At 56.0% G+C, this 69,168-nt stretch overlaps 2 protein-coding genes and 1 long non-coding RNA gene across 7 annotated transcripts; 2 read left to right on the top strand and 1 right to left on the bottom strand.

The window, feature by feature from the left end:
- Positions 1 to 13,361: 13,361 nt before the first annotated feature.
- Positions 13,362 to 15,456, top strand: FAM181A (family with sequence similarity 181 member A). Its single transcript, XM_024567355.3, has 2 exons — positions 13,362 to 13,472; positions 14,206 to 15,456. The coding sequence occupies exon 2, from the start codon at positions 14,291 to 14,293 to the stop codon at positions 15,167 to 15,169; it is 879 nt and encodes a 292-aa protein (XP_024423123.2). The 5' UTR covers positions 13,362 to 13,472; positions 14,206 to 14,290; the 3' UTR covers positions 15,170 to 15,456.
- Positions 15,457 to 18,796: 3,340 nt separating this feature from the next.
- ASB2 (ankyrin repeat and SOCS box containing 2) lies at positions 18,797 to 57,232 on the bottom strand. 5 transcript variants are annotated; one of them, XM_045202033.3, is made up of 10 exons: positions 56,932 to 57,232; positions 47,480 to 47,761; positions 40,030 to 40,128; positions 36,777 to 36,943; positions 35,808 to 35,963; positions 33,557 to 33,802; positions 30,441 to 30,612; positions 23,241 to 23,805; positions 22,041 to 22,190; positions 18,797 to 19,415 (listed from the first exon to the last, which is right to left on the bottom strand). In XM_045202033.3, exons 2-10 carry the CDS (start codon positions 47,683 to 47,685, stop codon positions 19,347 to 19,349), a joined length of 1,830 nt encoding a protein of 609 aa, XP_045057968.1. In that variant the 5' UTR covers positions 47,686 to 47,761; positions 56,932 to 57,232; the 3' UTR covers positions 18,797 to 19,346. The 5 variants fall into 5 exon arrangements, with proteins under 5 accessions (XP_045057968.1, XP_045057967.1, XP_024423991.1 ...); XM_045202032.2 differs by having other exon boundaries at positions 22,037 to 22,190; positions 47,480 to 47,710; positions 56,932 to 57,231; XM_024568223.4 differs by having other exon boundaries at positions 22,037 to 22,190; positions 56,932 to 57,230.
- LOC123480549 (uncharacterized) lies at positions 44,567 to 56,754 on the top strand. The gene is made up of 3 exons (XR_006656603.2): positions 44,567 to 44,821; positions 45,656 to 45,731; positions 56,705 to 56,754. It is a non-coding gene; the product is annotated as an uncharacterized lncRNA (long non-coding RNA).
- Positions 57,233 to 69,168: the final 11,936 nt, after the last annotated feature.

Genomic DNA, 69,168 nt, shown 5'->3' on the forward strand with positions numbered 1-69,168 from the left:
TGCTACTTTGGCATATTCACTCCCGGCCGTTTTGTTCTGTGTGCATTAAAGAACCAGAACAAATAGTGTAGAAGTATTCTCTCCTTCAAAAATAGGAACACGACGGATACAGTTAGATCCCCCCTTGTCTACCCCCCTCTATTCCAGTGACTCCCCCACCCCCCGATGAAACCACTGTCGTCAGTGTGTGGCGGCCCTTTGTGTCCAGGTAAGATGTATTTACGCACAATTATGAACACATAGAAGACACACAGCATCATTTTGTGCTTTGTTTATGACACGTTGTACTTGCTTTGATCTCCCAGTCTGCCCTGGACCCTATTCTTGTGGAACTGTCTTTAGATAATTCTCTCCCTTCCCTCTTCTCCTTCTTGTCTCTTTCCCTCCCTCCCCCCTCTCCTTTCCCTCCCCTGCCATCCTGTCCTCCCTCTCCCTCCCTCCCTCATGGCCCAGCCTTTCCCTGGGCTTTTGTTTCTGACCCTGGGGGGTAACTGTGTCCATTGGTGTGGGCTGCTGCCAGCCCCACCTCTGTGCCCTTGGCCTTGTGTGTTCACTCTACCCACCCAAAAAGCCTCCCCAGCCACCTCCTGTCCTCCGGCTTTCTGTTAGCCTCTCGTGCTTATCCGCTCCTACTGTTGCTCCTATCATATTATGAGGCAATTACCTTTGTTCATCTCCCCTCAGGGCGTGATCACCTCTCTGTTCTTGGCATTTGGCCCAGTAGTACTTCGAAAATGTTTGTTAATAAGTATGAATTAAGCTCCTTCAGTGAACTGAGCCACTTCCCAACCCAGTTTGGCTTGCACACCTCCAGGGACAGGGTGCTCACTCCCTAGAATCGGGTTCAAGCAGTGGACTCCTGCACTGCTCCTGCGACCCACACTGGCTCCTGCGGCAGTCAGGGCTCTCCAGCAAGGGTGTGCTGCCAGCCTAGCACACGTAGTATGGGACGGCGGGAAGGGTGGGCGTTCTGGGGAAGACTGAGTGGCTGTGTGATGGGTTTAATTGTCTCTCAAAAGGAGACGCTGAAGCTCTAACCTCCATACCTATGAACGTGACTTTATTTGGGGATCGGGTCTTTGAAGATGTAATCAAACAAAGATGAGCTCATAGTGGTTAGGGTGGCCCTAAATCCAGTGACTAGTGTCCTTATAAGAGAAAGGAGAGGGAGAGTGGGAGACAGAGACACGGAGGAGGCACACAGCGAGAAGGCCATGTGACAGCAGAGGCAGAAACTGGAGGGATGTAGCCACGAACCAAGGAACACCAAGGATCACAAAAACCAGTGGAGGCCAGGAGAAGGTAAGGAAGGACTCTCGCCCTCGAACTTCCAGAGGGTGCAGGGCCCTGCTGACACCTTTATTGCAGACATCTGGTCTCCAGAACAGTGAAGGCATAAAGTTCTGTTGTTTTAAGCCACCCAGTTAGTGGTACTTTGTTTTGGTGGCCCTAGGAAACTAAGACAGCTTGTTATGCAGCAAACACTAACCACGACACTGGTAGATTCATTAAATGATAATCATGTGACCTATAAGAGCCAATGAGATTGTTCAGAGATTGCTGTTGCTCAGCAGAAATCCATTTCCTCCTCTTCTTGGCAGACAGCTACCCTCGGAATGCTCATGTTGTTACCAAACCCAACCAGTAAGCGGGGTGGGGGGTTCCTACTGCTCGCCACCTACCAGGCAAAGCTCCCAGGATGGAGTTCGATGGAACAGAAAGGAATCTTTTATTTAATGGCAGGTTTCTGCCTGACATATCTGGGTAACAAAAGTAAGGGGAAAGAAAAAGTCAGAGTATGACATCGAAAATAGTCTCATTACAACTACTGCAGAGGCTCAGGAACTGAAAGTAACGCAAGAGCAAAAACCTGTTCACAGTGCTGACAATCGTCACCAAGGTCTTTGGAAATAACAGCAAGTTTCTGCCTCAAAGCCCATTCCCTATAGCCCCGCAGCCTCTTGGCAGGATGGGGCTGCTGCCCTCTCTCACCGCTGCTCTCCACACCGTGTCTTGTCATCTCACCCATGATGGAGTCTCGCTCACACCCCCATGACGCGAGTCCTCCCAGCACCGGGCCCTGAGAGCCCAGTTTGCCCCACCCCAGGTCGCAGAAAGCTTTTTGACCAACTCTTCCAGCAGCTCCATTCTGCAGTTCCAAGAGGTTCAAGCGCCCTCTGCTGGCAGTTGGCTGATACCTGGTTGCCTGAGCAACAACTAGGAGTGGAGAGGTGAGCCACAGGTCCCTCCTGCCCCTTCCCAAGTCCCATCTCCCATCACTTCCCACTGTGATCCCTCAGGTGCACTAGACGTCCACATCTGCCCCCCTGGAACGCTTCTCCTCCCACTGGTCCATGTGATAGATACACCTGCAATGATCTCTGAGAGTACTAAGCACCGCTTCCTCCAGGAAGCCTCCCTTTATTTCACCCAGGAAAACTGTCTTTGTGAAGACCCCACCACTCTCTTGTCATGCTGTAAGGTCCTTACCTGTTCACACACCTTTCTCTGTCTCTCCTGTCCCCAGCACCCAGCGCAGGGGCTCTGGTGGGAAATGTTTGTTAAATAAATGATTTTTGCCTCAACCTGTTTTCAAAGGTTCTGAGCAGGAATCCTTTGAAATTGGGGTGCCCTGGAGCAAAATGGTATATATATGTTTTACTTGGGACAAAAAACATTATATATGCATATGTGGTCCCTGAGAAAAGATTCAAACAACACACATAAAAGTTTATAAACTGAATAATAACCTCCCTGCAATCCTCCCTCCTCCCACTTCCTTTCACAAACCACCAGTTACCACTCTGGGGTGCATTCCCCCCAGAATTTTTCCAAGCATTCCCTTTTACTTCATTTTACCTTTCTTTCTTTCTTTCTTTCTTTCTTTCTTTCTTTCTTTCTTTCTTTCTTTCTTTCTTTCTTTCTTTGACACGAATGGGGTCCTACTATACACATAATTCTGTACTTTATTTTTTCCATGAGACGATCCATCTTAAGTCGCGTCTCAGTCAGCACCTGTAGGTTTACGTCTTTCTTTCCCATGGCTGTGGAACAGCACGCTCCTGCACTACGGCCATGTGTAAACCCCAAGTCTGGTTTTTTTGTCTTTGCTTTTGCTTGTTTGCTTGCTTTTTTGCAGTTGCAAACGGCGTTTCTGTGAACATCCTCATGCCTGAATCCCTGTGCTCTGAGTCTGGGGGCAGACTTGCTTCATATTGTAACAGAAACTGACAAAACACCCGCCAGAGCATCCACTTACACTCACACGAGCAAGGCTTCAGTGCGTCTCCTTCTCCACATCCTTGGTGCCACTGGGCCTTGCTAGACTTCTAAAACATTCTGGCATACCCAACCATCTCAGCCTTCATATCCGGTGAAATCTGGTTCAAATGGGCATGTAGGAGAGCCACCAGGGAGAGTGGTCTGGGGAGGGGGCACTGTAGGTACAGTGCATGCGCCTCCAGCCTCTCATTGCCGCCACTGGCAGCCCCACTCCTCCTTGGCCAGGGGGGAAAGTCCTTCTCCAACCCCTGCTGAGCAATCGATCCTGGACCCAGAGCCCAGGCCCCTCAGCAGGTGCCCACCCCCCAAGGAGGGGAGGGGAGGGGATCCTTCGCAGGGCTGACCAGAATCCCCAGAGAGACGGACTGCCTCCTGGCAGCATTCCCCATTTGCCTGGCTGAGATCCCAGTCAGTAAAAAGGAAGCAGCTCCAGCCTGGAGAATGCCGGGGGGACCAGTGAACTACACCCTTGGCTATGCGCGGCCAGGAGAGGATGTTTACAGTGGCCCACTGGGCCTGCGGAGGGCAGGCTGGAGCGACCAGGGGGCTCACCTCCTCTTAGTCCTCCCTGCCCCAGACCAGGAGGACTCTGTGTGGAGATGAAATTTGGAAACAGCCTGTCATTTGTGTTATCTGAAAAGATGGGAAGAGAGGAAGCCGGCCTTGGCGGTCCACATCGCGGCCCCACGTGGACTCTCATTAGCGCCCCGGGAGCCCTAGCGGTCTGAACAGGCAAGTGCAAGCAGGTCAGGTGGGAAAGCACGTGGGCTGGAGAACTCTGCTGGGAGCTCACGGGGTAGAGCCCAAGACCGATGGACAACCGACCGATGCCCTCGGCCTCGGGAAAGACGAGGGTACAGAGCTCCCGACCCCATGTTGGTGCAGTGTTTCAGAGTTCCCACCCTGTCCCCACGTGTATTCGCCGTATGCTCTTTTGTTCTTCGGGGAAGGCGCAGTAAGTATTATTCCCATTTTCAGACCCTGTCCAGAGAGCGAGGTCCTCGCCCACAGCCGTGGGTCTCCCCTCATGGCTGCTTTGGAACATCAGGCCTTCTGTGCTTGGTCAACTCCTTTGCTTCCTTTAGGGCTCAGGTCGGGGCTCCTACCCTCTGCCCTGCTGCTGCTTTTCAGCAAACACACTGAAGCGTGCCCTGTCATTGAGTGTGATAACCAAGTCCGTCCCCACTGGACGGCGCCCTCCATGAGGCAGGGGCCCTGGGCATGGATCGCCTCCCCTCTGTCCTCCTCCGTCTCCCCCGCCCGGCCCTCCCCCACCCGCCGGAGCTGAGCAGGTGTTGTGAATAGGTGGATGGGACTGTGGGTGGTGCTAAGCGTTAACCAAACAAACTACCTGTAATCCTGAAGCCAGCAGTGAAATCCCTGCTTGGCAAAACCAACATGGGGCCTCAGGGGATCCCAGGTCTACGCAGGAAAAGGAGACTAAATGGTCCTCGGGTGGGGGGTAGAGGGTGGTGGCAGGGGAGGGGACAGCACAGGGGTTTTGGAATACCTTCAAGGAGCTGGGCGTGGGGCTGGTGGGTCATCGGAACTCAGAAAGGACAGGAGCGTGGGCTGCTGGCAGTGTGCTGGAGCCACAAGACTGAAAGGCTAAACGGTCCAGAATCTCTGGGAACCTGGAGCAATTCCAAGGGCGCCCTCTTGTGGCCATTGGAGGCCAAGGCTGAGGGCTCAGAGGAAAATCCTGCGTTTCCTCTTGGCGGAGGGTGCAAAACATGGGCTCCAAAGAGGGGGGAGGAGTGCTGATTGCTAGTGTTGACCATGCTGCTAATTCACCAGGTTGCTTTGGGTGAGTCGTTCACCTACTGGCCTCAGTTTCCCCATCTGATTGATAAGGGGGTTAGATGACATGAACAGCTCTCACTGGTGGAAACGGAGACCACAGGCCAGCCCTGGGCTAAGCACTGGCGGGTGTTACCTTGACCCCCTCTGAGGACATGCAGGTAGGTGCTGCCTGCGAGGAGGGAACTGAGGCTTGGAGAGGTTAGGCGACCTACCATTGGTCACCTAGCTGGTAAGTGACAGAAACGGGTCTTGAAGCCAGGTCTGTGACTCGGAAGCGCCCCCTCTCCTGGGGTTTCTCATGGTCTCCAGGGTCCCCGCTGTCTTTATCTGATGCTCCAGGTGTCCTCTGGAGAGAAGGAATTCACAGGAGCCATTAGGGTCCTGGCAGGCAGCTGAGACAGGAAGTAAGACTCTGATGGAACGTTCAGGCCCAGAGCAGCCTCGTGCACAGGCTTTGCAGGGGACGAATCATGGCCACCGCCCTACCAGCCATCAGAGCAATGCTGTCTGGGCCAGGCGCTTACCCTGGGCCAGGTCTGGTCGACTCCAGAACTCAGCTCTAACCCGCTGCCCCATGCTGCCTCAGTTTACCTGGCACACCTACATTTCCGATGGGCTGGCTGAAGTGATGGGGATGCCTAGGAGGTTTATAAAAGACACTCCCACTTGTTCCATGGCCTGGTGCCTCTCCCCAGGGCTGGTCCTTCAGAAGATATGAATGAGAAGAGGGGAGGAGCCTCTGAGCTCAGGTGCACCTGGGTTCAGATCTCTGGTCCGCCGGTTCCTTGTGGCATGAACTTGGGTAAAATCATCTGTGCCTCAGTTTCCCCTCTGTAAGAGGGGGTTACTCAGAGGATCTCTGTAGTGCAGGTAGAGGGTTTGGTGAGTGAGCCTGAGCCCCTGCATGTTGCCATGCAGTGAGTGGAAAGCTTGACTAGTGCTTGCTGGTCTCGAAGAGCCTCACTCCTGACGGGCCCGGGGAGGGGGCTGGGAGGGAGTGGGGGTGAAGCAGGTGCCAGGGCAGACGCTCGCCAGCACTGCCTGAGGGTGTGCAGCAGGAGTTAGAAGCCCCCCCCCAGTGCTGAGGTTTTAGACTCCCTGTTTTTGGTGGGGCGGTCAGGTTCTGGATGTGTTTGCAAGGAGAGCCAAGAGGGTGTGCGTGGGCGAGCATGAGCCGGGCCGGGGATAGCGTCCAGGTCTGGGCCGGAGTACCTGCAAGGGCAGGACTGCTGTCTTCGAGATGAGCACACTGCGGGAGGAGCAAGGCTGGGTGGGGAGGGAGCCAGGAGCTCAGGTGTGGACGCGCGGAGCTGGGGAATTGTGGGCCTCCTGGGGACGGGGTGGGGAGCTGCTGGGTGTGACTCTGGGGTTCACGGGAGAGGGTCAGGCTGGAGACTGGAACAGGGAGTCATCGCCCACAGGTGGTCCTTCAGGCCGGAGAGACACAAGGGGTCTGAATGTAGCGGAGGCGGGAAGAGGCCCGGGGCTCATCCCAGCCTCATTGGACACAAGCCGAGCTCCCTCTGCTGCCCTGGCCTGGGAGTGGACTGTAGCACCCGGCCCACAGCTGGTGTCTCCCCACCTCCCTCCTTTTCCTGCATTCTCTTCTCCCTAGGACTTCCTCCACTCCTTCCCAATGGAGCTGAAGCCACCTTGACTCATCCTTTAGCCTGAGGGAAGGGGTCTGCGGCAGCTGGGGGACTGTCGCCACCACTCCTGTCATCCAGAATTCTTGGTCCTCATCAGGCTCGGATGGGAACTATCACTGTGAGCCCCTCATGGATGTCTTTGAACTTGGGGCTGGTTGTGTTCTAGCCCTTGGCAATACCTGGTCAGCCCCATGTCGTCCTTGGAGCCTATCTTTCTCTATGGTCCTGGCAAGCCAGAAGGGTGACTAGAATTACCCCATTTTACAGATGAGAAAAGTGAGGCCCAGGGAGGTGAAATTACCTGCCCAGATTAGCAGAGGCAGGACTGCAATGTAGTTGTCTGACTTTGAAGGTACTTTATGTCTGTTTCCAAGTGGCAAACCTTGCTCCCAGGAGTGCCTGCCACGTGCCAAGCCCTGGAATGCCACCCAAGGGAGCAAGGCTGGCAGGAGAGCTCAGTCTTGGTGCAGGGGTGGAGGTGAGGGGCTACTGACTTCACCATAGTAACAACTCTCCTTACTCCCCAGCTACCCGATCGGGACCCCGGGAACAGAATGCACAGGCAGGCCTGAATGGCTGTTGGCTGATGATGCAAATATCCCTCTCTTACAGCAAAATATTACTCAGAGAATTTTCTAAAAACGTGTTTGCTGCTGAGTTTGGGCTACAGAGTTGTGATCAGAGGTCAGGAAGTGAAAGTTGTCAAAACAAAGGATTCCCTTGTATATTACCAAAGTGGGACAGGCGCTCCAGGCGGAAGAGGCTGGACGGGGAATCCATGAGGCAAGAGACAGGCAGGAGGGGACAATGGCCTGTCCCCCCTTCTCTGAAGGGTGCTGTGGGATAGACACAGATGGAGTGTGAACCCCAGGCCCTCTGCCACCCAGTTCAGCAACTAGGAACCTATTCTTCTACCTCCCCAGTCTCGATTTCCTAACCTGCCAGACAGGAAGGGCACAGCCCACCGCAGAAAGGTTTTGTTCGTTCATTCATGCATTCATTCATTCATTCATTCATTCAGGGTTAAATGAAAGGGCAGATGTAAAACTCTCGGCACACGGTGGTGTTCGAGGGGAGCTAGGCCCCCGTCACATGTCCTTTAGGAAGTCCATTCCTGGAGGAAGGGCTCCTCTCTGATGGTCAGAGGGCACTGTCTGTGCAAAGCAGTGGAGGGAGAGCTGTGGCCAGGAGCCCGAGCACAGAGGTGGCACCTGCCGTTTGCAGTTGTCCTGACACTGGCTATTGGAGTCCCCAAGGTGGCTCAGAAGCCGGCCGGTCATTTCACTTTATGTTTCATTCATTCGTTCACTCAGTGGGCCTTTATTGTGTGCCTCCTACGTGCAAGTGCACGTGGAAGAGAGCCCTCCTCCCTCACTTTACCTCCCCCACTCCCTGCAGCGACTTCCCGTCTCCAACACAGCACTCTGCTCACAGTCTCCGCTCTCCAAAGTGCCTGGCACCCCTGGTCTCCATTGGTTGAATTGAACCGATGAACTCTGGCCAGGGAAGTGGGGGCACTTGCATCCTTGGGCGAGTCACTGCCCTTCCCTGGGACACTGTTTCCTTGATTAAAACCTCAGAGTGGGTTACCAGAATGCCATGCTTCACACCCCCAGCTTTGCATCCCCTGCTTTTGACCTGGTCTCAGGGACACCTGGCATATATAGCCAGCCTGTCTCCTTCCACTCCCACAGAAGACAGCACTAGCTGATCAGGGCCTTCTAACTGCTGAGCCCTGCAGGGCCCTCGGAATCTTTCCATGGGGCACCCGCCAGCCATCACTAATCAAATCCGAGTTGGCAGTTGAGATTAAACGGACGTTTCATTCCTGGCCAGCGCCCTGGGTCAGGTAGAGAGACACGTCTGAGAGACGCCGGAGGATACAGTCAAGGTGATGAACACGTGGTGAGGGGCAGGGACCAGCACAGGGCAGGGGTGAGAATGGGGGGCAGTGGTCCACTGTGGACACCCATCAGGGACACAGGGACATTATTCCTGTCCCATGAGCCCCTTTTTACAGGTGAGATGTGCCCAAGACGGGCTTCACCTGGGCAGCTTTTGGAGCCAGAGGGGAAGAGAAGGGGGACATCAACTATGGCATCTCTGTGACTGCAGCTGGGCTGCAGCAGGGGCACAGGGACCAGCTGGGCTGGGCTGCGATGCCTCTGTGTCGTCACCTGGGCTTGCTCTGAGGGCACAGTCACAATGGTGTTAAGCCTCAGTTCTGAGGCAAGGTCACCAGGGCAGGAAACCCTCGGCCGGACAGCGGGTGGGGTTTATTTCAACCCTGGGCCTCCCATCCCAAGGAAGCCTGTCTGCTCTGATTACAGCTGACAGCATGCCTCGGGCTGGTCTGGGACCGAAATACTCCTGTTATGTAAGGGGGTCAGTTACATAAATCATCTTGTGACATCCGTGTCACACGTCCACGGAGGCTCTGGTCAGGTTGCTGTGTTCCCCGGGCATGTCTTCTGAGTCTGGTGGTTGGACCGCACTCTGCAGGGCCAGGAGGGCCGGGCACGTCCGCATCCCAGGGCTGACAAAGCCCCAGCGAGGGAGTCAGGGCCTGAGTGCTGGGGACAGGTGTCAGCAGGGGGCAGCACCATGCAGTGGTCATGACCCAGGGTCTGCAGCCCTGTCACTTACTGCCCAGGGGACCTCAGGCGGGTTCTCTAGCTTTGTGCCTCAGTTTCCTCATCCACCAAAGACAGTGGTCACGTGACTGGGAAGGACATGTGACTTCACAGGCCTTACCGAGTTCTGGGAGTTATCCGATGGCCATCCCGAGATTGCAAGATAGGCTTTAGAAGATGACCATTTCATTGTCCCTCAGTCAAGATTTCCTAAACACCCTGCAACCAAAACAGAGGAGGGCTGTCACCAGACCACAGGAATCCATAGCCCCTGGTTCCAAAGGTCTCTGTCATCGAAACAGCGTCCTCGTTTTAATCCGTTGTTTGCGAAGTGCCTGGAAAGTGTGCCTTGGCTCGTGTTGAGTGACTCGGTACACGGGGCCCGGAGCTGTGGCAGGTTTTCACGCTGCGCCGCCAAACCGGCACCGCATTTTCAAGGGGCTTCTCTGCGTGAAAGGAGCTTGCAGTCCTGCCACCCAGATGCCGCCCCAGCCCCTCCGGCTGGACCAGGGTGCGTCATTTGTCCACTGCCCCCTCTCGCCTTCAGTTTCCGTCTGCATCTGTGCCGGCTAAACCCTAGAAGTGGAGTATGTCAGGTGCCACCCAGAGATGCTGGACGGGTGGCTCCTCGAAGTTTGTTTGGGAAGCCAAGGACAGCCAGGGCCTGTCTCCCTGTCTCACTGGTGGGTGGGCAGAAGGTGGCTCTTGAGTCACCCAGACAAAGTCAATCTCCCCTCCAACACACAAACTGCCCCGGGGACAGAGGGGCAAGCCAAGCAAGCCCACCATGCACCCCCGGTCCCTGGCATGAAGAAGGAGTTGAATGGAGTTGACTGGGAGCTGGGAGTCCCTGGCGCTGAGTAGTGTGAATACCTCTGAGGCGGGGCCAATGCAGCTGCAAAGTCAGAGATCCACGGGGTGACACCTGACGGTCGGGAAGGGAGTCTCAGGTTCAAGTCAGCACCACTTCCTTGCCATTAATGGAGCTTTCTAGAACTCCTGCTGTGGCGCAGGGGATGCAGTTGTGAAACAGCGTTTCCTGCTTTCAAAGCCTCCACAGTCCCAAAGAAACACAGGCAATTCGCCATCAAGTGCAACCGTAGCAACCGCAGGGGTCGGTGAAGGCCTGCTCTGTGCCGAGGCCGTTCCAGTCGCTAGAGATAGAGGGATGAACCAGCAGGCGCACTCCCTGCTCTTACTCTCCCAGGGCAGGGTTGGCTGGGTGGGACAAACAGTAAGTGAGAAGGAAGTCAGGGAACAGCTGTTTCCAGTCCACAAGAAAAAAACTCAACTCAGCGGAGCGGGCGGAGTACTTAACTCATGAAGCGTTTAGTGGCAAGCTGCTCTGTGCAAGACCCCAGTAGGGGTCAGATTACAAAGGGCCATCTGTGTTAAACCAAGGAGGTTAGACTTTTTCTTTGCATCTATAAACACAGGGCTGGGAGAGGTAGTCATGGGTAATGCTGGAGCTGGGAGCCTCCCAAGCTGGCAGCATATCCTCATGCCTGGTGCTCAGGAGGAGCTCAGGGAAGCAGTGTGGCATTGGTGGGGCTTCCCACGGGCTTTGCATGCAGACAGGCCTGCTTCAAGTTCAAGTTCTGCCAGTTTTAGCTGTAATCCTTGGGAAAGTGACTTCCACCTGCTGTTCCTCACTATAAAAGGCCACGAGAGCACCCTCGTGGGGTCAGGTGAGGTCTTCCACGTACCATTATAGGTTATGGGTTTGGTGCATGTTAGATGTCCAGAAAGTGTCAGTTAATTCGTCCCATTTTCTCTGCCCTTTCATCCTCTTTCTTTCTCGTCTTCCTTTCTTTCCCTCTTTCCTCAAGAAGTGGGAAGAACACGAGGGAAGAACAGCGCATGTTAAGAGATAGGGGAAGGTTTTTTAAGATGCAGACTTGACTCCCACAGAGCTCACCAATGTCACCTGTTGCGGGTGTCACTATGGGCTGAGAAGCAGGGGGACAATGTCACCGGTGGGCAATGTCTGGAAGGATGGGCGGAAGTGACTGCAGGTGCCATAGAATCTCAGGAAAGCTGAGACCACACAGAGCGGCACAAGGGGATCTCAATGCCCTAGGAGAGGGACCAGACACGGAGCAGACACAGGACGTGAAGGAGGCCAGTGTGGGAATGGGGTTGGGATGGTTTGCAGCTGGTCTCCCAGCAGAGGATGGAGAAGGAGGCTGAGCAGCCTGGCGCCGGGTTATGGGGGAATTGGCATCTATGCCAGCTGGTGCGCCCTGGCCCCCACTCAGGAGGCAGCAGGAGCTGGGATGGGAGCCTAACCCGGTGACCTTGGGCGTTTTCTCCAGCTGGGTGTGCTACGCAGTTTGGAGCAGAAAGAATGTTTCCTGCCTGTCCCAGTCAGGGTGGGCTGAGTTATGCCACAGAAACAAGTAACCCCCCAAATTCAGGGGCTGATTTCATCCATGCAAAGGCTGCTGCCAGTCTCTAGGCCATATGATGGCCAGTGACCCAGAATGCTCCAGTCCAAGGTCACCCCCATCTCAGTCCACACTTCCCCAATCCCCACAGCAGGAGAAGGGGGTGTGGAGAATACCACCCCCACCCCACCACCCACTATGAGCTATCTCTGCCAAACCCTTCATTTTGCCTGTGAGGACCCTCAGGCCAGAGGGGGAGGGGCCTTGGAGCAGCTGTCTATTGGCCAGCGGGAGGGGGTGGGGCCAGAACTCCTGGGTAAAGTTTGGCCCCATCCTGTCAGTGCTCTGAGTCTGGGAGGGAGGACTTCAGAGAGGAGTACCTGGCATTTTAAGTGGTGGTGCAAAGGTGTGGGGTGATGTGTAGACCACTAGCCATTCATCCAACCAGGGGACAGGAGGAGGATGTAGCAGAGGAAAGAGAAGACAAGGAAGAGAAAGGAGAGAAACAGGGGACAGTCAGGGGCCGCAGGGGACCCACCAGGCTGGCTGGCATGGAGGCCTCGACCATCCGCATTCTCCCTGCAGCCTCCCTCCGCCCGCCTCACCTTCCCTCTGGCCAGCTGGTGGGCAGGGCCCGCGGCCCGCTCTGGGCTCCCTTGCTTGCTCAGAGCGGCCCTGCTTGCGGCCCCGCCGGCGTTGGCACGGTGACAGTAGCCAAGTGTGCAAACTTGTGCCATTGTCCCCAGGCCAGGGGGAGCCATGGAGACTGGCTAATATGACACAGGAAAATGTTTGCTGATGGCAATTCTATGGGCTTTGTCCACCTCTTTCTCCATCATGACGACTCGATTTAAGTCCCTAACTGTTTGACTACAAATGCAAGGGGACCGTGCAACGCCAACCTTTTGTCCGGCCGCGCTGAATGGGCAATTCAGGCTTTGTGCAGCTCAATTGAGGAAGCAAACATAAAGACAAGATTCCTGAGAGCTCCGGCCGCCTTCCCATGGATATCCCAGCCCCTCGTTAGCGGGTCCTTCCCGGCTACCTTTGCCCATGTCAGTGTGCTGCTGGCCCTCGCAGGCCTGCCACGGCCCATGCCTCAGGGAGCGGGGTGGGGAGAAGAGAGAGGGGAGAGGAGAGAGCCACTCAACACTCAAGGACAACGGCTTACCGTCCGATTGTCTGTCTGCACTGGAGCATGGCAGCTGCAGGCCCGGGGCCCTGGGGGAGGATGGCAAGCCCATCTCTTCTGGGCCCAGCCCCTCCTCCATCCTGGACTTTTTAAACACACACATGCACACACACTCACACACGCGCACACACGCTGCCCCCTCGAGAAACCAGGGAACTGAGGTCAAGGGGAGGAGGGCATGGAGGCCGAGGGGGAGAGTGGAGCTGAAGGGTAGAAATTTACCGGGAAATGATTGCATTTGGGAGCTGTCTTTTTTGTGATGGTCCCCATGGTGACAATTTGTGATGGCAAAGAATGTGGGAACGGGGCGCTGCCGCCTGATTGGGATGCTTTGTATCTGGAGAGGCGCTCCTGATTGGCCTGAGGGGCCCCCCAGCTCTGGGGACTTGTCCTCCATTCAGCCCACTCGAGGGCGGCACAACTGCTTCCAGCCTGACACTTGGAGCTTGCAGCCGCACGGGCCTGGCCCAGGTCTGCGGCGGGAACCAGTGGGGCCACGTTGGCGGGGCCCAGGCCCGCACCCTCGGTCAGTGTGGAGGCCGGAAGGCTGGGCTCTGTCGGGGCTGGGGGAATGGGGCAGGCAGAGGCCAGGGGGAGGGGCGAGGGGCTGTGGGAGGTGGCCCAGGAGGCATGAAATTGCGGCAGATGCTTCTGCGGGGGAGTTCCCGCTGCCACAGCCTGAGCTCAGCCCGCCAGGCAGGCCTGGGCTTGAGTGCCAGACAGGGGTCCTGCCTGTCCTGCGTGAGAGCTGGGGGTGGAGCGTGGCGACCGAGGAGGGGGGCTGATGCTAGCGGGGCTGGGGGCGGGGGTGGGAGGAGGAGGGCACCACCAGGGAGAGATGGGGCTTGGCTTTGCTTGAAAGTGAAGCAGTCACCTCTGCTCAGAAAAGAAAAACTCTGCTGGCAGGTTGAACACATTGGCAGCGCACTGTGTGGGAGACACAGTGGGCTGGGAGCAAGGGGACTTGTGCTCCAGCCCCAGCAATGCCACTTGTAGCTGGGTCACCTTGGGCAAGTCACCTGACCTCTCTGAGCCTCAGCTGCAAGTGGAGGGCAACAGACTCCAGAAGACTGTGTTCGAGCCTGTTCCGTCGCAGCTGCTCAGGAAGTGCTTCGCAGCTTACATGGGTGTCCCTCTGCCCAGGACTCTGTCCACAGCTGAGGGGTGCTGGGACTGGGGCTACTGTTGCAGCCTTGTGGCCTTTGGGGAGGGCTGACTTGGCTGCTCAAAGAGACTCCAATGGCCTCTGTGTCCCCCAGGTCAGCTCTGTGCCCTTCCCCGGAGCTGCCACCTGCTAGCAGAACACTCTCTTCATGGAAAGCCCCGTGAAGTGGCCCCCTGGTGATGGCATCCGACAGTGACGTGAAGATGCTGCTGAACTTCGTGAACCTGGCGTCCAGCGACATCAAGGCGGCCCTGGACAAGTCCGCACCCTGCCGCCGCTCAGTGGACCACCGCAAGTACCTGCAGAAGCAGCTCAAACACTTCTCCCAGAAGTATTCCCGGCTTCCGCGGGGCCTCCCCGGCCGCGGGCCCGAGCCTCACCTGAAAAGGGGGCCTGAGGACCGGCCTGGGAGGCTGCCCCTCAATTCTGGCCCTGACGCCAGTCCTGCCGGTGGTGGGGACTGCAAGGAGAAGGCTCTGGGGAACCCTTATGGGGTAGAGTGTCTCTCTAAGGAGCAGACCCTACAGGGGCAGAATACAGAAGCCACCAGGCCTGGCCAGGTGCCCATGAGGAAAAGACAGCTGCCCGCTTCCTTCTGGGAAGAGCCGCGGCCCACCCACAGCTACCCCATGGGGCTGGAGGGGGTCCTGGGCCCCAGAGAGGGACTTCCCTATGAGGGTAAGAAACATTGCAAGGGTTTGGAGCTCTTAGGGCCTGAGATGGCCCTGGTGCCCATGTCCCCAAGGCCACCGGGTGAAAAAGAGCCACCCAAGATGCCTGGAGTCTCCCTGGTAGGCCGTGTCAATGCCTGGAGCTGCTGCCCCTTCCAGTACCATGGACAGCCCGTCTACCCTGGCCCTCCAGGGGCCTTGCCGCAGGGCCCCATCCCCAGCCTAGGCCTGTGGAGGAAAAGCCCAACTTCCCCCGGGGAGCTGGCCCATTTCTGCAAAGATGTGGATGGCCCGGGGCAGAAGGTATACAGACCCGTGGTTCTGAAGCCGATCCCCACCAAGCCGGCCATGCCCCCACCCATCTTCAACGTTTTTGGCTACCTCTAGCTGGGCCGGGAGGCCCTTGGCCCCCCCTCTGGCCTTGCAGGAGCGCTGGGGGCCCCGGGAGCTCTGCTTGAGAGGAGTGGGCTGGGCAGTGGCGTGGCCTCTTGAGAACCTTCCCTTTATGTGTGTGCGAGCCGGGGAAGGCAGGCCTGGGGCGCCGGCCTCTCAGGCAGCCTCCTTGGGAGCGGTGGGGCTGGGCTTGCTGGCCGCTCTCCAACCAGGCCAGGGCCCGGCAGATCACTGCGCCGGCACTGCGCAGACCTCTGGTGGGTGGTGGGCTTTGCGGGGGTCTGCCGGCCACAGCAGAAGCCCAGGTTACTCATCTGTTCATCTGCCACCCCCCGTGTAAGCCAGTCTCAGTTCTGTTCTTGTTGTTCTTTGTACATATTAAGGTTAAAAGAATAAAGACGTTCCTTTTGCAGTTTCCACATCTTGGGTGTCATGACGCCGAAGGGCCCGCAGACCCAGGAAGTGCTGCCCACACCTGGAGGGAGGACCGCTCGTGGAAGTGATTAGTGGTGGTGGGGGAGGGCGCGGGGAGTGGCCCGAGGGCCTGTGCGAACTCTGGGAAAGGGTGCTGGTCTGGCCACTAGGGAAGGGCGCTCTGGTTCTCCGTGGCAGGGGACAGAGGCTAGGGGGGGCTGGGATCCTCAGAGGGTCGGACTGCTCTGGAGAACGGGGAGGCTGGCACCAGGGGAGGAGGAGCAGTGGTCCTGGCTCTGCTGTGGGATGCAGGGCTGGACCTTTCCTTTAGGGGCCTACTTGGGCCACCTGCCACATGAGGGGGGGTGACACTGGTCCCCTGTGTGGTGCCCGCCCTTGATTAGGCCTCAGAATCCTTCCCAACATAAGGCTCTGGGGTTAGTGAGTGCTGCGGGACGTTCCCACCCTGCCTGCTTCTACTCCAGCTTCCCCCGGGGGCCCCAGCCACAAGGATGGGCGGTGTGCCCACTGGGAAGTGGCTCCTGTCGGACATTCTGGGACTTCAGAGCCACAGAGGCTGTGTGGCAAGGGCAGAGGTGATCTGAGTGATTATCTGGCATACGGGATAGGGGGTCCTTGGCCAGGACCCCGCCTCAGGCCGCTCCAGTCCTAGAGAGCAGGGAAGGACGAGGGACAGGTGTGTGCACATGCCCTCTCCCGCTGCACACCATCACAAAGGCCCCCCCCCCCCCAGACCCACACAGCATAGCAGTGTTAAAAACGCTAGTCCAGGCTCTGCCACCTACTAGGCTGTGTGACCTCGGACAAGTTACTCGACCTCTCTGTGCTGAAATGTCCCCATGGGGAAAATGCGATTAAACATAAGCCTGCTTCATGGGTTGCTGTGGGATGATGTGAGTGCCTGGCTCTCTGAGGACTGCTGCCCGGGTGATGAGGACCTGTGCCTACCAAGGTCCCCTCTCCTGAAGGGGTGTGATTTCTCGGGTGGGTGATTTCTCGGGTGATTTCTCGGGACCCACTGCGCCTGGGTCCCCACAGTCCGGCTCTCCTCAGCCTTTCCCAGGGGGAAGCTGTGGGTGTGTTAATTCAGACGCCGGGGGCCTTTGTCTGCAAGCAGAAACCTTTACTACGACGTGGCACCTGCCACCACAAGTCTCCATGAGGGAGCAACCTGGGGAAAACGCTCATCTAGGAAGGCTTTGGTGCCGATGCTCCCCTGAGCAAAAAGGGCATCGAGCTGGTTCAGGGTGAAGTCCGGAACTCACCTCCTATGCACAGCCTAGAGTCCTGGCACCAGGCCCGATGAGCTCCTGCTCACGGGGTGGAACCACGATCGGGATTTGAAGCGTTTGGTGATGCCACAGTGACATCTCTGGGCTGAAATCCCCCCTGGGGCTAGGAGAGTCTGGGGGTGGTGTGGGGGCCTCCGCAGAGGGTGATGGGTGTAGAATCTACAAGTGGTGGTCAAAAGATGTGCCAACTGCACAGCCTGGACACCAACCAATCAGAAGGACCCTTGGGAGCAGGCCCGAGGCCAGGCATTCACCCTTTAGCTGCTGGGTTGTGGGAGGTGGGGGCGGGGACCTGAGAAGGTCACAGCTGGGGAAAGCACTTTGGGGGAAAGGCCTGACCAGTGGCTGTGACCAACTGACATGGGCACACATGAATAGTCCAAGAACCCAAATGCAGCTTCCGCGCCTCCCAGGCCCAGGGGTCCCACCTCCTGTAAGTGCATGGCGTCCATGGGCAGTGGCTGAGCCCTCCTTCCCCACCTCTCCCACCGCCTCCTCAACCCCACCGCCTCCAGGGGGCATCTCACTCAGGCCGCCCTGGGGTGCCTGGGGCCTCAGCCCGTAGGACCCTCCAGGCCCTACGGTGGCCTGAAACATCCCATGGATTAAGTGTTTACCTGACACCCAGCCACACCCAGTGCACCTGAACACCTTGCTGCTCTGTCTGGTCACTGACTGCCCTGGCCCGGCCCCTTCGGGTTGAACATCCTCAGTCTGGGAGGACGCAGGTTTCCATCAGGATTTCTTCAGGGCCACCAACGCAAGGCCATGTGGGACCGTGACCACCACAGGCTGGAACCCCAGGGACTGCTGTGTGTGCCTGGGCAAGTGCCCTCCCTCTCTGGGCCTGTTTTCCCATCTGTACCACGAGTGAGTGGGCAAGGCTCTGCTGATTCTGCTCTGGCCTGTGGCTTTGGAGTGTTGCTTGGAAGGCTCTTCCTCTTCAGACAGACACTGGGACCTCCCGGCTCTATGGAAAGCCAGAGCAGGAGCCAACAAGGCCGTCAGGGGCCACAGACGACCAGCCCAAGGCCCCACAGGAAACAGCCAAAGGCGGAGCTGAGCCCAGACCCAGAGCTCCCACCCCTGCCCAGCCGCTCACTTCCCAAGGGCCAGAAACGCCGTTTGACCTGGCTTAAGACTCTTCCAGATCCTGGGGCCGCCCGCACAGGCTCTCATTGGGGTGGCCTGCTGCGGTGTCCCCTCCCACGGCTTCAATCACACTTGGTGAGTCACTGCAACTTCCATGGAAACTGGCGTGTTGGCCTCAGCACAGGGGACTCTGACAAGGAGGTGCTTTCTCACCTGCTCCATCGAAGGGGGGCCGGCAGCTCCAGCCTGGCTCACCCCACAGAGCCACGAGGGGCCTGAAGGAGACAATGAAGGCAACAGGGCTTCATGCCTCTCAAGTTGGCGACTTTGAAAGGGCTGATGATGACCATCGCTCCAGCACCTGGGCTCATAGCGGCCGGCACATGAACGGCGTTTACTCCTTAGTATCTCAACTTTCGTCCCAGAACGGGATTGAGCGGGATGCAGAGTGCCAGGGAACATGTTCGCTGGGGACAGCCGTCGGGAGGCCTGTGGGCAGAGACCCTGCTTGTGATGAAGCTCCTGCTTCCCTGGTGATTGATCAAGGACAGAAAACCACCCTCGATGGCTCTGGCCGCAGCGCAAGAAGCTGTCCCTCTCCTTGGGCTGTGGGTCTCTTCTGGTAGATGAAGTACACACTCTCTGGGGTCTTTCAGAAGCCCAAACCAAGGTGACGCATTCAGGGGTCTGTGTGCCCTGTCCCCAGCCCCTGCCCCACCCCCACTCCTTCCTCCTTCCATGAGCAGCGCTGAGGACCCAGGCCCTGGAGGGCCTGATGGGAGGGACTGAACTGGGCAAGGAGGCACCTGTGCAACGTTTATTGTACTCAAAGAAGCCCTCTGGGACCGAGGGTCTCCCCACCCCCCATCAGAAGTCAAGTGGAGAGTTTCACAGAGCAGGGGGCAGGGCCAGCTCTACAGTGAGGCTGTCCAGGAAAGGCAGGCTCACCCCTGTGAATGCCCCCACTGCAGCCAGCCCCGTGTTCTGCCCTGCCAGCCTCTCCCACCCCAGGAATGAAGGTCCCTGCCGTTCCTGATGGCACAGCAGGTCTGGGATCTACTCATCCATTGGAATTTATACATGGTTTTCTTCCCACTTGACACAGTCCGTTCCCTGCTTTGGGCACAGCTCTGGCCCCGAGACCTGGTGAGGTCGTGGTCACAGCCCCAGCTCAGTGGGAGCAACCCACAGCCTCATCCGTCACCAGGTCCCCTTGGATTTGGGGACACCCCCATCCTGAGACTCAGTGAAACAGTCTGAGGAACACTCCTCCATGTGCCAGGGTTACTGGGTGTTCTCGTACTTCAGGTATCTGATCAGCCTGCCTGGGAGGGGCAACATGTCCAGGAGTTTTATACGGTATTTCCCAATGGCCTTTCGAACTTGCAGTCGGCAAAGGTGAGCCAGAGGTCTCGGGGGCTCTGAATAAAGGAAAGAGAGAGATGCTGGTTTGTCATTCACAATCTGCGAAGGGTTTGCTCCTTCCTCTACCTACACAGGCTGACCTCAATGCAGCCCTCAGTGACAGGCAGGCAGTCAGGTCTGGGTTGTGGGTGGGGCAGAGAGGCCAGGGCGGGGCTCGGGGACGGGGCAGCTCCCAGCAGGTCCCAGAATCCCAACGGGGATGCCGCCTCTACATTAGAGTTGCCTCAGCTGGTGGGGGGTGGGAGGGGTGAGGTAAGGACAGGGACTGCTGCAACTAATAATGAGGTCATTGATTTCAGACCTGGGCACAGGGTCTGGCACAGGGAAGGTGTTTGCTGAATCAGAGAATGTCATTCATTTCTTCATTCAACAAACACGGGTCAACCCCTTCACTGTGCCTGGCTCTGTGTTCAGGTCTAAGACCCAGAGGTGCCAGCCCAGGGCCTTTTCCGAAGGTTCCACACCAGACACTGCAATCTGAGTGGGGTCCTGACAGGTGGGCAGGAAGTTGCCAGGAGAAGGGAGACAGGGGCACTACAGGCAGGGGAAATGGCAGGGCTGGGCCAAGGAGGCCAGGGCCGCCCAGGGAAGGCTGGGATCCAGAGAGAGTGCGGGGGGAGGCCAGGCAGCTGTGGTGCTGCCACCCTCACTAGGCGATGATGTGCCATCCCTGCATTTCTGACACTTGCGCTGCCTGTCTGCCTCACGTGGGACAGAGCCTGCCCCCTGGGAAGTGCGGCCCCTTCCTCAGCTGAGCAGAGACAGAACTTGAGGGGAAGAAGGCAAAGGGCCACTGGGGCCGAGCTGGTGGCCCGGATACCTTAGAAGACTCTGAGCTCATCATGCTACCTCTCAGAGCCTCTGTCTGCCCTTCCTCCACGAATAATGATGCCAACATCACAAAACTGGATGACAAAGCACGTGGAGTGTTTTGCAGATGGAAGGTGGGCTTCCAGGTAACCAAAATAGGTGCTGGTTAAGAACAATTTGTTCTACTTGTTACTAAATGTTTAGTTCTGCTCATTTTTTCCTGGGACCTGGCCTAGTTGTAAGGGATTAGCCTTCTCTAGGGAGGACAGGAGGAGGGGACAGTGATGGGCAAGGCTGACATCCAAGCGTGGGCTGCTCCGCCCTCTAGTGGCTGTGGAGGATCATGGTGCCCATAACCGATTATTCATGAGCTCCAGGTTTACTGAGCACCCAGAGCTGAGTTCAAGTCAACGCCTCCCTCCCCTGTCGCCGGCCCAGGAACTTCACCTAGGGTCTCAGATCAATTGATTCCCAGGCGTTTGTATGAATGCAAACTCCTGCAGTAGGTTTAGTTCAAAGGGGTGTGGGGACCAAGGAGGAACGTGGCAGATCATAGTCAGGGCACTGGAACGCGCGGGGTAGCTGGACAGGCACTGAGTGACAGACCACAGTAGTGGCAGGGTAACGGCTCGCTGTGGGTCAGTCTCTGCCCCTCTGAGCCAGAGACAGCCCAGGGCGGCTAGAACACCTCTGGGCAGATGCTTGATTCCAGGTCAGTGGCAGCACCCAGTTCCACTGTTTCTGATGCTTCACCTGCCCAGGTGAGCTCTAGGATGCTTCAGAGGGATTCTCAAACTGGCTTAGCCAGGCTGCCCCATCGACACCACACACAGCAGCTGGACCATCACCATACTCCCAGTGCCAGCATCCCCCGCCCTTCCCCCACTGCAGGTACCTCAGGCTCCTCTGTTCAGATGGGGGTGCTGAGGCCTATGGTCACCTAGCAAGCTCCTGGCTCCGGAGCTCAGGGGCCTGCCTCCTAGACCAGAGGTGCTCCAGGGGTGGCCTGGGGACCAGCAGCAGTGGCACCACTGGGGGGGGAGGGGGCATGCGGAAGTGCAGACCCTCAGGCCCTACCTGGACCCTCTGGCTCAGCACCTGCATTTCTAACAAGACACCTGTGTGCTTCGTATGCACTTTGCTGCGTGAGGCGCTCTAGGTCCTGATTCTTTCCAAGACCTCACTGTGCTGCCTCTCAGTGGCCCACAGTGGGCCACTCATTCCAAACTCCCAGGATACAGTCATACCTCTGCACTCGTCAGTTTCAAAACTTGCCAAACCCTGTACTTGTCGCATTTTGACAAGAAAAAAATGTTTTAGCACTTGGCGCTTGCTCGGGACTCATTGCACTTGCTGGAACTCGTATGAGTCACGACACCGCCCCACAAGATAATAAAATGCTTCATCACTCACCGCATTCAGTACTCATAGGTTTCGGCACTTGTCACGAGTTCCAGAATGAATTAATGACGAGTACCTCTGTACCTCTGTACCTTAGGGAGCTGAAATTCTTTAAAATATCCTGGAAAGACTTAGTGGAGGGACTTGGGTTGGTCGAACCTGGGTTTGAGTCCCCGTTCTGCCACTAACTAGTGGTGAGACCTTGGCCCAGGTGACATGGTCTCTCTGCAGGTCAGTCTCCTCATTTACAAAACAAAGAGTCACAGAGACACTGTATGTGACACACAGCACAGAGCCTAGCACGGAACAGGCGCTCATCAACTGTCACTAACAGTCACATGTCCCAAGCCCGAGGGCCGGGCCTGGACCAGGCAGGGAGACGGCCAGCATCAGCGACAGCCCCTACCTGCCTTCTCCTTGATGATGGCCCAGTCCTCGAAGCTGTCAATGTGCTCCTTCAGCCTCGAGCAGAGCTGCACGTTGCCCACGTAGTCCAGAAGGATGTCGATGATGGGCCCCGCCCAGCGGCTCACCTCGGGGGTAGACAGGACCTCGCAGAACTGAAAGAGAGCACACACCCGCTGGGGCACCTGGGACCAAGGGCACTGCCTCCACAAGCTCATCCCACAGGTGGCAACCTAAGGCTGCTGAGGGCAGGGGGCTATGGGCAAGGGCAGGCGCCAGGAACAGCTGGGCTGGGAACTGGTCCCTCCTCTTATCCACACAGGCCTCTGCTGCCAAAGTGGGAGGTGGGCAACACGGGCCAGTCGCATCGCCTCTCCAACCTCAACTTCCTTGTCTAGGAAATGGGTACATATGAGAATTAAGGTAATATGAACATAAGCTTTGCACATAGTAGGGCCCCAAATTGATGGCCATTAGCATTATAATTATCTCCGAGTGAAGGGTATTTCTAACTTCCTTGTCATTTTAGGTTCTGACTTTTTATTTTTTAAGAATTTTGTATTTATTTTTAGAGAAGGGAGAGGAGGCAGCAAGAGAGGGAGAGATACATCAGTTGGTTGCTTCTCGCACGCCCCTAACTGGGGACCTGGCCCACAACCCAGCCCTGCGCGGGAGACCTCTCTGTTGGCAGGCGGGAGCTCAATCCACTGAGCCACACCAGCTGAGGCAGGTTCTGACTTCTGCGGTCATCACCATCGACAGGGGCTCTGACTTTCTGCATCTCACCTTAGACCAGCCTGCTCTCACCCGCATCCCAATCCTGGTCATTCAGCCTTCCATCCCAGACACAGGTTTGCTGGGAGTGATAAACTCCCCACGTTTGCAGAGTTCCCTACTGGTACCCTGCTCCACTGTTCCTTCCTTAAAATCTCCAAGACAGAGAACCAAAAAAAAAAGGATTTCACTGTTCGTATGAACCACTAAGTTCTGCTACCTCTTAATGCATGCTAACCACCAGGCTCCGCTGCCACCAAAGTGCCAACGACTGACTAGTCTACACACCCTCCAAAGCGCATCAACTACTAGACCACACTGCCTCCAAGGCATATGAAACACCTTGCCTCAGAAGATCAGCCCACATAGTCCACACCGCCTCCGAAGCGCGCTGGCCCTGGCCAAACTCCCTAGGCGCCCACACCCCCTACCTGGACCACACTGGGTGCCTTGTCTCCCGCAGGCGCGTCGCTGAACCTGCTGGAGGGTGGTGGGGCGGGAGGGTGCGGGCCGTTGCCATACGGGCATGAGAAGCAGGGCTCGCCATTGCAGCCGAGGTCCATGAGGAACTTGAGCAGCGTCAGATATTTCATGGCGAACATGATGGTAGCGGGGAAGGAGGTGGGGTGTGTGGCGATGTAGGCGTCGATGTTGGCGCCGTGGTCCAGCAGCAGCTGCATGATGCGCAGGGAGCCGTGGCGGATGGCCACGAGCAGGGGACTGATGAGGTCGCGATTGGGGTCGGCGCCGGCCAGCAGCAGCAGTTCGGTGGCGTATGCGTTGTTGTTGACCACTGCAAAGTAGAGCACGGAGCTGCGACGGTCCTCGTAGAGGCGCGCGCGCTCGGGAGCCAGCGGCGCGTTCACGTCGAAGCGCGCATCCAGCAGCACCTCCAGCACCTCATCGTTGTTGCGCTCGGCTGCCAGGTGCAGCGGGCTGATGCCGCTCCGACGCACGCGCGTGCGGCTGGTCACCGGCAACAGCATCTGCACGATCCTGCAAGGTGGGGCGGGCAGGCACCAGTCACCGAGCGGCCGGCACAACGGGGCCAAGCCCCTCCAGCAGGGGGTGCTGAGGGGCCAGGCTCGACCACTCACAGCTACAGTATACGGAGGCACGGGCCCACCGGCAGGGGGCGCTGAGGAGCCGGCCATTCATCACAGTTACCACCTGCGGAGAGTGGGTCTGCCGCTATCCCTACTTCACCGGTAAGGAAACTGAGGCTCAGAAAGCTTCAGTCTTATAGTCAGGAAGCAGTGGGGCTGGGTGACCATGAAGTCACCTCCCCTGTCCTGTAAGTCTCAGTGCCTCTTATGCTGAAGCCTGCCTAGAGCCTCTCCCAGGTTGTCGGCCCTGGCTGTGGGCTGGTCGGCCCCTGCCGAGGCTGCGGATCCCTGGCTCTGCTCTCTCCTGCTCAAGCAGGCACTGCTCTCAGCACGCAACCTGCATTAATCTGTTATGCCTACGAGGTGGGTACCAGTACTATCCTCCCTTCGAGATGAGGAAACAGAAGCCCAGAGAGGGTATGTGACTTGCCCAAGGGCACACAGTCAGTAAGTGTCCTGGGAGCCAGGATTTGCACCCAGGTAGTCTGATTCCCCCCAGAGGGAGGGCCACGCTCAACCACCCCCTTACGTCTTGCATAGCAGTCAGGGTGGCAGCAGGTATGTCACGGGGCTTTGCTTTCTTCACGATGCCTCAACTGGCCTGCCCCCCTGTACCTTCCCCGCAGCCCTGTGGGGTAGCCAGAGGAGGTGAGTGGCCCTCTTCTAACTGACGTGGCTCAGGGAAATGAAGTGACTGATCAAAGATTTTTAAGCAGTTCTGGGGGCTTGACCCCAGGACTCTTGATCCCTTGTCTTTGCTGTCTTCCCCTGGGCCCCGGCCACCTGCAGGAACAAGCTCCTGTCACGATTCCATACCCTAATCCACCTAATCCCTGATGACAGGTGACCTCATGGCTCCATGTTGTCTCCAAGGAGGTGGCTGTGGCCGTGGCCAGCTGGTGCCACCAGGCCTGTTCCCACACCCCTCTGCCTCCTGGCACACTGACTTCCCTGCTTCCTGGAAATCTGATGCCAGCGACCTCCTGCTAGGATCTCAGTGGAAAATGTTAGTATTGTTAGTAATGCTGTGTTTGCCTAAAATCTGCATCTAAAACCTCAAAAGGAAATTCACACACAGGGGGGCTAATTGCCTACTAATTTCTATTTGTGCAGGCACAGGAGGCCTGACCTTGCTCTGTAGAGGTGCTGGTCAAAGGCAGGGCTGGGGGCTCACCCTGGACGGAGGCCATTGGCAACAAACGCTCGCTAACAGCCGTAACCTGCCCAAGCTCAGGGGGAAAAAACAGTGAGAGGGTCTGCCCGGGGCCGCCAGCCAGACGGGGCTGGTATCTCTGTCAGGTCACCGCTGGTCTCCGACACCCCTCTGCTGAAGGGGGGGGGTGTGTGTGGCAGAAATGTGGGAACATGACTAGACACAGCCTAGGCTCCCAGAAGCACCTTCTTAGTGATGCGGCCACATCGTCTCACGGTTGCGCGCTCCTGCAGGACGTCGCCAATCCGAACGTAACTGTGCAATGCTGGATGGGGTCTGGAGGTCAGTGTGTCCAGCCATCCATTTCACAGAGGGCGGCGCTGAGGCCCGGGTGTGGGATGGGTATGAGAGTGAGGTTGGAGAGGAGGTGGATGGCAGAGCCAGGCCAGAATGTAGATTCCAGCATGCCCAGGGCCAGGCCTTTCCATGATGCCCCTGACACCAGGAGTGACCATGCTGGTGGCCCTACACATATGCATCCACACCATCACCTCCCTCCCCTGGCCCATCCCGCGGGCTGGAGGACAGGCTGGGGCCTTCCCATGTCTCCTGCGGGCAGGACCTGGGACCAGAGTGCTTGTTGCTCGAAGTGCACTTTATGAAGTGGAACTAGGGGCCCATTACCTGATAGAGCCCTCAGTGTCTAAGAGGCTCAGTTGCCTGCTCCTCCTCCTTTCCCCAGCTCGTGGGGGCGGGGGCGGCGGCGTGCCTACAAGCCCGGGCCCTGAGGCCAGAGCAGACCCAGCTCAGGGCTGTTTCAAGGAGGCCCTGAGCAGCAGCTCAGCAGGTGGCCTTGGGCCCCAATCCGGATAATTAGGCCCTTGCCTCATTCTTGGGACCCACCAGTAACTGAACCCCACTTTCTTTGCTCCAGGCCCTGAGTCCCACCAGGATTCTTGTCTCCCCAAGGCTGCTGCCTGGCCATGCTACCCGTCTGGCCTGAATCCCAGACAAGCAGCAGGGGACAGAGCAGAGAGCTTTGAGCCCAAGCAGATCGTCTTTAGCATGTGGGGGGCCAACCTGGGGCAGTGGCCCCGGGTAACCCCACCGGCTCTGCTCCTCAGTGATGGGCCGCCCATGTCACTGAACCTCTGTGAGTTATATCTACAACAGAGGGCTAATGTGATAATAATGAGGATGAGGGTGAGGATGGTAGCTACCCTTTATGGAGCCCCTGCCTGTTGTTGTGAGTACCTTCCCCCGCTAAGCGATCATCACCATAGTATCTCTGAGCGTTTGCTGTGTTCCAGGTACCATCCAAGTGCCTTACACATTTACTGCTTTTAATCTTGGAACAGACCCTATGAGCTAAGCACTTTATCTCATCTACTCTTCACAACAACCCAGCAAAGTGGGACGGTCCTGCCCAGGTTGCAAAACGCAATTTAATGATACTTTCACCGAGGCTGCTTTTGAGGATAAAAATGATATCTGACAGGTTAAGCTGAGCTGCACATAGTAGGCACTCAGTAAATGGAGGCCGCTGGTCTCTTGGCTGCCAGGGTGAATGTAGCACACTGCCCTGCTCCTCCAGATGTGGAGGCATTCTGTGTGACCGGGTCACAGTGGTGTGACCTTTGTCACCGTTCAGTGTAAATCTGACTGTGAGCTAGACTTTCACAAGGGAACCGGCCGCCCACACATGGCTCCGCTGCCAATACCACTGAGCCACACTGTGTGTGTGAGTGTGTGAGTGTGTATGTTTGTTGGGGGAGGATTATCTCTTCTCTGAGTCCATGTGATGCTCATTCCGGAGCCAGCAAAGCCCCCCTACCGGGGGAGCATCTGCCCGAGGGTGCTCCCAAGGGCACACAGGGACTCCCGCACAGGGGCCTGCAGCTTCTCTGGGAGAAGCCAGGAGCCGGAGCAGGGGGCGGGTCCTCTGTGAAGGAGGAGGGGCAGGTACTTAGAGTGGAGCTCGCTGACAATTCAAACTGCCTGTTCGCACCGCAGGGTGACTCAGAATCACTCAGGACACCGCTAAAAATGCAGAGGCCTGGGCCCTGCTGTCTGGGGCCTGGGAGGCTGTGCAGGTGATCCACGTACCACACCCTGACGCACACCCTCCTCGTTTCCCCCAGAAGACACGGGCGGCCAACCAGCTTCCTAAGGGGGCCGGGGTGGGAAAAGCGGCCTGTGCCCAGGCTCCCAGCCTCAGTGTACCTTTTAACTAATGAGGACACTGACTTGCTTGTGAATGTGCTTTACAACTGCATTTTAATTTAGTGTGTTAAATGTTCTCTGTTCTGCCTTTTTCCAGAAAGAGTTGTAAGTGGCTTGCAAGGATAGAATAAATTAGAAGTAAAAGAGAAAGAATATGTAAGAACAAGCAAGTCGCAAGTGAGGTCCAGCATTCACGTCTGTGTTATGCATCAGCTGAGAAATGGACTCTAAGATACGGTTTCTCTCCCAACTGGTATGAATTATGTGGGCGCCTTTTAGGGCCGCTGCAGCCCCAGCTGCTTGTACTGGAGCCTCTGTGGGCGCACGAGGCCCAAGCAGCTGGGATTTCAGAGACGCCCAGGGGTTTCCATGTGTAGCCAGGAATGAGAACTGCTGGTCTTGATGATATTCTACATTCAGAGGAATCTTGGGGCATCTGTCTTTGTCTAACACAGTTTCTTAATAAGTCTATCTTTGGTTTTAAGCTTTAGTTTCTCCAGGTGCCTTTGCCAAACTGGAAATTAAAAAAGGCAAAAATGAGACTTTGGTGTCTCGGGAGCTCCTTTCTTAGCCGCACCTGAATGTCACGCGCTCTAGTTAAGTGTGCTGAAGAGACAGCACCAACTGGGGAATGCGGAGACCAGATGCCGGGCACCGCTTTCCAGGCTATGGAATGTCCCATCAATTCCCGGAGCAGCCTGTGGAAGGCTGGCGTGGAGCGGGCTGGTAATGCCACATGCCAGAGACCGGGTGACAGGCTCTCCTGGCCGTGGGCCTTGCCCAGTGGCAGAAGCTGCTGGGAACCCAACTGGAACCCTTTGCTGGGCAGGCCTCAAAAAGTGGCCTGGGGATGGAGGGTGAAGAATAAGCAGGGAAATAGCTCTGGGAGTCAGCGTGGACCCACACAGGAGACTCTGGGGGAACCCAGACCAGTCCCAGAGGTGGCTCCAGCGAGGACAAGCCTTGCTCCCTCATCCTTAGGTGCACCCAGTGCTCCTTCAAACTGTCCCCCACCCCCCTACCCCACTGCTAGAGCCAGGCATCTGGGTGTGACTGAAGGGTGCCAAGTGACATGCCCAGCTCTCTGGCAAGCCACTTCTCTCTGGCCTCAGTTTCCTCCTCTGCAAAATCAGAGATTGGATTAATCAGTGGCTCCCCTGAAAGCATGAGTGGGCTGTATCTGGTTGGCTCAGGGGTTTTTTTCAAAGATAGAGGTTGGTTGCCTTCTTCCCTGGAGATGCTGGTTCAGTGCTTCTGGGATATGTCACTTGAGACATCACCCGGAGTGACGGTGCTGGATAGGCAAGTGTGGGGAGACAGGGAGCCAAGAGGTTTCCAAGGGCCAGCCCCTTCCCTCTCTTTCACTCTCTGGGGTCAGGCTCAAGACAGACCATATGTGTTGACTGATGCTGGGTCTTTCTAGAACTGAAGAAAAAGATGCCATCTTGCCCATCAACACTGCCTGACTTGCGTTTTCCCTGGCTTCACTGGAAAAGGATGGAGTGTTCTCTCCCTGTGTAAGAGAGGCTGAATGCAGACCCTCTGAGCCCCTCCTCTCTGGTGGGCGCTCTGCTGGGTGCTGAGTTCTCCTTCATATCTGCATGCAGCCATCTCACCAGCCCCCACGACAACCCCTGCTACCCCAGGTGTGACTACTTCCCATTTCACAGAAGGGGTCGCTGAGGCTCAGAAAGGTTAAGCAACACGCCTCATGGCCTCAGCGGGAACTCCAGGCCAGATCTGTCTGCCTTGCAGCCTGCTATGCGATCCAAAGAAGGCGGGGTTTCCTCTGTGCATGCATCAGCGTGGGGTGCAGAGGGGCATCTTTGCTTGGCCACTTGTGCAGCCGGCCTGCAGAGCAGGGCTGGGGGCTCCTTGTGTCTCCCCTGCACTCTCTGGGATGCTGCTTTCACCCCCAGTACCCTCTGCCTTAGCAAAGACAGCTGACAGCACCCCACCACGCAGCCACCTGTGTCCCTCTCTTCCCGAGTACAGGGCTGTGCCTCCCGAAGTGTGCCCCTTGGGGTACACAAGATGGGATTTTAGGTGAAGAGGTTTTTATTAATTATAAATTGATAACTTTAACAATTTAATAGTGTGACAAATGTTTCCTTTTGAAAACAAATTCATTCTAGGTTTTTAAAGAAGTCTTTAAAGGAAACTACTAAGCAATGAGACTATAGCTGTCTCAAATCAGGGGGAAGCCTGTGAATGGTCAAAGTCTGGGGAACACTGGTCAAGTGGAAATTCCTGGGCCCTGTGCATCCTTGACGGGCAGCCGGAGCTCCCCTGAGTGAGTCCTCCCTGACCCCTCTGGACAGTGATGGTGCTGGTGGATGTTTAACAAGTGGCGGGCAGTTGGCAGGGGGGCGGGGGGGGGGGGGCGCTGCACCAATTTCTGTGGTGTAAATTCTCCCATCACAGCCAACTTCAGGCTGTCAGTGTGAACAACCAGCTCATATAAGCTGCTACGGACAAGCTCTACCTCTGCTTCCAACGTGTGGAATGCTCTCTCGTAATGTCATGAATTTGCGTGTGCACATACATGTGCATCTTCCCTCCCACCAGACCGCTCCCGTCTCCCATCTGGCTCAGAGGACCCACACTTAGTAAGTGCTCAGTAAAGGCTAGCCATTATCCCCGGTGCTGTTTGTATTGTTGTAGGCATGCCTGCATGCTTGCTAATTGCCTGAGAGGTTACCTTTGCATCCCCACCAGAAATACCCACTAGTCCGGACTCATATCTGGCGCCTTGAGGGGAACTCCTGCAGAACGGGGAGTAAATGAGTTCCTGCCATCCGCAAGCTGTGTGACTGAGCATGTCCCTCGACCTCTCTGTGTTTGACCTTCCTCATTTGAAAAATGGAGATAACATGTCTACCTCAGTAGATTTGTTAAAAAAATCGTTAAAAGTGGAGCTATCAAAATGATCCAATCAGTTAATAATGGAAGGTGGTGGTAAGTGCCACGCATTTGCTTGGTTATATTGTCCTCGTCACTACAGGCATTGGCTCTAGCTTGCTAACGGCTGAGTGCTTTTCCTCATTTCCACCACAAGTGCCCTCCTCTCTGACCCGAGCCTGCCTGTGGGTGGGACATTCGGGGCCTCCCAGGGTGGGTGGGGCGGTGGTGGCTGGGCCTGGGCTGACCTGTAGTTGCCCTTCCTGGAGGCGATGTGCAGAGGCAGCATGCCGTCCTTGTTGGCCTTGTTGGCGTCGGCGCCCTGTGACAGCAGGAACTCCACCACCGACTCGTGCACGTTCTTGCAGGCCTCGTAGAGGGCCGACGCGCTGTCGCTGGCCTGCGTGTTGATGTCCGCGCCTGGACAAGAAGAGGAGGTGATCAGGGGGGTTCCTGTCCCTGATGAAATACTCGTGCTGGGCTGTGCTAACCACCGTGACACCCTGGATCCTTAGAAAGGAGGGGCCCACCCGGAGGAACCCAAGCTCCCTTCCATGACACCGAGACCCCAGGGCCTGCCAGCCTGGGCAGAGGCCTCTGGGTGGGGCAAAGCTGCCACAACAGTGCTGGCACTTGCTGCGCACTTACTACATGCTGGGCACTGTGCTTTACACGTGTTGTCTCATTGAGTCCACGACGTAAGCCCGTGGGACCAGCACTCCTCCTGCCTCTGCGTCACGAAGCACACGGAACCTGCACAACTTGCCCCTGGCCACCCAGCTCACAAGCGAAGGGCCAGAACTTGAATCCGGGCAGTCTGGCAGCACAGGCTGCGGGAGGCAGTCCGATGGCGGAGGCCGCATTCCTGACCCTCAGTCCAGGTGGAAGGACCCAGGCCCTGCTGCGCGGAAGGCCCTCACAGCTCTGAGAGTACAGAGCCCTGCTGCCCATTCCCAGAAATAAGAGAGGGCTGACTTCCTGTCTGTCTCCTTTGGACACAACCCTGCACTAGGCGGGCGGGCATGGCAGCCAGGCCTGGGGACGTCGTATCCCACACCTCCTCTGTCTCCTGGCAGTGAGGCAGAGAACTGGCCTGCGCTGGCTGCCCCCGACGGCTCGCCGGTCCCTCCTTGCTCGGGCAGGAAGCAGGGCTGGGACAGCCGTGGAAGGTCAGGAAAGGCTGCTGTCGAAAGCGTGTCTTAGTCACGGCTCCTCGCTCTCCGGGCACTCTGCATATCTCAGGCATTCTGGTCATTTTTGATTTCTGATGACTGATTCTGGTCTAGTGGAATGGGCACAGACTTTTGGGACTGACAAGGACCAGCTGAAGCTCCTGTTTCCTGGCTTACAACCCCCGTAGCCATGAGCGGCCTGTAGGAACCCTGTTTTCTCGCCTGTTGACCAGGAACAATAATACCCACTATGTGGGGTAACTGCAAGAGCTAAGTAAGTATCTGCTACAGACAGGATGCGGCCCCTCCCCCCGCCAAATGCATGTGCTGAAACCTAACCCTCACTGCGGCAATGTCAGGAGCTGAGACCTTTGGGAGTTGATTCGGCAAGAGGCTGGAGTCCCCATGAGTGGGATTTGCATCCTAATAAAAGGGGCAACAGAGGGTCTCTTTCTTTTCCAACATGTGAAGACACAGTGAGAAGACAGTTGTCTATGTAGTGGGCCCTCACCAGACACCAAACCTGCCAGCACCTTGACCTTGGACTTCCAGCCTCTTGAACCATGAGGAACAAGCTCCCGTGGTCTATGAGCCAGCCAGCCTGCGGCGTTCCGTTAGAGCAGCCCAAACAGACTGCACCGATGTCCCGCACAGTGCCGGGCACAGAGGAGGTGCTCAGCACAGGACAGTACTGGAGGACCCAGGGGTCTGGGCACAGGGACAGGTCCAGCCGCCACCCCTCACCAAACCCCCTCCCCGAAGGAGAATCGGCTCTGACTGACCACAGGAGCTCTCGCAGCCAGGCTCCCTGGAAGCCTGGAGCCCGCTAGCACAGCTGACTGCTCACACAGGAAGAATATTTGGGTTTGAAAGTGGATTCAGCCCACAAAGGGAGCAGACCTGGACCCCGAGTGCCGGCAGGAGAGCCCAGCAGACGTGCGGAGTTAGCCCGGTCCCTGCCCATCGAGCACCCTGCCCTTTGCCCAGGCACCTTGCCTGGGCTCACAGGACCCTGCCTGTGCCCCTTTGTTCTCGAGCTGGTCCATCCAGCTCCATGCCTGGCTGTAAGGAAGTGTCTTGGGCCTATTCTCCTGACTGCTCAGGCCTATGCTACATGGACACTTAGTGAACAAAGTCCCACAGAGGCCATTCTCGGGGGCTGGGTGGCGGCGGAGCACAAAGAACAAGCAGTTTGGGGTCAGATGGATGTGGTCAGAACCCAGGCTCTGACTGTGGCCGATCATTTAACCTCTGAGCCCAAGTCTCCTTGTTGACCTGAAGGGATGTGGACAATACCTATCCCACATGGCTATGGAGAAACCACACTGGCCTCGTCTGTGTTCGTCTGCAGCATAGTGTCTGGCACATAGTAGGTCTTCAGCAAATTATTCCAGCTCTGTCCTTGGGTCTGCCTTACCTCTGGCCCCTCTGTTGCTAGAAAGAGAGGGTCCCCTCCCAGAGAGGGAGAAAAGAAATCAAAGGTGTTCTTGGGGGAGATTGGGATATAACGTTCTTTACCCCAAAGAATGTCTGCCATTGTCTCAGGGGCTTCTGCTCCTGGGACACCATAAGGCAGTATTGTTTTATTTCCTCCATTAAGTGAATACAAATTTTTTTACAGGCAAAGAGTAGAAAGACCTGAGTTCAAATCCCAGCTCTGCCACTAATTTGCTGTGTGTCTTGGAACAAATCACTTTCCCATGCTGGTCCTTGGTTTCATCAACGATTAAGTGAGAAAGTGACCTAGACGTTGTCTGAGGTTCCTGCTGGCCCTGAAGGAGGACACGGTGGAAAGAAAAGTGGTTGGGGTGTCAGGAGACCAAGAGTCTGGCTGGTTCTACCACTAATTTGCTGTGTGACTATAGAGAACTCACTCTCCCTTTCTGGGCCTCAGATACCTCATTTGTAAAACAAGGATGTTGGGCTAGATTAGTGATTCCAAATGTGCGGCAGGTGTTCCACTCCCCACCCCCAAGTTTGTGCCCAATTTCAGGCAGCACCCGTGGATCTCAGGTGTTTCCCGCTGAGCCTAGACACAGCCCCAGAGTCCTCCTCACCGCTCCAGGGAGCTACTCAGTCACAGTGTGTCCACGAGAGGACACCTAAACTTGCCTTCCCTGAGAGCTGACCTCTGAGGTCCTTCCCAGATGTACCCCTCGGGGACTCCATGAGCCAGGACCCTTGGCACTCACCGTGCTTGGCGAGGAATCTCAGTGCCTCCATCTGCCCACTCTGGGCGGCCACGAAAAAGGGGGTGATGCCGTAGGTATTCTTGGATTCCACCTTGGCACCTCCACCCACCAGGATCTCCATGACCTCCAGGTCGTTGCGAGCAACAGACTCATGCAGAGCCGTCCAGCCTCGGTTGCAGCGATGGTTGGTGTCTGCCTTGTATTGCACCAGAATCTTCACCGCCTCCACGTTCTTGCGCTCGCAGGCTGTGCCAGGGAGAAGCAAGACGGTCAGCAGGGCCCCGGGCAGGACCTGGCCAGCCAAGTCTCCGTTCGTTTGTCCATTCACTCATTCACTCATCAGCCGTTCATTCAGGAAATATCCACCGATTCAGTCCCTGCATAGGACTGACAGCTAAAAGTGACAGCAATACTAATAAGCAACGGTATTTGTTGACATGTGCATAGTGTCGGTTGTGTGCCAGGCGCTCTGCTCTAAACACTTTACATGATTAACTAATTTAATTCTCCCAACCATCCTTAAAACATGTTGTGTCATTATCTCTTCTCACAGATGAGGAAAATGAAGCACAGAGAGGTTAAGTGACTTGTCCGAGTCACACAGACAGTAAGTGGCAGAACTGGGATTCAAACCCAGGTTGTTGGGTCTAGAAAAATCTCTGTCCCCCTGGAATGTTCCAGGATGCCCTGAACTCATATCCCTTTCCAGCGTCACCTGCTTCAGTCCTCTGCCACAGGCAGAAGAGGAGGAGGACAGCGTCATATTCCTGCTCAAAACCCCTCCTCAAAGGCTGCTCACTTAATCTGGGGAGAACTTTATCTTCTGCAGACAGTCCAGGTCTCTCTCAACCTGCCCAGCCTCCCTTCGGAGCCTCCTCTCTCTCTAGACCCCGAATGTACTCTTGGCTCTGGTCAGAGTTATCACCAGGGAGCCTGGGCATTTGTCCAAATCCACTACCCCTGGAAGCTTCTCTGGGTCAGCCAGGGGGCTGGTGAGGAGTGGGGGCTGTCTGCGTCGTGTTCCAAACAAGACCCCAGGTGAAGCTCCCTGAATCTCCAAGCTTTGGTTTCCTCGCCTGTAAAGCAGAGATGACAAAACCTTCCCGGGAAGATGCTGTGGGAGGACCGAGTGAGGTAGGGCATGGAAGGTTCTAGCATGGTGTTTAGCACACAGTTAGCGCTTGTGCAGGACCAAGGCCCAGGCTTCAGCTGTGAATCACCCAGCATCCTGGGAGCTCTCTCTGGGACAGCTGAGGCTCCCGATGGTGGCTCTGGTGGCTGGGTGGCCTTGGGTCCTGGAGGAGACACTTCCACCACAGGTCTGCAGTGGGCCTGGCCACCAGCTACCCAGGGTGTGCTCCCGGTGCTGGATGCCAGACCCACGGGAAATTGGGGATTTCTGCAGTCTTTCCAAGTGTAAAGGCCATGTCCCTTTTGCAAGACCCGCGGCCGATTGTTTAAGTGTGGGGGCATGGATTCGATGCTTTGTAGGGTAGGAGTTCAGAGCACGGGGCTGGTGCCCTGCTCCCTGAGTTTATATCCCCGGTCTGCCCCTGGTGTGTTCCTGGGTCCCTCTCCGCAGTCTCTGTGCCTTCGGCCCTCATCTGTGACGTGGGCATGCTAGCAGTGCCCACCTCCTTCGTGGATGGATACGAGGGTGAATGAAAGGACAGTGCTGGCATATGTGAGCACCAGTACACGCCAGCTGTTGTGACTATTCAGGTTCGACTCTGAGCACTTGCTAGGGTACCCAATGTCCTTGGATGATGTGTTGGTTCAGCCAGGAGTTTTTGGTTTTCTCAAACATCCCGGATGAACAAACTCTCTCTCATACCTCTTTGTCCTTGCTTATGCTCTTCCCCTGCTTGTCCAGGCTCAGCTCAGGCACACCCTCCTGTGGGCACCCTTCCCCCATGTCAGGGCCCCTGCCCGTGCTCTGTCCTGCCCTTAGGTGACTGCTGCCTGTGAGTCGGGGTCCCCTGGACTGGGGGAGAACCAGGCGTGGACGATTCCTTTCCACCACGAGCCCTCAGTAATCCTCACTGAGCATTCTCAGCCACGGAGGACTTGGGAATTGCTGACTGAATACATGCCCGAAGGAAAGATTAAGTTACCTGGGTTATACATCCAAGAGAGACTGCCCCTTTGAAGTAGCCCCGGGGGAAGGGGGATATGCACCTCAGGAGCAACACTCCCAGTTGCCCACCTAGTTTCTGGACGCCTCCTCGGGGAAGCCTACCGGGGGCCTCACCTTTGTAGAGTGGTGTTTCTCGGGACTTGTTGGCAATGTCAGGCTCGGCCCCCGCCTGGAGCAGGAACCTGAGGCAGTCCAGGTGTCCCCTGCACGTTGCCAGGTAAAGAGCTGTCTCCTCCTGCAAGGTGCGCTGGTCGATTGTTGCTGGGTATGCTGGGGAGGGCAGCCCACTGTGTTAGTGAAGGAGGAAGGTACCTGCCTCTCCCAGATTCCACCCTGCACCCCACACCAGGTGTCGTAACTTCCTCCCAAGGCCAAGGACAAACTTGCGTGGCATCTGCCTAAATTTACCACCCAGACTGCCTTCATCATCTTGGACCTGGACTCAGTAGCTTTCATAGGGTTGTTTCAGCTTCCTGGATATAGTCATCCAGCTCAGAGGCCATCTCCTCTGGGAAGCCTTCCCTGGTTGGGCCTCCTCCTTCTGTGAGCTACCCTGTCTTTCCCTTATAGTCTCACCAGCCACTGCTGGAAGCTGAGTCTCGTGCAGCTCTTTCTGCCCTGGAGTGTGGCGGGCTGTCTGGGGTCTCTGCTACTGCAAGTATGGCCCACCCTCATCTGGCTTATGGGGGGAAGCCAAGCTCAGAGAGAGGCATGATTTGCTCAGGGTCCCACAGCTATGGGGGACAGTCTTGGCCCGTACAGGCACAGCTAGTTTTTCCACACCAATTCAGTCCCTGGAACATTCTAGAACAAGCTGGCAGTGGCTCTCCCAAAAGTCAGCCCCCCCTCGGTCCTTTTCTAGGACTTAGGCCTGGAGAGGTTGGGGGGGTGGGGGGAGGTTTTTGCAGTGGGGTTGACAAGTCATTTTCCCTCTGCCAACTGGTGACTTTAACTCTGCTACAGAAGTGGCACCGGGCCTTGCCCCCTCGCCCAGGCTGTGGGGCAAAGAGCATGAAGCTCTAGGAGGAAGGAGCCCTGGAGTCCCGCTCCCACCTCTGGCTGCACCCAGAGCGGCCACCTCACCTCGATGCAGGGCCTTCAGGCAGCTCAGCTGGCCATAGTAGGCCGCCTCGTGCAGGGGCAGCCAGCCCTCCTTGTTGGGCTCGGAGAGATTCTTTCCCGCCTTGATCAGAGCCTTCAAGGCCTCTTCATCATCTTCCTTGATGGCCTTTAGCATAGGGTCCACCGGCCTGTGGGAACAAGGGTGAGCCAGTCCTCAGGACCCGGCCCGGCAGGGACAGGGCCAGACAGTCTCTCTCCCATTGGGAAAGCGGGGCCTGCTGGTGGCCAGAAAGGGAGTTAGCTACGGAGATCACTCTGTCCTGCTGGCCCCTGCTGGTCTGGGGCAGGTGCCAAGCACCCCTGCAGCCAGTGTCCTCAGCAATACAGAGAATAATCCTTCCTAACCCATTGGGTGTGCCCTGGGAACTGGGCCCCAACCTGGGCCCTGCCCCTGGCTCCTCCAGGTCTCAGCTCCACCATGGCTTCCTTGGCCTGCCCTCCCAGGTGGGCCTTCCCCTGCCTGCAGTCACAGCCCTCATGTAACCACTGGCCTTTATAGCTTTGACCACTGTCTGCTCCCCCACTGGACTAGGAGCCCCAAGAAGACAGGGACGGCGTCTTTCTTTCTTTTATCTCTCACGACTTAATTCCCAGGGCCCAGCTCAGGGGCTGGTCCATAATAGGTGCTCGATAAATAGTTTTTGCAGGGAAAGAAAGAAAAAGTGAGAGGGAGGGGGGGAGGGAGAAAGAAAGGAGAGGAGGGAGGGAGAAAGGAAGAATTCAGAACCTAGGAAACCCAACAATTACTTTACATCTTCATCCCTTCGATTTCCTAAAAGATAGCCTCTCTCTTCTCAGAGTTTTGCTTGTTTCTCTGGGAATTGTATTTATATCTTGTTCAAAGTGTCCCTTGCGATGGCCCCCCTGGAGCACTGGAGGACACGCGGGCCTACAAAGGGAAGGGTGGGGGGTCTGGGTCAAGCCTTGCCACTGTCCAATCCCCCCCCCCCGGGAGCACCCTGGGGTGGTCCCACAGCTTTCATCTCTAAGCTGGGCACCATGAGGGGGATCTCTGCTAGAAACAGGCGGAAACGTGGCAAGCTCCTTCACTTCCACAAATGGAAACCGAGGTCCCTTTTAGACAAAGCTCACTGGTGGCAGAAAGAGAATTCGGGGACCCCTCTGTCCCTGCGGTTTTCACTGGCTGTCTCTAATTTTATACCACGACCTCTTCTACCAAGAGGATTCAGGCGTATGGTGCCAGCCTGCAAAGGGATGGATAGCTGCTCCCTAGGGAGGTGTTAGCAATAATTAAACCCTTCCCCTGAGCACAGAGCTCCAGCGCTGACTGCACACCTTCACCTGGGGGGCCTTTGTACTTGGAGCAGCTCTGAGTGAAGGCACAGACCCCTCAGGGGGCGCTCTCTGCAGTGAGCCTCTCTCTAAGATCTTTCCAGCTCCCTCCCCTCCTTGCTCCTGACCTTTATCCTAACCCCGGCACTTTTAGCATCTGAAAGACTGAAATACTTGAAGGATTAATAAATCTGAAGGATTCACAATTTAAACTCTGAATGCCAAAGAGGGCTAATACAAGTGATAACTTCTTTGCTTGGCTCATTAACACCACTTCATTTGTTCATTCATTCATTCATTCATTCATCCATGCATGCCTGCACTCACTGAGCTCCCTGCCCCGCATCCTTGGAGAGTCAGAGGACCAGGGCTGCTGATGCCCCGATCCACTCCTGGGGAACGTTCTGCATCCACAGTCCCATTTCCCAGCTGGAGAAGTGAGACAGGTCCCCACCCGAGTCGGGGGCCGGGAGAGGCCCAGATGGTGTCCAGGGCCAGCCCCTCTACCCTCCCATTGCTTCCTCCAGTGTGAGCCGGCTTCCTCCTGACTCTCGGCCTCTCCGGTTATTAATAGTTTCAGAGCATAGATGCCAGTTAAGTTACAGATCCAGCAGGGACCATGGGTAACTGACCAGATAAGCCCAGAAGTCCCCATCAACGCCATCACTGCCACCCTGATGAGATCCTCTTATGAGCGGCCAGAGCAGCCTCCGTTGGCGTCAGGAAAAGCCCCAGTGGGGGGCGTGTCCCGTCTGCCTGGAAGGTCTCCGGTGGGACCCCAGCTGAAGTGGAAGGGAGGTAGGCTGGCCATTCCCGTGGCCTTGGGGGTGTGTGGCAGCATGAGAATCCTCGCAGGACCCACCACCCAGCCTGGGGCTCCTCCAGCTGTGGTCCGAGGGCCCTGGGGCTCTCAGGCGCTCCCTGCTGATGGCTTCTCTAGTTGCTCAGCCGAAGTGCCCGCCCTGAGAGTGGGAGTGGCTGCTGGGGGAAGGGGGGAAGCGGAGATGGGGGCAGACCGTCAGAGACTAAGGAGCTGAACAGGACCCTGGAGCCCACTCTGTCCTCTCCAACCTCTCTCACGGAAGGGACACTCAGTCAGGCACAGAGACTCCGGGGCCGTCACACAGCAAACCTCAGCAGTGCAGAGACCAGAACCTGAGTTGCCCTTCTCTGCCCAGTGAAAGTCCCACCTGTAGCACCAAGGAAGTGGGGGCTTGAAGAGGGCTGGGAAAGGGAGGCCAGACATTGGCCAGTTGCCTCCTCCCCTCCCTGCAACAGAACTGGGCAAGGAAATAGAGGTTCCAGAGTCGGGGCCCTTCTTTTGCTTTCTGCTGCTTCTGGGGCCAGCATGGGGAACAGAGACGCGAACAGTACAGAGCTATTTCCCACGGACACACCTGGTCCAGCACCCTGGTGCCAGAAAACAGAACCCCTCCTGTAGCTTGAATTATGTCTGGATTTTAGCACCTGGCACAAACAAAGGCAACAAAGCAAAACAAACCCCCACAGTGATGGCAAGGGGTGGGGGGAACCCGAGACAAACAGAACTGGAGCTCTGAGCTTCTCTGGGCCTATGAAGTTCCAGGGCCGTCTCCCCAAATCTCCCTCTTGCTGGATCCCCCAATCCAGAGCCCCATGGGGCCACTCCAGCATACAGGGCTCGTTCTGGGAGCACTGAGGGTTCATTACAATCACAGCGTGGCTGGCAATTGCTTGGGGACAGTGTCTATGACCACCCAGCCCAGCTCAGCAGGAGCAGCTGGGTCTCAGGGGGACACACGGGGAGGGCTGTGCCTGGCAGGCCCCTTCAGAGTGACCCCCTGCTGGGGACTGTTGGCCTGCTTCCCACCCCCACCCCCACCAACCCCAGTTGGGAGAGTGAGCTGGGATGGTCTCGGAGGCAGGCCGCGGGGTCACTTACGCCAGCTGGGAGGTCTTGTTTCGGTTGTATTTCTGCATGACCCCTTGGAACAGTCCCAAGTGGCCCACGGCCGGCGGGTTCTCGGGAGGCACTGTGGACCTGGAGGGTGCAGGGCGGGAGTGAAAGAGGGAAAAGTACTGTGCATATGAGAAGCGGGTCATGGCCAGAGGCAGGACCGAGGATGAAGGGAGAGCGAGGGAGAGAGGCTGACTGACACTCGGACGCAGGGCTCTGAACCAAAGCAGATGGCCCGGTCCTCTCTGTGTGCTGGACACAGCTGCTGTGTCTCAGATTATTTTTGGCCCTTGGAGGAAGCCCTGGGAGATTTAAATGACCATATAAGACAACAATGAGGTTAACCTCAACCCCGCTCCTACAGTCCCCTTCCCCAGCCAACCACACGGGAGGCAGATATGAAGCAAGGTGACATTCTTCACCCGGGAGGATGTGAGATGTGTCAGCGGCAGGTCCCAGGATGAAAGGGGCTCAGCCTCAGGGATGGACAAGAGCTTCATGGGGGTGGGGACAAGGGAACAAAGCTGGAAGGCCAAGCCGGCCTCTGTCCCTGCCCCCACCCCGCTGGCTCCAGGGTTGGAAACAAACAGTATAAAGGTCACAGCACATGATGCCCAAGGGAGGTCTTCAGGGCCAGGGCTTGGAGTCAGGCCGACGTGGGTTCAAATCCAGGCCCTGGCAGTTCCTGGCCATGAGACCATGAACAGGTTGAGCTCTTCTGGGCTTTAGCATCTGGAACAGCTGGGTCTCTGGGGCTGGTGAGGTCTGACTGAGTGAATAATGGTGTGAAGTGCTTGGCAGAGGGCCATGCACAGGGGTTTTCGGCCCTGCTCACCACCGACTGCATCATTATTTTGCCTTTCCGAGCTTCAGCATCCTCACCCCATCATGCTGTTGTGAAGGTGGAAGGGGCGAGAGGAGGTGCGGTGGCTGCTCTACAATCTGGGTTAGCTGGGCTTGTACTGAGAACGGGACTTTGGCCCATGCTGGTCCCACATCCAATGGGTCAGGCTCTGGCACCATGGGCTGCCCCCTGCAGGCCTGGCCTGGTCTCCTGCGCCCCTCTAGAGCAGAGTCCCTGCCACCATGCTCCCTCCCCAGGGTCTTGGTCTCCTCCCATCCTTTGTGCCCTCTGCAGCTCTGAGGCCGCCACACCGACAGTCCCTGCCCTTTGGGTGAGCCCTTGCCCGGGTCTGTGCCTCAGTTTCCGCCTTCGCCACAGCAGGCTGTGGGACCAGACTGGGGGCTTCCTCTCTGCTGGGGTAGCCGGCGAGCCTTTGCTGCAATGACCTTATGGGTCAGGCAGATCTGCGAGACCACGTCCCCTGGCCCTGAGAGCCCTCAGGTTCAGTGTTACCTTCTGCACTTGCCCTCGGCCCTGGCAAGGGGCATCTGTTGGGCACGCTTCTGTCTCCATGTGATCCTGGGGTCCCGGACCCCCCATCATTGGTCCATGTGTGGCCTCCCATATTTTGAATATCAATTAAATTTTGCTAAGTTACTGAGCTCCAAGGCGCATCACCGTTTGCTGATGACAGGAGTATATATATAAAGGGCAGAGCGGATTCCCCATGTCCGGCGTTTCACTCTACTGTCGAAAAGTACCCGTGCACCCGAACAGCAAGAACAAAGCACCGCGCAGAGATCCAGCACACGCGGGTCAGCGGAAACAAACCCGGACACCTTCCCTCCCGGAGTGAGAGGGGTTTTGGCGGGTGGGGAGCACCGGGAGAGACCAGACCCCAGCCCGGCACGGGACCCTCTCTCCGATGGCACGGTAATAACAGTGGCAGCGAGACAGTGAGGTGGCGGGGGCGGCAGCGAGATGGCCACCATGCCAGCCCCAGGGATCGTGCCTCATGGCCATCGTCACTGCCACCAGGATGGAGGCAGGGGGTGTATTGTTCCCACTTCACAGAGGCGGAAACAAACTGAATTCCATTCAACAAGAGTTTCCCAGCTCTGTGCTGGGTCCTGGGGGTACAGACCAATGGGACTTCTTTTCGTTGACCCCCAAGGGGTGGGGTGGGAGACAAGGACACACACACACAGCCACAGAGCCCCCAGGGAGAGGCTGAGAAAGGGGCAGGAGGACTCATTCTGGGAGCCCTGAAATTGGATGTTAGCCTGGTGTCAGGGGCAGGCAGGGGGAGTGCTCTGAGCCGCTGAGCCGAGAGTCGAAAGCGGAGGGGGAACCAGTCCCCGGCAGGGTTCTGTGCTCTTTCTGCTCACCGCTGGGGCCCCACTTCCTTCTCAGGCCCAGAGCGGGGAAAACCACCCCGCTGACTCATCAGAGGTGAGAGGAGCCTGGCAGGATGTGGGCTCAGGTGATGCCCTCAAAGAGGCCCAGGTAGGGTCCTGTCCTCCGCGTGGGCGGGCAGGTCGCGGGTCAGGGCGCAGCACCATCACCGGCTCCCAGCAGCCCCTGTCCTGGAGTCCAGCTGTCCCAGGCTTCAGATGCCGGGAGAGCAGGGATCAGAGCTCTGATGACAATGCCCGCCAACCTTTCCCCCAGCCTGGTCTGAGTTAATGAGAAATTTAGGCCCAGCCCCAGGAAGGTGTTAAACTGGGCCAGACCTGTCTGAACGCAGGTGGTATTCAGGCAACTTAATAGGGGAGGAAGCGCCTGGGTCCCTTGTCCGTTCTCTCCTCTGGTCCTCGTACAAGCCCTACAGGTATCAGGAATACAGTGCCCGGCACACATTAGGCACTTGATACATTTAAATGAATGAAACAAAACAAACAAAGCAAAGCCTTTGGAGGGGTGATGTCCCATATGGTAATCTCGGTGCGGTTTGGCTGCATGCCAGGACCTGTTTCCTGGAGAACCAGCCCCCTGCCCTCCTGGGCAGAGAGAGGAAGAGCTCCCCTGGCATAGCCACCTCCACCTCCTTCCCACAGGTCTTTGGAATTGGCCCACCACCCATGAGAATTGCTTCTCGCTCTGCCACTGGCCAAGCTAACCTTGCTGGGATGGCCAGAGAGGACTCACAGAGGAGAGCAGGAATTGCAGCTGCGATTTCTGCCTTCCACGCATAGACAAGACTCGTTGAGCTCTTGCTACGTGCCACGCCTTGTCATAGGCACATGGCACAAAGCATCTTATTTCATCCTCTCATCTGCTTTGTCAAGGAGATGTAATTGGCTCCCTTTTGCAGGCAAGGAAACTGAGTCTCAAAGAAGTTTGCTTCCTCTAGCCTGCTCAGTGAACTCCTATTCATCCTGCAAAGCCCACCTCTTGGACTAAATGAAGAGACCCTTTCTGCGTCCCTCTGAAATGGAGACAAGCCCCTTTGTTGTACCCTTCCTATACCTCTGCCTTCATCCTCATTCGCCTTCAAGCTTGGGGAGGGCAGGGCCCAGGCCTGATTCACATCCCGATGCCAGGCAGGCATGTGGCACATTAGAAGTGTGCAGTGAATTGTTTACAGGGTGCACGCATCAGCCCAAGCAAGTTCCTGCTTCCTGCTTTCTTCCTTTATCTTCTCAGAAATGCAACTTGAAATAAAATGCAGAAGTTCAAAGACTGAAGTCCCAGCTTCCTGGACCCACTCTGGCTGGTCCATCATAGTAACCTTGGGCTCCCTGTGTCACTCCTCTGTGGGCAGTGGTGCACGAACCCTACTTCTCCACGGGACAGGAAGTTGGGTCTGCCTTCCAGGGAGCCCTCAGTGGGCCAAGGCTCAGAAGATGATCTCCACACACGCTTCAGACTTTGCTTCTTCCACTGCGGTGGGAGAGAAGCCAGTTGGGAAATGACTCTAAAAGGGGGCGTTATATTTTTTCCTGGGCTGTGACCTGGCTTTCATTTCTAGGATCCCAAAGACTCAGGTGACCTTTATGTCCACAGTTGTCATTTTGCTCACGAGATGATGACAGCTTACGTTCCTAAAGTACTTTGTTGCTTTCAAAGTGTACTCATTGGCCCAGAAACAGTCACTGGTCATCTACAATGGCCCAGGATCTTTGCTGAGGAATAGCTGCTCCCTGGCCCCAAGGAGGTCGCACAGTATAGCTGGGGACACTCTCAGGAGGCCAGGTAACACCTTGTCAGGGTGACACAAATGTTTGTCCATGAAGCAGAGGCAGACATGTGGCAGGCACTCAGGGAAGAGGTGGGCAGGAGTCAATTCAAACAGCAGGATATGGGGCTTCCACACCTTCCTCATTTTATTTGCTTTTCATAGGAACCCTGTAAGCTGGGCTCGGCAAGTTTGTGTTATTGCCGTTTTAAAGATAACGTTGTTGGGGCTCAGAAAGGTTAAATAACTTGCCTAAGGTCACACAGCCAGTAAGTGATAAGGGAAAGATTCGAACCTCCAAACCCACTTCTCTTTCCACCCTGCTGCCTCTTCGTTCAGCCCTTTATTTGCCCATTCATTCATCAGCGATTCACTGGGTCAGGCACTGTGCTGGGCACGAGGCTTCACAGGAAGGAAGACGGGGAAGGCCCTGCCCTCCAGGAGTTCGTAGGTTAACAGCTGAAACTTGGAAATTGTGAGTTGGAGTCAGGGAGGAAACAGCCAAGCGAGCGAATGAGTGAGGGGGTGGGTGACCTACTTGGCCTGACCGCGTGGTCAGGCAGGCTTTGCTGAGGAGGTGACATTTAATCTGAGACCTGAAGGATGAGGAGGAGCTGGCCATGTGGGGGCCCTGGAGACGTGTGATGTCCCGTCCTAAACCTGCTCTGGGTCTAGTTGGGTGGAAACTGTGATATTTGGGGGTAAAAGTGAACAAGGACTCTACCAGCTCCTAAGAGTAACGCCGTGTCTTGCATGTGAGTGCAGTCCGTGTGTCTCCTGTCTTTGGGGCCCCCAAATTTCTGTGCGTGGGAGGTGGAGACCCAAACCCCACTCCGAGGTGGAGGAGGGAAAGGAAGCGGCAGAACCGGCGGAGCTGGTTAAGGGTCAGGACTTCAGAGCGGGACAGGCCTGGGTCCTTTCCTGGCCCTGCCGTGCTCATGTTTTCTCACGTGTGAAAGGTACAGAGATACCCGGCTTGCGGGGCTTTGTTGGGACTCAGAGGGTGGCTGTGTGCTGGGTACGTGGGGAGCGCTGAGTGAGTACTAGGGGGAGGAGGAGAGTGACATGAAAATCACATTAGTGGGATTTGCTTCCCCAGCAGGGCCCCAGCCCAGCTTCCTTTCAGAGACAAGGAGGCAGGCAGAACTGAACCTAGAAGGTTTCAGGTCGCATCAAGAGTGAAACAAGCCGGTCAGAGAAAGAAAAGTACATACGATCGCACTCATAGATGGAATCTAATGAACAAACTGAACTAACAAACAGAAGAGAAACAGACTCACAGATACAGAGAACAGACAGCTGTCGGGGGGCAGGGGGAGTGAGGGGCTGGGTGAAAAAGGTGAAGGGATTAAGCAAAGGAAAAAAACTCCTGGACACAGACAACTGTATGGTGATTACCAGAGGGAAAGGGGGTGGGGGAGGTAGAAGAGGGTGAAGGGGATAAATGGTGATGGAAGGAGACTTGACTTTGGGTGGTGAACACACAACACAATATATAGATGATGTATTATAGAACTGTACACCTGAAACCTATATAATTATATTAACCAATGTTACCCCAATACATTCAATAACTTTTCTTTTTAAAGTGACAAGAGGCAGGGCTGGATTCTTCCCCCCGACATTGCTGTGCCTGGATCTTAGATGAGGACCACCCGAGCTTGAGTAAGTCATTTTACTTCTCTCTAAGAGCTTTTTTTCTCAGGAGGCTGGATAAATGTTTACACCTGCCCCCGGTGGGTCTCGACTTCCTTATTCACTAGAGGAAGGAAGAGATCAGGGTCTGGCCTTCAGGAGCCATTCAGTTCTAAGGTTTTAAGTGTGAGCAGGACTCCCAAGTGGGGCTCCCACGCTGGGGGAAGGCTGCAGAGGCCTGTGCTGAAGGCTGGGAGGCTGCTCTTCTCTCAGATCCCCTCCTGAGAAAGAGGAAACTGTGGTTGACTTAGGCTGAACTGGCCCAAACAGGAACCAGGGCCTCCTAGGGCACAGGTCACCAGGAGTCCCCAGCCCTGGGCTTCTGTTTTTCAGGTTGAGTCCCAACAGGGGACGTCCTCAGGGGCAGCTCAGTAACCTGGAGCCTCCGGGCTGCCCAAGGAGGCTGCCTGCTCTCCCCTTCAGAAGGGCTCCTTGGTGACAGACATCCTAGACCTCCGCCCAGCCCACCTGGCAGAGGTGGTCGAGCCTCAGCAAGGGCCCGAGTCACTGGAGGAGCACCCTGGTAGGTTTCATCAGGGGACAGGCTGAGTCGCACCATCACCCACCTCATCCCGGCCAACTGGGGCTGGACATTGGGAAGGGCCTGTTTGCTGTTGTCACTATTATTATCAGGGAAGGAAAGTGTGGTTCAGAGACGTGAAGTGACTTGCCTGAGGTCACACAGGGCGTCAGCTGGCTGCTGGAGACAGGGGGACTTGAGGCCCATGCCCCAAGACAGCACTGACACAATTGTCACAACTGTGCCCGCCTGCCTGCCCCCACTTCCCAGTACACACTCACTCGACAGGGACTCAGCGATGGGCAAAAGCATTTTTAAATGTTTGCATTTCTTTTCTAAAAGCATTTATGGTCTAATGCTTAATTACGTTTCTGGCTCCCGTTTCCTATGAAGAAGGTGGCCCCTCGGTCTGCGCTGTCCCATACGGTAGCCACGGGCCACAGGGGGCTGGTGAGCCCTTGAGAAGTAGGCGTCTGGGCTAGATGTGCTGTGAGTGCAGACACCTACTGCGTTCCCAAGACTCGATGTGAAAAAACAAAAGAATGTAAGCATCTCTTTCATCATTTTTATATTGATGACGTGGAAATGATAATATTTTCGGCACAAATGAGTCGCACCTGTTTCTCTTTACTTGTCAGTGTGGCTATAAGGACACGCGGCATGGAGTTGCAATTGTGGCCCATGTCCTAATTCTACTGGTGTGACTGATGCTGCTCGGGGTGGCCCTGCTGCTGGGGGCATGGGGTCATGCTGAGACAGGGGAGCCAGAACAAGGAGGCAGGATGGCCATGCCGAGTGGCTGCCATTCGCTTCTCAGACACGTTTCCCAGGGAGGCTGCACAGATGGGGTTGGAAGCTCTGGCCAGACTCAGATGTCGGTTCTGCTGCATTCAAACCTACAACCAGCCGTGCAAGGCCAGGCCGTGGGCTTTGGAACCAGACAGTTCCAATCTCTGCAACACCATCTCTTCAGTGTGTGACCTTGGACTAGCTGCTCAGCCCGGAGCCTTAGTTTCTTCATCTGTAAAATGGGAATCCAGCCCAGAGCCTCCAGAAAGTCCTTAAGAGGATCAAATGAGGCAAAGTACATATAGCACCTGACACAGGACTTGGCACTGCCGGAGAGCAGTAAGTTTTGGGTTAATAGTGTTTGGGATCTGCCCCTTGCCAAGGCCCCAGTTGACCTCTCCTTGCTTACCTGGTCCTTGGGTACAAATGGGCAGGTTGGCGGTTGGCACGTGTGGATGCAGCGGCCTCAGCAGTGGCTGGGCCCCGCGTCTTGTCAGCCAGGCTCTGCTCAATGGCCATCTGGACCAGCTCATCCTCGCTCAGGCTGCTGTACAGGCTGTACTCCTCATTCCCAATGGCGCGCTGTCCACCCGGAGCGCTCACCTCCGTGGCCATCCTCCTGCGCCTCTGGCCCTGGCCTCTGGGGGAGACCCTCAGCAGGGAGGAGGAGGAGGCAGTGAATCAGAAAGCCCTGTGAGGACACCCAAACCATCCTGGTCACCAACAGTATTGAAAGATAGCTACGTTTACCTGCTGAGAAGACTGTGCTATCTTCCTTCAACTGCACAGTTTTTACCCATTCATTTTGTTATAGGATCACCTAAGCACTCACTTGTCTACCCATGCCCCCACTCATCTATTCGCCAGTCCCCCCACCTACCAACCACCCATCCCACCATTCACCCATCTGTCCATTTATTCATCCCTCCATGCATCCAGCTGTCCACTCACCCAGTCATTTATCCATCCACCCTCCCATCTGTCCACTTATCCATCCATTTATCCAACCATCTAATCATCCATCTGCACAATCATTCATGCTCCTATCCACTCACCTATCTGTCTAAGCACCCAGCATCCACCCATCCCTCCGTTACCTACCCTCTGATCGTTCCATCTGTCCACCCACCCATCTATTTTCCATGCATCCTCCCATCCATCCCACTATACATCTGACCAACCGTCTGCTCACCCGCCATTCTTTCTTCCACTCCAGACAGCCTATGTATGCATACATGTGTGCGTGCTTCACTAACTGAGAGGTTACTTATTGAGCACCCACTCTGTGTCGGGCACTCCTCTAAGCATTGGTGATACAATGATGACCCCTGGCAGACAAACATCCCTGCCCTCGTGGCGCTTACACAACAGCGCTTACACTCCTCCCTTCCAATTAGCCAAGAACACCCCATCCTGGCATTTTCCCATTCCTTTGCCCTGTGCTGGGGGCTGAGAGTGTCAGAGATAAGTCAGATGCAGGCTCGTTCCTTAAAATCTCAGGGTCTAGTTAAAATCAATTGTTAAAATAATTTGCCATGTTAATTCCAGGAAGGAAAGAAAGAAAAGAAAGAAAAGAAAGAAAGAAAGAAAGAAAGAAAGAAAGAAAGAAAGAAAGAAAGAAAGAAAGAAAGAAAGAAAAGGAAAGGAAAGGAAAGGAAAGGAAAGGAAAGGAAAGGAAAGGAAAGGAAAGAAGGAAGGAAAGAAAGAGGGAAGGAAGGAAGGAAGGGGGGAGGGAAAGAGAGAGAAAGAAAAGAAAAAAAAAAACCAAAAACTGCCTCAAGGAGAAATGGACTCTGGTTGGGTCAACTGCTTTTAGGAAAGAAAGTAAAATCAGCTAAGCCTGATTTTCCTTTTGACCGGCTGACATGCAGCGTTGACTCTGGGTCAGTGGTTCTTAGCCCTGGCTGAACATTAGAATCACGTGAGGTCTTTTGAAAATACCAGTGCTATAATTTGGTTTGCTCGGCAAATATTCATCCCTCTCCCTGGAGGCAGAGTTTCCTTCCCTCCCCATTGAAATTTGGCTTGACCATGGACTTCCTCTGGCCAGTGAATGTTGGTGGACATGATAAAGCAGCCGCTTGCTTGACTTGTGCTTGTGCAGTGAGGCCTGCTCTTCTGCCATCACTAAGAGAAGAGCGCCCCCTGGAGGCACTGCCCTGACCAGGGCCCCAGAGTGAACCCACCTGGGGCAGCCTGAGCCCCACCTGCACAAAGGAGCCCCGCCCAGCAGGGCCTGCGCCTGAAGCTGAGCAGCTTAGGTCAGCCTGCCTGCAGTGGACTTGCAGCCCCAGAGCATGAAAATAAATGCTCACTTGGGGTGTTTTTTTGTGCAGCCTTCTCGTTGCTCTGGTTAACGGATACCCAAAAGACTAGGTCCCGCACTTCACAAAGAGGATATCCACATGGCCAATAACCAGACATAAGGGCGACTAATTTACTAACAGTTTGGGGGAAATTCAAATTAAGACCCCAATGCAGCACCACTGCACACCCACCAGAATGGCTCAGGTGAAAAGATGGGAAGCAGCAAGTGTAGGGAAAGATGTGGAGCACCCAGAATGCTCACTCCGTGTGTGGGAGTGTCAAAAGGCGAAACCAGCTGGGAAGTCAATGGCGTTTGCTAACGCGGAACACACACATGTGCAGTGACTCCTCAGTTCCACTCCTAGCTCTGTGCCCAAGGGAATTATGTGCATACATCCACCAAGAGACAAGTCCAAGAATACTTGTAGCAGTACTGTGTTATTCATAATAAAACCTATGGGATACTCCCCAGATGTCTATGAACATTTGGATAGATTACTACCTTGTGTACATTCACGTGAAAGGTAGTGCGCACTAATGAAATAGACACATTGTCACCACACACAACAGGATGAATGTCACCGACCACAGCGAGCGAAAGAAGTCAAATAACAAAGAACATAGACACGTGATTCAATGTACATGAAGTTCAAGAAGTTTACAAGAAGTTCTGCATCTCATTGAGATCTTTGGTTTAGCTCTGTGCTATTGAACCCCAAATACGGTCCCTGGGGGGTCCCCAATGGCAACTTCAACAGGTTCGCTGTATGTGTGGAGTTCGGCATTGTTCACGAGGGAATAGGGAACCAGGCAGGAGTGGAAGGATCTTAGATATGGATGTCAGGAACTCTAAGGTCTAGTTTCAATTCTGCAACTTCCGAGCTATGTGACCTTGGTCAAGTCACTTCTCCTTTCTGGGCCTCATTCCTTTATCAGTAAAAATAGGAATGAGACGACCCACTTCCCCATGGTGTAGGAGCAATTCATGAGCTGCCACCTGCGTGGGCAGCTTGTAGGGGTTAAGCAGGCAGTTGATGGGGACCCCTCCAGCCCCTCACCCCATGGCAGCTGTTGGCCCTGCTACGGCCTGATCAGAGGCTTGTGGACAGCAGTCAGCTGCTGTGCCCTTCCCTGACCAGATGCTAAGGGAGGTAAAGGCAGCCAGCTGGTGGTCTCCTGGGGCAGCCAGTATCCAGCAGCCAATTGCAGACTTGCCAGGCCCTTCCCCATGCCCAGGACAGCGTTCAGAGCCTTTTCCATTTACCAATAATTTTATGGCATTGCCCTGACAGCAACCCTAGAAGGAAAGAGCATTTTTTATTGAATTAATGTATTGATTCCTCAACCCCACCACTCCTCCCATAAGGAACTGATGCTCCCATTTTACAGATGAGGCATTTAAGGTCTGGGGAGGGAAGGGAATGGTTTGCCCAAAGACAGATGGCTGGAAAGATGGGATCTGGGGCCCAGTCTTCCTAACTCAAATCCAGCGCTCCTTCTGGGAATTCCAGGAACACGGATCCAAGTAACTGGCACACACAGGGTCCGAGCAGACGGGCGTCCTCGCCCAGCCTGGCCACCTGGCCTACACCTGTGCCATGGGCACCACATCCTGGTCTCGGCCCATACAGGTGGACGAGGTGAGGGCTGACCTTGAAAAGACTTTGAGGGAGAGGGCCTACCCCACGGTGAGCTCAGCCATTTCTTGCTTTCCCCACTGAGATCCTCAGTTTTTTAGGGTCCTTGGGTAAGTTGCTCATTTCTACAATCTTCATGCGCAGAATGGAGACACTAGGAGTGAGTGCTATTATTTTAGGGTTGGCGGTAGAATCAAGAGGGCTCAGTGTGCACAGGCTTAGTGCTGGGCCTTGCTTGATACCAGGCTGCTTCAGGACGGGACTCCGCATCGCTGAGCCTATGCAGTCAGTAGCTGGGATGTCTGCCAGGGACTGGGGGCCTCTTCCCAAGGGCAGATGGGGCAGTTCAGCCTTAGCACAAGTGGACAGTTATGAAGTTGCCTGTGGGGTCAGCTCGACCAGGTTCAAATCACAGCGTTACTGTTTATTAGCTGTGTGACCTCTTAGAATCTCACCTTCTCCACCTGTAAAATGGGCATAACAGTTCCTATGTCACGGTGAGGTAAGGGTGGGGTGGGAAACAGAAATCCTGGGTGATGCCTTCCCCCTCTTTTGGCCTCAGTCTCCCCTCATCTTCATGCTGCCCAACTTGATTTCTGAAGCCTCTGCTTGGGGGCTGGGCCAGGTTCCAGGCCAGAGTCCTGGAGAGAGGCCAGCACTCTCAAGGGGCCCTCTGGCAGGCTGATGGGGACAAAAAATAGCCTTTCCCAGGGAAAGGAGAGTACGGCGGGCTTTGCCAGCAGAGGGGGCAGTGCTCAAGTGTGGCCAGCCCAAGGCCAGCTCGGGGTGCATGAGCAAGATGGGGCCACCCCTGGGGCCTTGGGGGCTCCTCTTTTGCCCCTTCATAGCATCCCAAATGTTGGCTCCAGGGGAGTCCCTGCCTCTCCCAGGTGGCATCTGTAAAATGAGGACAGCAGTGGCTGTGACAGGCTTCCCTGAACTAACACCAAAAGCACTCAGAACAGTGTTCTTTGAAGTCAGGACTCAGTTTCTTTATCCGTGAAATGGGCACAGACACATGGGCCCTTGCAGAGCTGCGGTGAGTGTTAAATAACAGCATTTGAAAAAGCGATCCTTCCTTTCCCCGGTTTCTTCCCTTCCTCCTCCAATCCAGGGTACAGCCAGGGTAGTGGGGTCTGGCCCCAGTGGGCAGGGTGGGGTCTCTGAGGCTCTTTGGGGGGCTTCAGTGGGAGAAGTAGCTCACTGGGTATCTCATCAAAAAATTGAGGGTGGGAAACATGGCTGGGAGGGTGGGGGACAAGAAGGAACTGGCAGCCATCCTCCAGGACACCAAGTGCCCCCTCAGCCAGGGACTTGGGTCAGGAGTGTAAGCCGGGACAAGCCCCTTCCCGTCCTCAGGCCCCTTCCCATCACTTTCCTTCCTCCCCTCCCTTCCCCTCCCATCCTCTCTCCTCCTCTCTCTTCCCCTTCCCTCCCCTTCCCTTCCCGGCCTGGTCACCTGGCCAGTCATCCTTCCAGATGCAGTTCATGCATCTCCTCCACCAGGAAGCCCCCCTGATTTGATGTCTGAGGCATCCTGAGCTAAGTCCAAGGGCACCACTTGTGTTCTATTGCTATTGGCCTGTCTTCCTACAGAGTCGGGAAACTTCTGAAGAGCAGTTTATATATAATTATCTATCTGTCTATCTATCTATCTATCTATCTATCTATCTATCTAATCATCAAAGGCAGTCCTAACAACTGGTGGCTTGGCCTCACCTGGGCTACATGAAGAAGTGGGGAATTGACCTGGGCTGTTCCTCCGCCTCCAGGGTCCTCGACCCTGTTCCCTGGAACGCCCGAGAAGTTTATGTTGAAGTTTATCTTTTGGACCTGCTGTTCCCCGGGGCCAGGAGGGTCCTGAGGAGGCTGAGGAGACGCTGTTCGCTGGAGGGCTTGTGGCAGTAAAGCAATGACGTGCTCTCTCCCCTTCCTGGTCTTACTGCTTTAAAGCCTAAACCATAAACATGGCTGGTGCTCCTGGGCCCCTGCACTGCTTCTGGCCGCTTTCATGTACTGCACCATTTGACCTTCTCAATCCCTGGGGGAGGAGAGTAAGAGTCTTCCCATTGGCCGGATGGGAAGACTGAGGCCCCCACTGCAAGTGGCAGAGTGGGTGGAGACCAGGCCCGCCCGCTCTTCTTCACATCAGACCCTCTGACAATAAGTATTTGATCAGTGGCTGGGAGTTAGTTACTCTGGAAGTTTCTGCTCTGGCTAATGGGTGAGCCGACCTTGGGGGAAGGGAGAGTGGAGTCCAGTCCACCTCACTTGACCACCACCCCTCCACCCCGCAGAAGGGGCCGAGGTCAAAGCCCCAGGCGGGCTTCTGCCAGGGGGCAGTCCTGGCCAGGCCTCTGCTGCTGGGGTCCAGGGCCTCACAGCTGTTGGGCGTTTAAGCCTTCTGTAAGGCCTCTAAAGATGCTACAAAGCTCCTCCCAGCATCACTAATCCCAGACTTTGATGCTGGTTACAAGCTCTTGGCTTCCCTCGGGCGCCAGGACCTTAGGCTCCTGAGCTTGGGCCAGGGTTGCTGGATGTTACCAGGGGGGGTCTGCTCAGGGCTGCAGGCCTCAGCTGATCCCACAATGCAGGATCATCTCCCTGTTGACTGGAGGGGAAGCTGAGGCCAGAGAAGGGTCATGACTGGCCCAAGGTCACCCAGGTAGGAGGTGATGGCCAGGGGTTTGAACCTGTCCAAAGCTGGCTCTGCTCCTGCTCACACTCTGTGCCTGTTGTAGGTGGGGGGAGAGGGGAAGGTGGGGGGAAGGGGGAAGGTGTTGGGGAGGGAGGGCATCAACCCAAAACTCTGTCCAAAATGGAGTTGCTGTGAGTACCAGTTAAGAAAAACATCCATGAATGTCAAGTTTTCATCTTATTTCTCTGGGCCCCAAGCTGTCGAATCTCCTGGCCCCTGAGTCACCTTAACCTTAGCCCCGAGTGGAGGACACTTCTCTCCCCTCCTGGCCCAGGGGTCTTGGCCCAGCACAGCTACCCCTCCCGTGCCTCTCCTGGCCCATCTCCCTGTCCTTCTCCTTTGGCAGCCAGATCCATCTGTGGGGTCCAGCCACATGCAGGTCTGGACACAGGATTCCAGGCCCCTGACCCAGCTCCTGCCCAGGGCTTGGGGAATGCCAGGCCCCGCCATCTGTGCCAACAGCCTGGGATGGGAGTGAGGAAGGACCGGGCTTGCTGGTCCAGGCTGAGCTTCCAGCAGCACTTACCCTCCCCCACCCTCACCCCCCCACTCCAGTGCAGTGGGCTCAGCCCTGTTCTGGGCACGAGGAGAGCAGGAACCCTCACCTTGGCCCCTGGGCAGCAGAAGGTTCTGGAAGCTCTAGCTCCAGACTGCAGCATGGGAAGGCCTGGGTGGGGTAGGCAGGGTTGCTCTCCCTAGGCCCCTCTTTCCGGGGGCCCAACCTCGGGGCTGGCTGCAAATCTTTAAATCGAGATCACACGAAAATCATCTAAGATCTTTCTCCTTTCTATCCCCACCCCCTTATCTGCCCCTTTAGTTAAATCCCCTTTAGTTAAATCTTTTCTTCTCCTCTCTCTGCTTTCCTTGTCTCCTCTCTATTTTCCACCCCTCTCTTCTCCACCTCTCTCTTCTGTGCCCTTTTCTTTATAAAGTTCAGGCAGGTTCAGAATCACTCACTTTTATATCACCACTACCTTCCCCAACATTTCTCTTAACCACAGAGCTCTTAGCAGCCTCGTTCACTGTCCTGGGCGTTAGCTGGTCCAGGAGATGGCACTAAGGATGAGAAGTAGAGATACCAACCAGTCCTGTGACAGCTGCCTCCTCCAGGCAGCCTGACCCTCAGCAGCTTGGACATGGAAGGATGTTGATCAGGTCCAGAGATATTTTTGGGTCTCCTTTGGGAAGGTGCTCCTGGATCTAGCCTGGCCTTGATCTGCAGGCATGTTAGGACGCCCGGACTGTGCCAGGGATGGGTCTTTTTACTGCTATGTCAGTCCCCTGAGAGGCTGCTGAGGGCCGTGGCTTTGAATGTGGGCACTGGAGGCTAACTGACCAAGAGGCCAGGATTTGATCCCCAGCTTCAACACCTCCTAGCTGTCTGGCTTTAGGAAATACCCTTAACCTCTCGGACCCTTAGTTTCCACATCTGTAAAATGGGAATGACACTCCCTCTAACCCACGATGCCTTCGGCAAGAGTCACTAAGAGAATTGCCACAGGCTCAGGGCCCCATTCCGGGCTGGTAGCAAGGGCTCGGCAAACGCTCGTGGATGCTGATCGATCAATTGTCAGGTCACCGGGGTGGGTTATATGGGACCCCTACCCCAAGGAGGAGAAAGAGGACCTCCCTCCCCCATGGGGCACTCACGGCCTGGCCTATTTGTGCAAGAACGGGTGATGCAACCAGAACGATGCCAGGTGGAGGCCTCTGCCAGCCCCCGAGGTGGGTGTGCTATAAACATGTCTGCCACCCGCTGTTGGACCCCGTCCAACTGTTGTGAAAGTGACTAGAGCACTTGCCCCTGGCTGCCTCACTGCGCTCTGCCCCAGGCCACTGAGGGCAGATGTGGGGCCGGGGCTGGTGTGCTGCCCCACTGGCTCAGCTGGGACCCCTGTGAGCTCCCTCCAGCACCGGCCTCAGGCACAAGCTTTCCCTTCATTGAGGTGGCTCTTCTGTCCAGTGCTGGAGGGGCGGGGCAGGGGGAGTGACGGACTAGGCCCCGGCCCAGCCTCAGGTCTCCATCATTTACCTGTCCTCCCTAACAGTCGCACCTCACTGCCTCCTCATTCCAGTCCATTCCCTTGGCTTCCTGAAGTCAGATCCTGCCTGCCCTTCCTCTGCTCAAAAACAATCAGATTATGCCCTGGCCAGTGTGGCTCAGTTGGTTGGAATACCGTCTTATAAACCAAAAGGTCACGGGCCTGGTTCCTAGTCAGGGCACACACCTGGGTTGTGGGTTTGATCCCCCGTCAGGACTGCATGCGAGAGGCAATGTACCAATATTTCTCTCTCACATCGATGTTTCCCTCCCTTCCCCTCTCTTTAAAATCAATAACCATATCCTTGAGTGGGTATAAAAAAAACCAATCAGAATATGTTCCATCTTCTTGACTGACCTGGAGGGGTCTGCCTCTGCCTCTAGCTGCCCCTCCCAGATTCACCCCCACTTCTGACCTTCCCCGGCCTTTGCTGGAGCCACACTGCACTACTGACAGACACCCAGGTCCGTCTCGACTGTCTGCCTTGTCCCAGCTGTCCCACCCTGTCCCTCCACCTGTAAGTCCCTCTCCCTGCCCTTCTGCCTGATGACATCCCTTCCATCCTTTCAAAAGCCCTCTCCTGGTTGAGTGTGCCCTCACATTTACACACACACGCGCACACACGTATCCTTGCATCTCTGCATTCCCACGTAGCATTTCTCCTTGCTTACACAGAGCCATGGTTTTTGTTTCCAAATTCTATTTCCTCTCCCAAAGCCCAAGCCATGGCAGGCACAGCCCATGGCAACTTTGTGGCTCTTGTCCCCATGATACTGGGCACACACAGGCACTCCATAAATGTCACATGAAATGGGTGTACCCATGCGTGACAATATCTATTCACCCAAAATAAAAGCATTTCTGAAAGTCATTTGTCTGATACATATTGCCCAAGGCCTGCGAGCCAACAATGGCATCATTGAAAACTCCTTTTGCATTTCCATTTTTAGAAGTGCACAGCGGAGTGATTTCTGAACAAGAGTCGTCCACAAGAACGGATAAGTACATGCAAACGGCTGTCCCCCAGATCCGAGACGAAAGTCACCAGCGTGATTTCTAACTCAAAAGAACAGGAGAGGGAGACGCGAGAAAGTAGCTTGACTAGAAGCGGTTCCGAATAAGCCAGCCAAACAGCCTCACTCAAGGTCTGCATAAGGAAGTTGAAAGCATGCATTACCTGCTAGGTCTGAAACAAGGGGACCGGTCAGGGGTAAGAAAGAGGATTTTCCTGAGGGTGTCTTAATTCAGCACATGCTCCCTGAGCGCTCCTTCCGCCCGGGCCCTGAGCGTCTGGCTGCTCTGCCTGGCAGCTCGGAAACGCTCTCCCTTGAAGCAGGGAGTTTATTTCGGGCCCACCGCATGACCAATGATAGCAAGCCAAAGTATAAGATGTTATGAATCTCAGATTTCCTGTTTGGAGACTGCACGGAGGAAGCTGTGGTCCTGCCTTCAGCCCCTGCAGGGTGCACCAGCCCCGCACTTCGCTTCAGAGAGCACCTCGGAGCGTTGGCCCTCACGTGACGTCATCATTTGTGATCCTTGACATGGAGGCCATATATGGGTATGTTTCTGGAAGTACCCAGGAGGGAGCGAGAGGGGAGAGAGAAGCAGAGGGTAAGAGACAGAGAGACAGGAAAAGAGACTGGAGAGACAGAACCGGAGATAAGGAGACAAGAGCGAGGGTGGGAGAGATGACGAGAGGCAAGAAAAGACGAAAAAGAGGAAAAATGAAGAGAGATGATGGAGAGAAAAAAGGGAAAGGAAGAGGCAGAAAGCAGAGAGAGAGGATTAGGAATAAATGGAGAGAAGAAAGAAGAAAAGAAAATTAGGAAAACCAGGGAAGACAAAGAAAGAGAGAAATTGTGACCAGTTAAGAGATGAAAAGGCTGGGGGGAGATAAAGTAAAAGAGAGAGAAGAAGGAATAAGATAAAGGCAGCATGGATGGGAGATGAGAGAGGGACGGAAGAGAAATCAAAGGAAGGAAGGGAGACGGGGAGGGTGGGAGAGAGAAAGAAGGGGGACTGAGAGATAGTGAGTGAGAAAAGGGGAGAAGGCAGGAAGGAAGACAGACTGAATGAGAGAGAAGGAAAGAGAGGGAGGCAGGGAGGAAAGGATTCAGAGTAAATGCAGAAACCGCTGGGAGCGTAGCAGGTGGCAGAGCCTGACATTTGGAGGTACCAGGGACCCAGCTGCTGGATGCTGTGAGATGGGGCTGGAGCCAGAGAGGACAGGGCACAAACAAACATACCAAGAAAGGAGCATGGGGGGCAAGCCCCGGGCAGAGGCATGCAGCGGGAGGGAGCCCTTCCTCCAGGGCTGGGGAAGAGTATCCCCTGTTTCTGCAAGAGAGCAAATGGCACATGATGTCAGTGCCAAGCAGCAAAGGCAACACACACAGCCACACGCAGTGAGCGTTCCGGGGGCTTACCTGCCCACCTGTGTGTCTCAGGCGACAGAGTCCATTCCTCTCGATGGGAAGGAATTCAGTTTCAAAGGCCCATTCCCCTTGGAGGATATTGGATTTGTGATTTCCTGTCCATTCAAATGATTTCTTACCAACTCAAACTCAGTAGAATTCTGGATGCCTGTAGACTCATGCGGAATATTCCACTGGAAAATAAATCTCAGTGAATACAGGGTTCCCTGGGGCCAGGCCAAGGTTCTGGAGGTCAGATGTGGTGCTGAGGACAGGAGGACAGCACCTGTCCCTGACTGTCCCCCAACTACTCTGGCACCTGCTGAACTGTGCATCTCTCCAGCTGGGACAGTCCCCTCAAGGTTAGCTTGAGCTCAGCCCCTCCCAGCCCACGCGCCATGGTGGGGGTACAAAAGAAGGGCGGAGAAGGGCTGTCCCATGCACTGTAGTGTTTGGGGATTTTCCTTGGTAATAAGAAGTTCTAGTGGACTCTGTAGAGTGCATCCCTGGGGTCCTGCTACTTCAGTGGCTCCCTGCCGGGGGCAGGCATGGGCCCCTCCCTTTCAGGTGGCCTCTGTCTAGCCTCTCCCTCCCAGGCCAGACAAACCTCTGAAAGTCGACAGAACTGAAGAAACTCACTCTCCAAATCTTGTTGGCATATCCCTGGACTCAGCTTTTGCAAATCAAGAGCCCAAATTGTGGGTGAAGAGTCACAGGGAATGCGGACAGCAGAGGAGGGGCTGGCCAGGCACACCGACTAGTAAGTGACAATGTCGTTCCCGCTGTGCTCACACAGCCTCCCCAGCAAGTGCCGTCACCATCCCATTTCACAGATGAGGGAAGCGAGGCTCAGAGAGGCTGGTAGCATGACCGTAGTCCAATGTACAATGTACAAGTGATAGTTTAGAACTGAACCAAGTCTGCCCACCACAAAGCCAATGCTTTATCCACAGCTCTGCCCCCCATATCATGGGGAATCCAAATGTTGGGACAGAACAAGGGGCCTCACCGGCCTACAAATACAAATCGGTGACGACATGCTTTTCCCCTGGCCCTTAGCTCAGCCCACTGGGGAGGCTTGGTGCTGCGGGCACAGGCCCACCAAGCCCGACAAAGGCAGGCTGGCCCATTGGTTGGCATCCCAGGTGACGCGCCTCCACCAGGAACAGGTGGGGCTAATTTGGCAGTTCCCAGCCCTGACTGCATATCACAACACCTGCCTCTGCCTCTGCCTCAGAGATTCCGATTTCACTCGGAGTGGAGGCCTGAACACCAGTGACTTCCGGCACTGGTATGAATGTGCAATACATCCCCCCTCCCCCCAGGAAAGCGCCCACAACTGCGCAGCTCGATCGGTTTTCACAAACTGCACATATCCAGCATCCAAATCTAAGAGAAAATATTGCCAGCTCCCCAGTGCCTCCCTTTCGCTCCTGCCCCCGTCCCCACCCCACCACCCAAGGCGGTCCACTCTCCCAGCCCCTGGTAGCGCGGGTCGTTCCAAAGTTCATATGACCGGAACCACACCGGTGCCTTCTTTCACTCCACAGCGTACTGTGCCCACCCACACTGCTTCAGGTAGTCACGGACGGGCCCTTCTCATTGCTGCGTAGTGTTCCGGGCTATGAGCATGTCACAGTCTACTTATCCTACTGTTGGTGGACATTTGGGTAGCTCCCAGCTTGGGGCAACTAGGGACATTCAAGTGCAGGTCTTCTGGTGAATGTGTGTCCCCATTTCTGTCGGATAGACACCTAAGAGAGGCTTTGCTGGGTCCTAGGCCAGGCATGTGCTCAGCTTTAGTTTAACTTCCAGGCAGTTTTCCTAAGTTGCTGGAAACTTACGTCCCCACCAGCCATGAGTAAGAGTTCCAGGCGCTCCGCGTCCTCCCCAATACTTGGTATTTTCCATCTTTCTTCATAGAGTCCACTCTGGTGGCCATGCGTGGCATCTCATTGCACATCCCCGATGACAAATTACATTGGGCATCTGAGAAGCCCTGGCCTCAGTGATAACTGGAGCCCTTCCAGGGTCCCCAACTTTGTGCAGGCCCCAGAGGCGGCCCTGTGGTACAGGCCTCCAGGCAGAGTGTTTATGGGGACAGAAAAGGGGAAATGAGGGAGAGCGGCAGAGGCAGAAACCAAACAACTGGTCGGCCTACATGAGAACAAGAAGGATGTGACCCCCAAGGAAGAGCCCCAGGACCCACACGTGGCCCCTGAAGGGCTCTGCTGTCTGAATCCTAACTAGGAACCTCCCCTCCCTCACTCTCTAGCCCGCTTTGCCTATTACACATTTGTCATGAGCTTATTGCCTGTCTGTCCCATCTAGAATAGTTGTTCTGTTCACTGCTGTCAGCACCTACAACCATGCCTGGCACATAGTAGGTGCTCAGTAAACAACTGTTGCATGGGTGTGCTCACACTCGAGCCACACAGCCCTGGGTCTTATTTAGGGAGGGTTGTGGTGTTGTCTGCCAGCCTCCGCTTGGCTGTTGGCCACACACACGTGCACACACACCAGGCTTTCCTTCCTGCTTACTTTCATCTGAATTCCCATGAATAAAAGGGTGTGTGTGTGTGCGTGTGTGTGTGCTTGGGAGGCCATTCACTTGGGAGCTCCACACCTAGTAAGGCCCAGGAAGGGAGCCACACCCTGCACATTTTCCTTATGAGGTGACACCTCTTCCAAGGAAGGGGCTGGGGTGGTAGAACTGGGACTGGGGTCAGTGCCACGAGCTGGGACTGCCCCAACCCAGCAACAGAATATCGCCGGCTAAAATAAGCACCCCTCCAGCCATGGGCCCTGGCCCCCAGCCCTGGCTGCCTCTCGTATCAGTTTATTTTGGTTTTAAGAGATGAAGGGGAACAGACAAGACACCAGGCTGGCAGTGCACTGGAGGGGAAGGACTGCCGGCAGATGGCGGGGGAGGGGAGGACGCACAAAGGCCCCAAGTCCTGGGAGGGAAGGAGGGTGGGAGGGAGGCAGAGAGAAGTCCCCATTCCTCTCCTTTCTTTAAAATGAGCCCTGTGCCCTCTGGGGTGTGGTGGATGGACAGTGTCTCTCTTCTGGGACTTTTAGAACCCTCCCCCTCCCTCCCTCCCCTACCTCCCAGCCTCGAGGGCTGAGGCAAACTCTAGGGAGACAAGACAGTATTTCCATTGAGGGCGAGGAGCATGGGCATAATCTTCACCCCTCTGGCGGGAGAGAAGGGCAGGTCAGCTGCATGCCCCATGACTCCCCAGGTGTGGGGGTCACACCACTGGGATGGGGCGTCACCACCAGCAGGGCCCCTGGGGATGGGCAGAGCGCTGCCGGATCCTGGCCCCATTCTCTCCAACACCCCATGTGTGCGCAAAGGGAGGAACAGTGGGGCCTTGATCAGGGTTTTCATCACCATTAGCAGATTCCAGGTGCAAATTCCTTCATGGGACGTTGGGCTGTTTGTAGCCCTGGGTCATGGCTGACCGTCCAGACAAGAGTGGCCAGGACAGAAGGAAAGGGCCGCGCCTCAGCCAACATCACCATCTAGTGCACTAAATGCCATTCCCTCTGGTGCAAATCTCCAACCATCCTGACCGGAGTGCTGAGTTGTCTTCCCCAGGGGCAGAGTGGGACCCTAGAGGTCCGCGCCGGGGCTACAGCCCTTGGTACAGAGCCGTCTGCAACAGAAGCCCTGGCCCTGGTGCCGTCTGTCCGTGAGCGTGGACTTTCTCCAATGAGCATCTTGACCCTGGAGGTGTCCTGGGCCTCGTGGGGCCATGTTGGGCCATGCTGGCCAGCCCTGTGCAGACGACATCTTCCTCGCTGGGAGGTGCCGCCCACATGTAGGCACAGTTGGCCCCACCTTGTCCTATTCCCAGCATGGGCACTGTGTCAGACAATCCTGGTTCATTCCCTGCTTGCTGCAGCCCAGGCGACAGCCCGGGACCTTCGTGAATCTGTTTCATCTTTGGAGATGGGGGTGTGTGACAACTCCCTCCCCCATGGCTGTTGGAGGGTTTCAGTGAGATCCCAGGGCTCACACAACCCATCGGGGCCCAGCACTTAGGAGACACACACCCGTGGGACCTCCGCCCCACCTGCAGGGCCTGAGTGGAGGAGGCAGCACCTGTGGGTCAGGCAGGTCCGGATCCGACCTGGAGACCATGACCCCTGTGGGCCGGCTGGTTCACCTGGCTTCTCTGTGGCTTGATCTCACCATGCCTGAGTCGCCCATTGGAACTTGGGAACAAAGTCACACCCTGCATGGCCCACACGCCCAAGTTAGCCACTGGGAGCAGGTTTTGCATGAGTGTAGACACGCTCAGAGCAGACTTGAAGGGAAAAGTCCTCTCCCACACAGGACAGGACTGCAGCAGGCCCACCCTCCTTCCCAGGCATCAGCCCCTGGCCATGGGGGCCCTGCATGTCCCGCTGGGTGCTGCAGCTCCTGGCTGGCCCTTGGTCCTCCAGAAAGTGCTGGGGCCACATCGCAGGCTGTTCCCTCCGTAACTGTGGTGGAGAAAGAAGGCAGAGGCCCTGGAATGCAGTCCCTAGCCCGGCCTCTCTGGAGACAGAGCTCACAGACAGCAAAGTTGCTGCTCCAGATACGCAGCTGTCACCCATTTGGCACCTGTACGGTGGCGCCCAGCTGAAGGGAGGCTGACTGCTCTCAGGCCTCAGCTTTCACCTTGGCCTTGCTCCTCGGGGAATCCAAAGCAGCCCCTGGTGTGACATTGCAGAGATGTCAGCCAGACCTGGCAGCCTGGGCAAGGCCCTGAGCTAGCTGTGGTGGGGAGGGCCAGGGTTCTGAGTATGTGGCCATGTTGGGCACGCAATGAGCAGATTGGTGTCCTGGTATCGGGCGTGGGAGGGATGGGCAGATACCCCGATTTGCCAGCCCTCCGGGGACCCAGGCCATGCATGGCCATCCTGTGAGGGAAGCCCTTCTGGGACTTGCTGGAACTCCACAATGGTGACACCTCCATCCACAAAACCTATGACCCCACCAAACTGGAAGGGCAAAGAACAAAGACTGTCAGGATGGGCAGGTGCTCGGGGTCTGTCTGTTCCAGTGGGCTTCCTCTGAGGACAGGGAAACTGGGCCTGGAGAGAGAGAAGAGCTTGGCTCGGCTTTGCAGAAGCCACAGATTCCAGAAATCCACTTGGCGTTTTTCTGTAGCCCCCGCCCAAGCCTGCAGGGTGATCCTAGTGGCTGATAACCCCTTCATGCCCTAAACCCTGGAGCCCAAGGTGTCGGAGCAATCGGCAGGAACCCCACCACACCAGAGGGGGACGGGCCCGGAAGACCGGCTGCACTTCCTCCCGGGCACATTTAAGATGCCCGCTGCCCCTGGAGACGCCCAGAAATGCTTGGGGGCGGGGAGGTTGTGGCTTACAGTAGACCACAGGCCCTGGGGAACAGCTTGAGACATCAAGCACCGGCAATTTGGGTATCAATGTCATTGTGTCTCCTTGTTCCCCTTCCCACAGGTCAAGCTAGGGTCACTCCCAGCAAAGGCTCACTGGTAAGGTCACTGCCCCAGATGTCCCTGTGGAGCCTGGTAGCTAAGAGCCCAGATGAGTCACCTGCCAGCTCCACCATTTGAAAGCTGTGTGACCGTGGAAAACTTATTAACTTCTCTGAGCCTTGGCTTCCTAATCTATAAAGTGAGGGGAAGGGACAGTACCCATGTCTCATAGGAAGGCTGCAATGGTTAATATATATTATGTACACGTATATATTAGAATAAAGACTTATAGAATGGTAGAGGTTGTCATCCCCTTAAATATCCTGATAGAGATGGAGGGGGTGGTGGTTGGTCAGAAACAATGGTTCTTGACTGAGGACAATTCGCCCCCAGAGACAGTGGACAATTCTTGGGGACATTTTTTGGTAGCTATAACTGAGGATGAGGTGGTGCTACTGGCATCTAGTGGGTCGAGGTCAGGGATGCTTCTAAATATCCTACGATGCACAGGACACGCCCCCTCCCTGCCCCACAACATGGAATTAACGGCCCAAATGTCCACGGTGACACCGGGGAGAAAGCCCAGCCAGAGGGGGGGCGGATAGTGGGAGGAGGCCTGGTAAGCAGAACGAAGTCTGCACTGAGCGGGGCGGGGAGTGGTGGGGGCGCTCTCCTTCCATCACTGAGGGTGCCTGTGGATTTCAGGGCCAGCTGCTGTCGGCGGGGCCAGGTGTTTGGATTTCAATGCTTGTGACTGCTACAGGGATAGCTCGTTGAATGGGGCTGGTCACCAGCCCCGCAGGTCACGGGCAGAGGGAAATGCAGCCGGGGTGTGAACAAAGCAGAGCGGACAGGCTTGGCGGTCACCATGAAGGTTGGAGTTTCTCCATTAAGCTGAAAAAGGGGTGGGGGGCCCTCGTGGGCCTCTGCCCTGCTGGAGCTGGCGTGTGCACATGTGTGTGCACACACACGTCCACCCGGGCACATGGGCACCGATGATGCTTAGATCCCATGCGTAGCTTACATTCTTAAGTCAGGAAAGGAGATGCATGTGATCCACCAGTGGGCGGGACAACTGGCAAATGAACAAATCTTATAAAAATAAGAAGTAACTGATGAAGTCTCTTGTTTTCTAAAAAGGTCTCCGTTTCTTTTTTGGTGCACATGTGGGGTGAGAGGCACCTGACACATAAAAGAGCTGAGGCCTAACCACCAGGGTGCCAGCCTTGGTCCTTCCGGAAAGTTCTATGCAAACCATTTTCCTGCCTGGAGCCCCAAGAAAAGAAGGAAGTGGCTCCATTGTGGGGGTGCTAAGAACATAGGCCCCTCCAAACTCGGAGTGCCTCTCACACCAGACTGAGTGGCCACACGCTGCTGCCCCCATGCATCTTTGTCCTCTGAGATGAAAATCTGAGATTGATTCTACTTGTGAATCAGTGGGGATTCAAGTCAAACCCACCTAAATATTTGCAACACCGGAAATAAAACATGGCGTAACAATGACTTGGGAAGAGTCTCTGAATCCTGGCATTTGACCCCCATCCTAGGTCATGTCAAAGCAGCGGCTCTCCGGCAGAATTCCGGTATGTGTGTTTGCTGCTGATCTTTGTGCACGTGGACCATCTCCCACGCTCAGGCACGCACGTGGCCTCCTGCACGCCCGGCTAGGCGGACCCTCTGGGAGGCCGCTGGGGACGCCTGGCACGAGTCAACCAGGGGTGAGGAAGGTGAGGGCGTCCGCCGTCCCACACCCTCTGAGAGGCAGACGTGGCCACCCTGTCCCACAGCCCAGGAGACCGAGGCTTGGAGACTGTAAGACCCATTTCCAAGTTCACTCTGATAATACAGGGCTTGGATTTTAAGTTTTCTTTCTATCTCTCTGTCCTTTCCTTCCTTCCTTCCCAATGTTTCTGGTGCCATCGACACTGACTGGCGTCAGCTCCAAACTGCGCTGTCATCGCTGCTGGCCTGGCCTGGCAGAGCGTGTGACCTGGACACAGCAGGCCTGCCGACACCCTGGCCTGTGCCCTGCCAGCCCCGGGCCCCCGGGGGGAGAGCTGACTTTTCACGTTGATGCAGGGCCCCTTTTGTGGCCCTTCTCAGCTGGCCAGCTGGCCCCAGGCCCCTGGGCCTATAATTAGCCGCAGTGCCGGGCCCGGGGATCAGGTGTCTGCTAGTCTGCACGTTGCAGAGATGGGCTGTTGGGGTCTGAAGATAATCTCCAGGCTGCTGTGCCCAGGGGCCTGGTTTCTGACCCAGGCAGTCTGGTGCCTGTTGGGTGAGGGTGTCTGTGTCTCCCTGGGCACCCTGTATTTTTCATTCTGTATCTGAGAATCCCATCTGCAGGCCCCTGAAAGGTGCACCACTGTGTCCCTCAGGTCATGGGGCACCTCCAGCCCCCCCTGGCTAGAGGCCTCTGTGGGTTTGAGGCGCGGCAACATGCCACGCAGAGATGGAGCTAGAAGCTGCTTCTTCCTCATGTCGGGGCAGCGGGAGGCTTTCTAGGGGACAGGAACACAGCCATCGCCTAGAAATGAGATGAGAGTGACTGAGGTTTCTCCCCAGTTGCCTGGCGTCAGCATGTAAACTGCCCCCGGGGTCATGGGCAGAGGCAGTCCGGGTCACTGCAGAGTCCTGAGGGGCTGACAACCAGGACAAGGGCAATTGGAGAGAGAGGGCTTAGAGGGGCCTGGAGCCCCTCTGCAAACTGTGAACTGGGTTTGGGGGTCAGACTGAATTCCCTTTCTGTCATCTACCAGCCCTGTGACTCTGGGCCCCGGTTCCCCATCCATGAAACAGGGACAGCCCTTGCTCCAAGGCGGCCTGCAGTGAGATTAATGCACGGCCTGCTCGTGGCCCTCGGCCACTGAGCAGCAGGGCCAGCACCGGGCTGAGGTCTGCCTGCCTCCGAGACGTGGCCTCCCGCCCTCTGAATTACTGAAGATTTGCTGCTGTAACAAACCTCAAACACCACTGGCTGAAACACAGTCGTTTATGTCTCTCTTGGAAATTAACACACAGCCGGTATTCTTCACCGGCAAATGGCTCTCCTCACAATGACGATCCAGGGGCCTGCTCTGCCATCTTATCACCGTGCTACTTCCAAGGTCACCAGGTCCAGTGTATTCCAGCGGGAGAGGAAGTGGCATGACAATTCCTGCCAGCCAGGTATGGCAGCAAATAGACGTTGCTCTCCTATCACCCTGGCCAGCACGAGGTCTCCTGGCCCCTTCTAACTGCAGGCAGGCTGAGCAAGGTCTTCCAGCCCTGTTCTCAGGAAGAAGTCCTTCTTGCCTGGGGAAACGATGGCCCTGGAGAGTTTGGGAGGAGGGCCTGGAAGAAGGGGACCCATGGTAGCCCCAAAGAAATGAGGCTGCAAGCCTTGGTTTGGGCTCCAGCCCAGGAGCAGACCCGGAGACAAGGATCTGCGTGCACACAGCAGGTTGGGAAGAGACCCCACCACCCATGGCAGAGGAGGAGGCAAGTGAGACAGAAGCAGGGAGCCAGCTAAGACAGGGCATGTTCTCAGGCTGCTACCTCCATGGGCAGCTGCAGCCCAAAGCTGTAGGGAACTCTGGGAGCCAGTGTGGAGCGGAGCCTCAGAGTAGTCCCATTAAAGGTGGGGGGGGGGAGGGAGCTGGGGTATTTATACACTTCCCACATCAGTCGGTGGTTGAGGGCTGCTCGTGGGAGGGTGTTATCCCCTGGCCCTGGTGGCCTGTCCTGTGGCAAAAGGGGCCTGGGCGAGACAAGCAGGTGCAGGCAGGTGGAAAGCCAGGGGTGTGCACTGAGTGGTCAGCGTGGGAGACCTGAGCGGGGCACTCACAGTGTCTCCTATACTCCGCAAATGTGCAGGGCTCACTCTCTTGACTGGTCCCCTGAAGGGATAGGGCAGGGGTCAATCCCAACCTGCGGCCATGTATGTCGTCTGAGCCCGAGCTCACGGCCCCCAGATGCAGGGCCACGGAGCCTGGAGGCAGCTGCATGGCTGGCTGGTTACCTGGCTCAGCGTCCCTGGACCTGATGGGAGCTCCAGACCCAGTAGCCCAGGTCTGGAGCTTCTTAGCTAGAGACCTTGAGCAAGAGAGTCACCTCCCATCTCCTTGCTGACCTCTGGGGGGAGACCCTTCTCAGAGGTCGCCTGGGTCTTTGCCTCATGAGTGGTGCATCGGGCCTCCCTCACCCGACTGCCTCTCACACATCAGTCGCTCAGACGTGTCACTCTGCTACCAGCCCCAGAGGATGCTCTACCTTTCCCAGTGTCGGTGTCATGGGATTAGATCTTGGGATTGATTAGAGGAGCTGGGGAGTCTCCCTGTCTCACAGCCCACCTATCCGGAACCTTGATTACATCTGCAGAATCCCCTTTGCTATGAAAGGCGACATAACCACAGGTGTGGGTGCTGCCCACAGTCACGGCCTGGCTGGGAACCTGGGGCCGGGTGAGGAATCGCTCCACCCCTGCCCCCTCTTCCTGGCTCTCAGGACACCATGACCTCCTGGGACTCTTCTTGTCTCCTTGGCTGCATTCACGCCCCACTGCCAGATTTTTAAGAACATCAGTACTCTCTAAAAAATGATAAGAAAGAGAGGGCTGGGCCCAGGCCACCCAGGGAGCTGGTGGAAGTCACCCCAGCTGAGGAATGTCAGCCCCTGCTTGGCCACTCATGTCCCAGGGGCTGGAGTGACCACCCAGGGTCAGGTAATTCCCAGGAGACTTTGGAAAGTGCTAAGTCACCCTATGATGGCTGGGGGTGAAGGTGGGGTGGGCAACCCTGGCCAAACTGGCCCTTTTTCCAGCTTGGCTAGGCAGTGTTCAAGACAGGGCCTGGCCTTAAGTACAATGGAAATGACTGGGGCCTGGAAATGGCCCAAAGGTTGGAGGTGGGAGTGGACCTGCACCAGGCAGAATACTAGTAGTAACAGCGGCTTTTTTGGAGCGCTTACTATGTGCCAGGTGCTCAGTGAATGTGTATATCAGCTCATTTAACCCCACAACTACTTATGAGGAAGGTCCTATGGTTAACCCCATTTCCCAGAGGAAGAAACTGAGGCTCAGTGAGGCTAAGGGACTCCCCGAGGCCAGACAGCTCCTGACTAGAGAGGAGTTGACAAGCAGGGGTCGCACCTGTAACCCTTTAGTATTTCTGCCCTATTGCAATATGGCCCCTTCAATCTAACACTAATAAGTAGTTATAACAGCAAGAGACTCCATGCGGGAAAGCAGTTGAACTAGGACCAAAGGAAGGGCACTACGAGGAGACATATTTGGACTCAGCGTAAGGAAGGGTAGAGGTCCTGTTCTAGCCGTCAGAGTGGCCCAGTGGGGAACATGGCCACCCTGGGAGGGAGGGAGCTGCTTGTTGCTGAACATACGCAAGTGAAGAGGCTGCTCCCATTTTCTGAGGCCCTAGCAACAACAGACACGGAACTGAGCACCTTACGTATGTCATCTTTAGGTCCTCACCGCTCCATCCCATGGGTGCCACTGCCCCCAGCTTACAGATGAGGAAACTGAGGCTCAAAGAGAGGGACTCGAGGATG

The sequence above is a fragment of the Desmodus rotundus genome, chromosome 7 (assembly GCF_022682495.2).
Source record: "Desmodus rotundus isolate HL8 chromosome 7, HLdesRot8A.1, whole genome shotgun sequence".
Lineage (NCBI taxonomy): Eukaryota > Metazoa > Chordata > Mammalia > Chiroptera > Phyllostomidae > Desmodus > Desmodus rotundus.

Excerpts from the sequence above, each read along its gene's own strand:
- FAM181A (XM_024567355.3), top strand. The coding sequence starts at position 14,291 with ATGGCATCCGACAGTGACGTGAAGATGCTGCTGAACTTCGTGAACCTG.
- ASB2 (XM_045202032.2), bottom strand. The coding sequence starts at position 47,685 with ATGGCCACGGAGGTGAGCGCTCCGGGTGGACAGCGCGCCATTGGGAAT. Across the intron at positions 40,129-47,479 it reads CATTTGTACCCAAGGACCAG|GTCCACAGTGCCTCCCGAGA; the intron begins GTAAGCAAGGAG and ends TGCACCCTCCAG. Across the intron at positions 19,416-22,036 it reads CATCATCAAGGAGAAGGCAG|AGCCCCCGAGACCTCTGGCT; the intron begins GTAGGGGCTGTC and ends TCCTTTATTCAG.